This window comes from Phasianus colchicus, chromosome 2 (genome assembly GCF_987193195.1).
Source record: "Phasianus colchicus chromosome 2, bPhaCol1.hap1.1, whole genome shotgun sequence".
Taxonomy (NCBI): domain Eukaryota; kingdom Metazoa; phylum Chordata; class Aves; order Galliformes; family Phasianidae; genus Phasianus; species Phasianus colchicus.
This window is the reverse complement of record NC_143437.1, coordinates 75,454,219-75,511,154: the sequence shown is the minus strand read 5'-3', so window position 1 is coordinate 75,511,154 and position 56,936 is coordinate 75,454,219. Positions and strand designations below refer to the sequence as shown.

At 42.3% G+C, this 56,936-nt stretch overlaps 4 protein-coding genes across 4 annotated transcripts in view; 2 read left to right on the top strand and 2 right to left on the bottom strand.

Annotated features, from left to right (window-relative positions):
• Positions 1–4,748: 4,748 nt before the first annotated feature.
• BORCS6 (BLOC-1 related complex subunit 6) lies at positions 4,749–5,387 on the bottom strand. Its single transcript, XM_031610867.2, has one exon. The coding sequence runs from the start codon at positions 5,385–5,387 to the stop codon at positions 4,749–4,751; it is 639 nt and encodes a 212-aa protein (XP_031466727.2).
• Positions 5,388–5,693: 306 nt separating this feature from the next.
• PNRC1 (proline rich nuclear receptor coactivator 1) lies at positions 5,694–8,094 on the top strand. Its single transcript, XM_031610868.2, has 2 exons — positions 5,694–6,407; positions 6,949–8,094. The coding sequence occupies exons 1-2, from the start codon at positions 5,979–5,981 to the stop codon at positions 7,387–7,389; spliced, it is 870 nt and encodes a 289-aa protein (XP_031466728.2). The 5' UTR covers positions 5,694–5,978; the 3' UTR covers positions 7,390–8,094.
• A 19,209-nt stretch (positions 8,095–27,303) lies between these two features.
• On the top strand, positions 27,304–41,005 carry PM20D2 (peptidase M20 domain containing 2). Its single transcript, XM_031610925.2, has 7 exons — positions 27,304–27,863; positions 27,940–28,088; positions 31,597–31,739; positions 34,581–34,735; positions 36,327–36,462; positions 38,244–38,351; positions 39,175–41,005. Exons 1-7 carry the CDS (start codon positions 27,438–27,440, stop codon positions 39,375–39,377), a joined length of 1,320 nt encoding a protein of 439 aa, XP_031466785.1. The 5' UTR covers positions 27,304–27,437; the 3' UTR covers positions 39,378–41,005.
• Positions 41,006–44,863: 3,858 nt separating this feature from the next.
• GABRR1 (gamma-aminobutyric acid type A receptor subunit rho1) overlaps positions 44,864–56,936 on the bottom strand; it is a 15,462-nt gene continuing 3,389 nt past the window's right edge. Inside the window, exons 3-8 of the mRNA XM_031611140.2 lie at positions 56,672–56,895; positions 54,239–54,321; positions 52,938–53,078; positions 52,412–52,564; positions 46,366–46,562; positions 44,864–45,675 (exon numbers count right to left, since the gene is read on the bottom strand). Coding sequence (XP_031467000.2) covers positions 45,388–45,675; positions 46,366–46,562; positions 52,412–52,564; positions 52,938–53,078; positions 54,239–54,321; positions 56,672–56,895 — 1,086 coding nt within the window. The 3' untranslated portion in view covers positions 44,864–45,387. The remainder of the gene's footprint in view (positions 45,676–46,365; positions 46,563–52,411; positions 52,565–52,937; positions 53,079–54,238; positions 54,322–56,671; positions 56,896–56,936) is intronic.

The following is a 56,936-nucleotide window of genomic DNA, read 5'->3' as shown; positions in this document are numbered from 1 at the left end:
TTGATTCTTTACCATTCTTCCCGTTACTAGATAAGGGCATAATTCTACCACTGTCATGGCAAGAGGTAGGAAGATCCTAACTTCCAAGGTGGAAGCGCAGAGCCAGGCCCACTTCTGCTACTTGAGCTTTAAACAATGTAGAGCAATGATCTTGACAGTTTTCATCAGCCACCAAGCTGGAGCAGCAATGTGAAACCCAGTGAATTTCAGTTCCTTTAGCTGATGCAATAAGTCTTAGCTTTCTAAAGGAGAAATGGAAAGAAACTCCCTCTCATGTGTGGTTTTACATACATAGCAGAAAGGATAATCGATGATACCTTTCCTGGAAGAGGTGAGGGTGGGGACAGAAGTAGGGACAATCTTCACAGAAATCATTCTAATTTGAATCTTTTTCATAGACTCACAGAACGTACCAAGTTGGAAGGGACCCACAAAGATCAACAAGTTCAATCCCTGGCTCTGCACGGACTATGGCTTTTATAGGAATGTCTCTTTCTCAAAGCAATTTCCTAGCATTAAAAGTAAGCTGTGACAAAACACGATGAACGTGCCAATGTTGACCAAGATGGCATGCTGTGCAGTCTGACAGTAAGTCATGCCTTTCGTTCAATAATGCCTATTGCAAAAGCCTCTATATTGAAGACTGTTTTCAGTTTCAGATAAAACAGTTTGCTACAATAGCTAATCTAGGACCCTTCTGTAAAAATGCTGGTAATTTTGAAGCATTAAAACTAATTTTTCTGTCTTCTGATAGCACAGCCACGCTATCTAAAATCATTTTGAAATAGATGCATCTTTGATACTGAGACATATTTTCTTCAGTTCAACTAATATGCTGCTCCCAACTTCAGTTCCACATACAGAATCACAGAATCACAGAATCACAGAAACACCAAGGTTGGAAAAGACCTACAAGATCACCCAGTCCAACCATCCACCTATCACCAATAGTTCTCACTAAACCATGTCCCTCAACACAACATCCAAATGTTCCTTGAACACCTCCAGGGTCGGTGACTCCACCACCTCCCTGGGCAGCCCATTCCAGTGCCTGACCACTCTTTCAGAAAAATAGTATTTTCTAACATCCAGCCTAAATCTCCCCTGGCACAGCTTGAAGCCATTCCCTCTAGTCCTATCACCAGTTACACGAGAGAAGAGGCCGACCCCCAGCTCGCTACAACTTCCCTTCAGGTAGTTATAGAGAGCTATAACATCTCCCCTGTGCTTCCTTTTCTCCAGACTGAACAATCCCAGCTCCTTCAGCTGCTCCTCATAAGGCCTGTGCTCCAGACTCTTCACCAGCTTTGTAATTCAGTCTGGAATGGGAGTAAGTATAACTGTGAATCTAAAAACTCCAGGCAGAAGACTTTAGGTCTGGGAAAAGTGCTTTGTATTTCAGTATACAGTCAGCAGCAAGATACACTAAATATTTATATATATTTACTTACTGAACACATGGTACAATTAAGTAAGGTTGGAAATCAGCCTCAAAAGTGAAATGTCTGTGATATTCATTTCTGCTTCAGAGGAGTCGGGGGGTGGGGGTGTTCTGATGTAGTGAGGCTTTATCTGGTAAAACTCCTCTGAATAGCATAGATTTGGGATCAGTCAAGAGTCTGATTTCAACAATGAAAGAACAAAAAGATCTGAATAAAGGAGAAACAAGTACAATTTTCATAGGAAAAAAAAAATAATAAAGGATTTCTTCAACTCTGAGTTGTCCTGAATGAAAATAAGTTAACAAACTAACCTAATTTCTAGTGGAGTCAATGGCAGTTATCAGAACAGGGAAGTAAATTCTAGAACAGCCAATTCTGTACCTGGCTTTGCTCAGTGTTTGGCATGTCATTTTGTTGTTTTTCTTCTCTGACCTTGTCTGTCTTGTCAGAACAGCAGTTCATTTGGCAGCTGATAAGGAACGCAAGGTCAACTGTAAAGCTGACTTGATTAAGCAAGAAAATATATGCAAATGTGTGTTAAATCTTGGTAAATCCAAACACGGCTCTATCTGCTCAGTGACAGGTTAAGAAAAAAGGCTCGAATAACCTGAAAGCTAAGCTCAACATCCAAAAGCTGGAGAGCGGCAGGATTAACACAGAAGAGGCACAAGAAAGCCTGGCCTAGGATCAAAAAGGCGCTGTAGCAATCTCCAGCTGCAGCAGCGTCAGGTTCACTGATGGCTTCCAAGCTGCACGTAGCTCACGAGCAGTCCAAATATGATTTCAAGGGCAGGGCTGGCATCAGAGCAGCACTGATATGAATGCTGCCAAGTGACACAGTTCTGCAGAAAAGGAAGCCAGGATTGAGAGGAGGGCTGCAAACCACAGCAGCTCTGCATTAACATTCCAGTTCTGACTCGCGTGGCTCAGAACAAATGCCTTGGTACTCACTGTGGTGGCACAGAACAGGCTGGTTTCATTTAGCCATGCTTGCCACAGAGACAGTGAATGTGTGGTGCATGGAGAAGACAGGCACCTGGGAACGAGAACCACTTTGCCTAGCTCAGCTGAGTCTGATGCTCGTACAAGTTGAAGCCTTCACTGACATGAAAGAAGCAAAATAAGCAGGCTAATTACCACTGCCTTCATGCCTGTGATTCACTAGTCAGCTCTTTTTCATCCCATGAATGACATCACTGTTAGAAATTACTGCCTGGGGACCCAGACTGAAACTGGCCCTGCAATCATATAATAGGTCTCCGTGCAGGTACAAGAACGGAGTTTAAATTAGCTTCAAATTATTTTACCAAATAAGAAAAGGAATAATTAAGATGTGAAACACTTCAACAACAACTAATCAGTAACAATTTCAAACATAAAAGTAATTATTTTATTTCACAGACATAACAACTTTAGCAGAGAATTAGCATTTAACATAAATGACTTTAAATGAAAAGCTACTGAAAACCAATATTATATAAAAACGTGTTTACTTTAAAAGCTTAACATTTGAATGAATAGAATGTAGCTGTGCATGTAACTATACAAACAGGTACCTCTCATCAATACTTGTAAAACAAGATCAAAATTTGGTCTTAAATCCTGATATACAAAAAATAAACAAACAAACAAACAAACAAAAAATCCACACTTAACAAAATGACTGCACCTCCATGATAAACAATACAATTTTACCCAAGAATAACACCCCAAAACTATCCAGATTACTGTTGTTCCTCTGGTGTGATGTGACCTCTGATATCTGCTAGGCCCCATGTTCTTCCTCTCTCCACAAACCTCTATTCTTTAACTGATAAGCCTCTTTCTGGAGCCACAGCTACTCTCTAGCAGACACCACAGAGTGAGCAGGGCCTGGCCCACTTCCAGCATCCTCCCACTGTGCAGGCAGGAAGGCTGCATACAGAACACATTGCCTGTGCCAAAGGGGAGGCCACACTGAGAGGCACAAAGTTGGTTACGGACTGCAAACCAGGGCAGTGTAAAAAGCTCATTGTTTTGTTACAATTTAGTATCGTGCATATTTAGAAGCACTGTGTATCATCAGTGTTTTGGATGAGCTTGCAGTGGGGTGAGAGCTATACCCGCTACAAACCTTACCACTACAAACTTAGGTATAGGACTCGTGGTATTTCTGGATACCTTTCCCCCAAGATCTTTAGGGGACACTGCTCACACCAGCAACACCATTATACAGACTACAAATCACAGTGATCATTTCTATGGTGAATCTTGTTTCAAGGGCATTTGTAACCTAAACGGACTGCTGAAATCTACCTGCATCAGAACCACAGCCAGCAGAGAACTTCTCTTAGGCCTCAGTGAAAATACTGGCAGCACAACAAAGTAACTTCTGCACACAGCAGCACACAAACAAAAGTTCTGAGTTCACAAATTCTACTAAAGGGCTTAGGTCAATCACACACTTGTGTAACACAGTGATGTAGTTGTATTTCTCATCTCTTTTCAGTGGTGTGCAGAGACAGGACAAGGGGCAAAGGGCCCAAACTGGAATGTATGAAGTTCCATCTGAACTTGAGGAAAAACCTCCTTTACAGAGAGGGTGAACAGGCTGCCCAGAGAGGTGGTGGGGTGCCCTACTCTACAGATATTCAAGACCCATCTGGACACCTTCTCATGCGATCTGCTGTAGGAAACCTGCTTTAGTAGGGGGTTGCATGCAAGGACCTCCAGAAGTCTCCCCCAGCCCCTACAATTCTGTGATTCCAATTAGCGACATTTCACAATGATACCCCTTGAACTTCCTCGCTGTGAAAACAAGACAGTAACAGACGCAAAGCATCTGAAGGCCTTTATTTAGAACTTTGCATTTGGCTTTTCTTAGCTGAATCTCAGCTCTGCTCCATGGGTTTGGTGTTTGGCTACATACTTGAATTCTCTCATTTCCATCGCCTTACAGCTGTGTGCTGCGACAGAAAGTGAGCAGTAAGAACTGTTCCACCTACCAGGCACCGAGTCAGCTGCAAAGCAGCACGTATGCCCGTAAACATCAAAAATCTATTCACAACGACTTCAAAGTTGGTCAGGCAGAAACACCAACGTCGCTTTTAATGGAGCTCGGCCAGTTTTTCCTAGCCCTCAATAAATAGAAAGCGTAAGGCATGAGGAGTCCAAATTCTTTAATGGAGTTAAGCCGGGAAGCGCCGCGAGCGATGTGCCGCGCTTCAGCTCAGCGCTCTCCCTCCAACCGCAGCTTGTGCCGCCCGGCCCGCCGACAGCTCCACGGCGCTGAGGGGACGCGCGCTGGCCGCCATTTGGCGCCGAGAGCTACTTGCACAGCCCCTCGAGGCGCTCCAGCGTGCCCTTCATGTCGCGGATGCGCTTGGCCAGGGCGGGCACGGGCTGCATGGCGCGGTCCAGCTCCTCGCAACGCGCCACCAGCGCGTACATGGCGCGGATGCTGAGGTCGGCCGCCTCGCCCAGGCTCTCCACGCCGTCGCGGTAGGTCTGGATGCAGCCGACGCTGAGCGCCGTCAGCGCCTGCAGCCCGCAGTGCACGTTGCGCAGCAGCTCGTCCACCTGCGCCGCCACCTGCCCGGCCAGCGCCACCACGTCCTGCAGCGCCCCGGGATCGATGGCGGGGATGGAGCTGCCGCCGGCCGCCGCCACCGCCGTCGCCGGCTCGCCCCGCGGCACGCCGCTCAGCCGGATCCGCCGCTCCAGGTTGTTGGCCACGAACTGCGTGAGCCGCCCCTCGCGCAGCACCGTCCCCTCCAGCTCCAGGGCGCTCGCCAGAGTCGCCCGCCGCCCCTCCGGCAGCTGCCGCCCCTCTGGCAGCTGCCGCCCTGCCACCGCTCCGCCGCCGGCGGCCAGGCTCAACGCCTCCAAGCTGCGCTCGTCCCGGCTCTCTCCCTCCTCGGCCAGGGGACCGGCAGCGGCAGCAGGCCGCGGCGCCGGCTCCTCCATGGCAGGCCCGGCCGGGTACGCTCCTCCACCTCCGGGGGCTGGGAGGGGGGGCCCTTCGCCGCCTGTTTACGTCCCCTCCGATTGGCTGAGCGGCTCGAAGGGGCGGGACGAATGCTGCTTGCGCTGCGCGAGATTGGCCGGTGGTGGTCCCGTCCGTTCGCTTCGCATTTCGAGCCCGTGACTCGGAGACTGGGGAGTGCCCGTTGTTTGTGTCTGCCCGGATTGGGCGGCCTGCGGAAGGAGGCGGAGCCGCAAGTGTTTGTGTCGCTTCCGATTGGTTGGGGCGGGGCCAGAGCGGCCGCCGGTTCTCTGGGATTGGCGGTGCCCGGCGGAGAGGCACGCCGCTCTCTCCCTTCTCGCACGGCGATTGGCGGGAGGGCGGAAGGGGGCGTGCCCATCCCGTGTAACAACACAGGGCGCTGCTGGCTGCTCCTCTCACTCCCCCGCCATGTTCTCCTAGCAGCCGATCCGACCGCGCCACCATCTCAGCCTATAAAGCCCGGGCAAACAATTCCCAGCGACCCGAGCCGCTCATCCCTGCCTGGGCTCGACCCCTCTTCCCTTTACAGCTCTGGGTACCCACGTCCCACCATGGTCACCACCACGGCGCCGCCGCCCTTCCTGACTCGAATCTCGGCGGGCACCGAAGACCCCCGGCGGCTGCCCTCGACGCTCCTCCAGCACCTCAGGCGAGGGGACAACAACTGTGAGAACCAGCCCAGCTGCTGCCTGGCAGGTCCGGGGGGCAGCGCGCGACCCGCGCTGAAGAGAGTGAGGCGGAGGAAGGGCAAGATCCGGCCGGGCCCCGCAGGGCTCCTGCCGAGCCGTTACCAGCAGTTCCAGCAGCACCGCACCGGCCTGGGCAGAAGGACGCCGCTGGGAGCGCACGGCCCGGCTGAACTCGGCGCTCCCGTCGCCTCAACTGTCTCTGCCGCTCCCGGCTTCGCGGCGACCCCCGCCGAGGAGTCCCTCGCACCCACCCCCTCCAGACCCGCGCCCAGCAGACCCCTCAGGAAGGAGGTAAGAAGGGGCTCCGAGACTTAGTGACTTTTTTCTTTTTTCACGGCGCTCCGTTTTCCCCTCGGATGGGGGGGGGGGAGAGGCGGGGGGGGCAGCGGCTTACCCCCTCCCTTCGCCCTGTGTGTGCGTGTGAGGGGCGGGGGGAGGAGAGTTTCCGTTACGTTCGTTGTGTGGGGGGGAGGGAGGGGGGAAACGAGTGAAGTCGCGGTCGGCGATTGGCTGCCGGCCTCCACCAATGGGCGAACGCCGCTGCGCCCAGCAACAGCCGGATTTAGCCTGCTGGCTGCGCGCCAGCCGCCACTGCGCGCGCAGGCGGGACGTGCGGGGGGCGCAGCGCCCCATGGCGGCCGAGCAACGACGGTGAGGGGTCCTCGGGGGCTGTGGCGGTTCCGCGTCCCGGAGCGCGCTTAATAACGGACGAGTCGTAAAGACGTAGGGTAGCCTGGAGGGAGACGGCTCGTTGCCGCCGCGTCCGTTGCCACGGGCGCCTCTGGAGTCCGGAGAGGGATCGTGTGCTGACGCGAATTCTTTGTCTCTTCAGTTCTTGAAGAACAAGATGGGAAAGACTGAGAAGGCTGCCACTCCCCACGGCCAGCCCGTTCACGGTTTACATCTGTGTGAACAACCAAAGATTAACAGGCAGAAGAGTAAATGTAACGTGCCGCTGACAAAGATCGCCTCGGCAAAAAAGATAGAGAACTTTTGGCAAGATTCGGTACCGCCAGAAATCATTCAGAAGCAGGAGAAAAAGCCACTTAAAAACACAGAGAACTTCAGAAATGCCAAGTCCAAGAAACCCATCACCCTCACAGACGCGAACCAAAAAGAAAATTATGCTGGGGCGAAATTCAGTGACCCACCATCTCCTAGTGTCCTCCCAAAGCCCCCCAGCCACTGGGTGGGGGGCACAGCTGAGCTGTCTGACCAAAACAGGGAGTTGATGGCAGTCCATCTGAAAACTCTCCTCAAAGTTCAGGTGTAGTTTCCAAGCTCTCTGAAAAGCTGCAAAGCAAACTCCATCCAGGAAACTTACACATGCCTTGTTGCAAACAAAAAATTTAAAAAAAAAAAAAAAATTAAAAAAAAAAAACACAAACGAAAGACTGTCAAGTCTTATACTCGCATACAAAATTCCTTGTATTATATTTTTTATGGTTGTGTAAATAGTGTACATCATGTATTATGTGTATATTCTTGTTCATACTTTGAGAGGTACATTTTAGTTTTGTTATGAAAGGATGTATTTTGCACTGCCTGATTGGTAGATGTCTTGTATATACAACATGGACAGTTTTAAGTGTGCGCTTGACACATGAAGACTTGACTTGATTTGCACAAGGTAAAGAAAATTCTGAACGGAGAGTACAGCTTTCTGATGTTAAGGTTCCAGATCAAATGTGAATGGTTTATTCATGCACTGCTGACAATAGTTCTATGTTCTGTGTCCCAATCAAGTACAAACATGGAATTTTCATACAAATGTGAATTTCTGCTCTGGTAACAGTATCTGGAATTCCTGTTTATCTGTTTGTAACAAAATTAACTGGAATTCGAGTAGAATTCCAACCCATCATGTTGAGCACTGCTGATTTCTTTTAAGAGAACAAAAAAGAAAAGAGCAGAGCTTTCTGCCATAAATTTAATTGGTCACTAAAAAAATTAAATAAAACAATTTGGCCTCCCCTAAGTCATGTCTCTGTTTTTCTTTTGTGTGTGTGTGTCTTCAAGCATTTGAACTTAAATTGCTGCATTACTGCTTTTTTTGTGTGCGTAACTGATATTTTTTTGTCCTTGTCAGCCTTTAGTTATCCAAGTAACAAAGAGATCCAATAGCTTACAGAACATCAGTTGAGTTTCCATATCCTTGTTGAGATCCCGTATCCTTTTGTTTCTTTAAAACTGGGATTTTGAGACGGTTGGAGAATTACATTCAAATTCATGCTGCAGTGCTCCTTAACAATTTCCATAGTAAGCAGTCATTAAATTCGATGCTACTGAAAGGCAGCAGTGGCTGAAAGAGGGCAAATGAAGCTTCCTGTTCTGCACTGATACTGTCTCCTGCTGCTGGCTGTGCTGGAAATTGCATTCCTCTGATCTAAAATTCTTAAGGAATTGGGCTACAGATTAGTGTGACAAGGGTGTTGACAGGATGAAGATTTCTAACTACTTTCAGTATTTAAATTAGATGAATAAGTCATGAGATGAAAAAGCTTTCTTGAACTTTCACATCCACTGGAAAAAAAGAATCTCTGGGCATTAGTTTATGAGGAGTTACGTGAAAGGAAAACAACCATGGGGTCCTAGGTAAAGCATTCTTTTTCTTAGCATGCTCAACAGAGATTCGGTGACCAACATTAGCTATATTTGTATCAAGCGTGCTGCTAGTTCTGATGCATGTGCTCACCTTGTAGAGCTTGTATGAACTGGTGATATTGATTAACCACTAGTTCCAAACTCCACTGCTTGAAAAGTAACATCTTTGCATTATATATTTGAAAAAAAGTTCATTGTAATGCTATTAAGTTCCGTAAGTACTGTGCTCTGAACCAGAAGTTCATACAAAATCTTAGGAATGTCCCAGATACTTCTATTTCACTAACTTTTAAAACATACCTGCATTAATTAATAGCATTACGTTCTTGAGGGAAATGTATGGGCTCCATAATTTAGTGAGTCTTCTGGCAATAAAAATCTCCCTTTTTAAATTATCATTAAACAATACTAAGACCAAGAGAAATGCCAGTGGAATCTCACTGAAAATGTGTTAAGTCCAAAGTTTAACACTTTTGGTACATTGGTTTGTTTGGGTTTTTTTCTTCTTTTTGCCTAACGCCACTGAGTGTGAAGGAAAATGCCTTTAAGAACTCCCCATAGTTTTTGCTAGTGCTTAATTTTGTCAGCTGAACTCAAGATCTTACTGAATCTTGATAACTAGCTTGGCAAGATCCAGTTCCAGAAGATGTGGGTGGGCATTAATTAAAATACAGCAACCTTTTTTCCCCTGTGTATTACCTCTGTTACTCTCAGCCTCTTTTCCTCCCTGCCCTTGGGAGCTGACGTCAAAATATTTAGTCTAAATGATAATTCTGATCCTACATGAAACTTGCCCACCATAACTCACCTCTGTTTCTGCCTTGATTTGCTGTCATACATCTGGGGATTACAGAATTCATTTAAAAGCAAGTGACGTTAGTTCTCAGCTCCTCAGAAAGTTCTTTAGAGCAATTGAAAGAGACTTCTGAACTCTAGAAAATGTTTCATACTTTGTTGGGTCATTAAGATTACAAGGGTAAGATAACAATGTGTTGTTCTTTACTCTTTTACCTCATCATTTACTCATTACACACTGCGTAACTTCCTGAGCTGGCTACTGTATTGTTATTGATGGTCCTGTTATGATCTGCTTAATATTGAAATCTTGTTCTTCAGGGCTTTGGATTGAATCCTGGTCAGTGTGCTGAAATATAAAACTGTGCTTACGTACAATATAACGCTTTCCACGGTTCCCTGGAAAATCAGATCATAGTCATTGCATAGGACTGCGTATTGTGTATTCTTTATTTCTCACTTTGTGATGTTCTTAACAGGGATTTTCAATTTCAGCATTCCCTCAGATTTGATGGATTTCTCATCCTGATTCCCCGAAAGCCAGGCATTGTATTAGATGAATATACTGTTGTTTGATTTCAGACTTCATGAAGAAAAACATGACTGGTTTCTGTAAGACTTTGTAGTAACATAGCCTGAAGTCTTCTTGAGGTGAACAGCCTTTAAAGAAGAAAGCAGTCAGCCTCAGTGTGTGTGTTGTGATCAGCTGGTCATGTGGCTGCTGTGTGCAAACTAAACAAAATGTTTATTAAATCTTCTGAGTTCAGACAGAATAGGGAATCCAAGCTTACTGCATTTTAAATAGATAAAATCTTTTCTGTTTAAAATCTTTTGTGCAATGCCATGCAAAACCATAGGGGAATCAACTGCAAGCTGGATACTTGTCGTGTGGTGGTGGTCCTGAAAATTAGCTTTCATGGAATGTATTTGTTGCAGGATTTTCATGCATGGCTAACTTTCAAACCAGCAGAAACGGCTTCATTAATAATGGCTGACTTGGTGCTCTACTACAGCTAAAATGTCTGTGTCTCCTAATGCAACAGGAGCTATAAATCCTCCATGACTGGCTCCCTTACACTAGTACCCTTTCAAAGAGGCTGCTAAATCCTTAGGTAGCCTATATAGAAGGCCGCAACTGTTTCCATAAATTGTCTTCTAGTCCAGCTGTATTTTCTCTATGTACTGCCATTTGCAGCAGTTCTCGTAAGTACTGTCAGAGCTTTTGCTTTACAAAGCACTTGATGCATGCAACACGTCCTGGGTTTTTTTTTGTTTTTTTTTTTTCCTGCTTTACCCAGTTTTGAAGTCATACATAAAGGCTAGTTTATAGATTGATTTTCTTTGTAATTTTGGAGATGAATTTGGGTTTATTTCTGCACAGAGTATCTTGGCACTCTTCCAACAAGCAGTTCTCTTATTTTCATTTACAACTTCATTCCTCCTATTTTTTCATGCAACTTCTAGTTCTTTTAGAATTTTGATTTCACAAAGCATTCTTTAATGCTATTCTCATCATGTATGTTTGTCTAACAACTGTTTAAGGGGAATTATTTTCTGTTGTGATCTCTAAGGTTTTATGTTATGGCTGATCCTTATTCTAAAAGGTCAAGGAGTTAAGCAAATATGAGATGAATGCTGTAAACTGCTAACATTTCCTGTGGGGGAAAAAAAAAGGATACTACTTTGTTGAATAGGAATCATACTCTATTTTTAATAAGCTTGCTGATTTGATGGAAAATATTAATGAAAGGCACATCTATCAATCAAGAAGAAATACATTACCTAATTAAAGGACCTTAACTGAAGGTATCAGCTATGTAGAGGCTGTTAACTTTTTGTTTTGCATTTAGTGTGCGGAAGAATGTTATCAGAGCTAGGACAGGAAGGTGAGGAATTCAGCTAAATTTGAAACAACAGAAAAAAAACACCTCAGGTATTCATGTGCAGAACGAACTCAGCCTAGCAGAGGTAGCACTTCTGAAGTCAGCATTCTTCCATATCTACTTTCCCATGAGACGATAAAATCGCATTTATTTAACTCCCAGAAAACGTCTTTAGATTTTGCTAAGCTGTAACTGTACTAAAAAAGCTGCATGGATACTTTTGTTTAAAGTTAGCTACATGCAACGCATATTAGGCTTAAGTGTGACAGGCACAGTCTTTATTTTGAGTGGTTCACAAACACTTTTCTTCCATTTGAGAATTACACTGGTTATGTGTACTTAAAGAATATGTTGCTACTGCTGAGTGAACTTGTGTGGATTCTGTAGTTTGTACCAGGAAGATTTTGGATTCAAGGGCTTTTCTTGTATTTATAGGACTTAGAATAAGTACTTACAGGGTTGTAGTTCAGTACATGGTTGTATACATGTCAAACAGTAGTGTAAAGGTCATAGCCATGTTGTCATTTTCAGATCACGAAGCATAAAGTACTGAGGAGATGCTAGTTCTATGAAACCTGTCATTTGCCCCTGTGTAACAAAGTGCTGTGCCTTCATCAGGTGAGTCTACAAACCTTAATTTTCATGCATGATTTACAAATAATAATAACGGCCATCAAAATATAAATTACATCATCTTTTATTCTCTGAAACAGGACCTAGAGCTATATTCAGCAAAAGGACTTTATGTAGAGAGACAGACAAGCCGCCTTCTTCCTTTCTCTCCTCACCTGAATCTTGTGTTCTTTATTGCCTGCTTACATGAGAAAGAAAGAGGTGTGCTATGGTCTAAAATAGCAGATAGCTTGATCTATGTGATTCACATTCCTATAGCATGAAGCTTATGCAAGTTGCATTTCTAGCATCGGATTATTCAGAAATTGCATGTTAGCATATTACGAATATCAACTGATGATTTTAGGAATTGATGCAGTAATAAATCAATAGGCTGCATCCAAACTCTAGACATTCTTTCAATGTCAGCAATGTCAGTGCTGATACTTTTTTTTTCCCCTGTGCTGGAAGCGATAAGGAAAAAATATCTGATGAGAAGTAAAAAAACACCCTGAAAAACAAGGTCGACCAGGAGATAAGAAAGAAGCTACATAGACGTTGTCATTGAACTGCGTGGAAATGAAAGATACAGTGAGAAAAAATTCCCTCCAAAGGTATCTTATGTTACTGCAGCTCTATGGCATTTGACTGAAGTGGAATGCAATTTGCTTCCAGTGCTGTGGAAGGCAACATCAGCTGACAAGTCTTGTGACTGACTGTCTGATCAGTACCTCCTATTCATGACTACTAACTGCATCTAAGTGTGGTGTTCTTAATGGCTAGCACCATTTTAAGTATCACAGGATGCTCTGCAATAAAAACGTACTGCTCCCAGGTTTCCATGGTTTTTTAGATTAATTTTAGAAGTGGTCAGAGAAGCCATTGACTTCAGATGCTGTGTTCTTTGGCAGCCATCTCATGCCACATTCTTGGGAAGAGGAGGCACGCTACCTGGAAAAGCAGCACGTGTTTGTGGTATTTTGGCTCATGGTTTTAAGACACAAAGACTCCACTATTCAGTGTAGGATCACTTGACTAATCAGTGTAGAACAGTGCAAGATTTCACATACAATTTTTACTCTTTTTTTTTTTTTTTTTTTTTTTAATGATGATTTAAGGGAAAGAATGTGGCTTTTTTTGTTTTATATTGCAGTTTTGATTTTCCACTATTTTAACAGAAAGAGATGAGTCAGATATTTAGACTGCTGCACTAGCATGTGAGTTTACAGTTGAAGTATATATGTGGGTGACAGCAGCCTTCGTGTTTTACAGATGGAAAAACAGTTGTAAAGAAATGAACGTTTTGCTGAAGATCACTCAGTTCTCTAAGCCAGGAGTAGAAGCAGTGTCTGAAGCTCAACTTAGGGTTTTTCTCTGCTAGAATGCCTGGTTGCTGTGTGATATGCAAGTCTCTTTACCCCACTGTGTAGTATGTTACAATGCAGTGAATGTAGTACTCTGCTTTGAAATGTTTGACATGTAGTCATTGGTAGGGCTGGTGAGATAAAATGGGCTGTGTTTATGGTTTGTGTGGTGGAGAGTTATGTTACATGACAGTTTTACTAATGTGCACTTGGAAGATTATTTTTATTTTCTGCACTCCTATTTTTGATGCTTTGATACAATATCTAATCCATACACACCATTGTCATTTCCAGCTTATCCTCTGTTCTCTTCCCACAGCCACCAGTGGAAGACTGATGTCAAATCAAAAGTTTCTGCATGTTGGCTGCTGCCCTTCCATTGCCTTTACATGCACAACATCCACGTCATTTCTTGACTTTGCATCTGAGCAATCCTTAGACTGTCAGTTGGTCCCAGGAAACTGAAGGAGACCCATACTTTCCCAAGAGATTGGATCTTAACAGAGGAGTACAGGGTGAAGATTGAGGCACCCAGTCTCTAATGCCAGACCTTCATCCTTCCCATTACTTTCTCTGACTGTTTTCTTTGGTCTTCTGGTAGCTTCTTGTTCTTTGTATTGTCTTCTGTTTCCCACATTCCAACATTTTCAGTTTCCCTCACCTTGCCACAGATGTATACTATATTTGCCTGAAAAATCAGACAATTGAGAGAGCGCCACATTTACCTGTTGTGTTCAGACTGCATTTCCTCCAACAAAGTGTATATTTCTAAAGAAGGTGCGGTAATCCTCCTGAGATTTGTCCCATCAAAGAGGTATGAGTTGAGCAGGCAAGCATGTAGCACAATCTCAGTAACTGTAACATGCTCCAATTGATACTCTGGAGGGCTAGAAACATTCTAACAAGCCAGTCCAGGCAGATACCTAGGCCCTATCCACAGTCCTCATTCATGCCATGTAATAGCCTTTCTTCCCTCACTGAAGGAAATTGTTCTCTTGTAGTGCATTCTGCTGGTTTTCTACCACACATCCATCCATATGCATTTAATTCATTTCAGAAATATTTCCAACATCACTGCTGTACTAAAACTATGTTTTCTCTGCGTAAATGAGAATAAATATCCCAAAGGCTTTAATATAGAACCTGCAGACTTTTTTCTCCAACTTAGCCCAGGGTAGAATTTCAAATTAATAGTACTGGAGATCAAATTCAATAGCTTTTGTATGATTTCTTACTATATGTAAGTGAAATTCCAGAAAGTAAATGGCAACACTTCATTCTGTCACAGTTAAGAGTGATCAACTATCTTTACCTGTGCAGAACTAAATCACTAGTTTCATGACTTCTTATTTTCACTGTTTTTCAGAGGTGTAGCTGGTGACTACCATGTTCTTTGGGACGAAGGTCGAAGTTTTGGAGGGGCACAGCTGGGTACTGTGTTTTGGAGGTACACAGGAATGAACAAGCAGCGCAATAACTGAGATTTCCACCCTAAGGAAGTGCTGGAGTGCAGGGAGGGGTCAGTTCTGAATCACTTAATCACCATGCTCTGCAATCCTGTGAATCATTCCCAATTGTTTGGCAACTTAGTGTATTAGAGTGCCTGGAGAAGGCAGCCTTCCTGCACAAAGGGGTTTTCCCATCCTGCAGAGCCAGGAAGGCCCTCAGCAGAAGCACCACGTGGCAGGACATCCTGCTGTCATACTGCTGAAATGAAATCGAAACTTCTGTATGGAAGAGAGAGCCTGGTTTTATTTCTTCCCTCTCTAGTAATGCTGAAGTGCCAATCTATGCCAATACAGTTACTGATTACTTGCACTCCTCCAAGCTGCTGCATTTCAATATAATTTTTAATACAGACATGTCCTAGTTTTCAAATGCCATGGGGACATGGTATGCGTGGTGAAAAGTCATTATGATCCCATCTTACCATCTTGACCCAAATGCCAGTTTAGTCGTTGTCTTCTTTAGGAAGGGCTTTGCTTACTTCTGACATGACTGAGATGGGTGAGCCCTGAGGAAGACAAAGAGCAGTGCTTTCTCACCGGGCAAAGTAAGAACTGAAGGAGCAGAAAGCAGATGTCATAGTAGCATATACATAATGTTTTAGGTACGTTTATGCATAAAGCTTCACGTCCTGGCCATTGAGTGTTGTAGGACCCGGTGAGGAGCAGCGGAGCTCCCTCTGGTGGCTCGTGGGGACATTTCACAGGGGTACCCTGACGGGAGCAGCTGAGAGCAGGAGGCATAAGGACCCACCACCGCAACGCTCTGAGCCAACACTTGTGCTCTGCAGTTGAGCAGTGTAATCACAGAATAGCAGAATCACAGGATCGTTGATGTTGGAAAAGACCTTCAAGATCCTAGACCAACCATTGACGTATTCCCACCATGTCCATTAACCCTGTCCCTCAGTGCCACATCCACAAAGTTCTTGAACACCTACAGAGATGGTGACTGCATCACCTATCTGAGCAGCCTGTGCCACTGCCTCACCACTCAGCTGGGGGAAGAATTGTTCCTGATATCCAATCTGAACTTTCCTTGGCACAACGTAAGACCATTAAGTCTCATCTTACTGCTGTTACCTGGGAAAGGAAGCTGACCCCCACCTTTCTACAATCTAGTGGAGGCCTAAGTGCGGGTTAGGTAGTGAAGGGTCTGGAGGGGAAGATATGCGAGGAGCAGTTGAAGCTGGTTTGTTCAGCTCAGAGCAGAGGAGGCTGAGGGGAGACCTCACAGCAGCCTGCAGTCCCACATGTTAGGAGTGGCCAGATTGGATGGAGCCCTGGGCAGCCTGGTCTAGTATTAAATGAGGAGGTTGGTGGCCCTGCATGTGGCAGGGGGGTTGGAGATTCATGATCCTTGAGGTCCCTTCCAACCCTGGCCATTCTGTGATTCTGTGATTCTGTGAGTGGAGGGGCAGCACTGAGCTCTGCTCTCTGGTGTCAGTGACTGGACACGAGGAAATAACATGGAACGGTGTCAGGGGAGAGTCAGGCTGGGGACTAGGAAACCATTCTTCAGCAGAGGGTGGTCAGGTCCTGGAAGAGGCTGCCCAGGGCAGTGGGCACCACCCCAAGTTGCCGGGGTTCAAGGAACTCTCAGACATAGGATTTGAGTTTTGGGTGGTGTTGTGTGGAGCTAGGAGTTGGACTCAATGATCTTTGTGGGTCCACTTCCAACTTGGGATATTCTATGGTTCTAGGAGAAACTTTGTGATGCCACATTAAGCCAGAATATGCTGTGGGGTGTCCTCAGGTGGTTTTGGAGTTAAATGGGCACTGGACAGTGATTTTTTGGTCAAAATTTTGTTCTAAGGAAAACAACAACAAAAAAAACATTACCTCCAGGGTCTGTATAGTTCCAGGTGGGCAGTGAGGGCTGTGTTCTGCTGCCATTGGCTGTAGCAGTGCATCCCCCTGGGTATAACACTATGGTGCCAACTGGCACTTCTCCTCTAGTACACCCCCAGGTGATGTCATCCTGCAGCAGGAGTTTCAAGCATAAAAACACAGCCTATAGTACACTAATCTCATGTATAGATACCCTGTCTAATCATCATTCAGAAGGCCATTGAAGACTGTTAGCACACTGGGGGAAAAAAAAAAAAAAAAAAAAAAAAAAGGCAAGCAAGAAAGAAGTTAAAAGTGTGCAAAAAAGGAAGTTAATGTTTTTTGTTTTCTTCAGCTAATATTTTACCAAAAGGGCAGCTGGAAGATTAAGGCAAAATGAATTAGGCAGGAAGCCTCCATTTCTTAAAGAAAACATCCGGTGCACTTTTGGCAGATGGTGTTTTTGTAAAACACGAACTTACAACATATTAATTACTGTGTCCCTGGTGTTTCAAAAATATAGAAGAACAGATTTCCTTCAGTGAACTTATGAACTTAGGAAAGAAATGGCCATAATTAGTTATAAAATTGTGTGTTCTTTCTATCCTGTGTTGCATGCCTGTATTTTTATTGGAGGATATGCAGGCTAGTATATGCCATTGCTCAGGTGCCTAGAAGATAGACACCTATGTCTAACCTCATCCTCAGCAGTCAGTCAACAGAAAGGGGCCCTTTCAATTATGGCAACAATTTTCACAGTGTCTCAAAATTCCATGCTAGATTATCGAGGCTGGTACCTGTCATTACCCCACTAACCTAATCACAGGAAAGAAGAGATAGTTATCAGGTCATTTGCTTCCAAAAAAAATCTCTAAGCTCCTAGAGAGTACTATAAAAAAAATCTGCTGCTTTCTCTTATCTCCTTCAAACTTTTTATTTCTTGTGTTTGTAATAAATTTTGCTAATTCTGGTATTCATTAAAAAAAATAGTAATATAAATAAATTGCAGTACTCAGACCTGCTAGATTTTACATTTGGTGATAATTTATAGCAGTAGATTCCATAGACTAGATGCCCATTAAGTGACAGATTTATTTTAAGAAACGTTAGCAGCTGCATCAATGTACAAACAACCTGTATGTCATAAACAAGGCTATGACTCACTGAAACCCTGGACTTTCTGCCAACCTGAAAAGCAATGCTGCTAGAGACCCTTATGTTAGAGGCACCTGCTGCTGGGGGCCCAGATTAGTACCACCGTGCAGGGTGCCAAGCATTTGGCATGTTGTGGCAATGCCCAAGCTGCAGGACAGCTGGCAGCCACCAGATACCCATTGTCACTCCCCACACCCACCGTCACCGCCGCTTTCCAGTACTGGTACAGGCACTTGTTGCCAGGGCAACTTCAGCCCTTTTTTTATTTATTTATACCAAATAAGAGCTACTGAAGATCCCCTATTCTACAATTTTATATGTAGCTTGCTCTGAAAGTAATGCCTCCTATTTATTTCCATAGAAACTGATACAAAGAGCACAATAGCATTATTTGGTAGAACAATTTCCCTGCTACAGAACACTATTTTTCAACACAGTCCCCACCATTAGCATTTGCATTTTCACCAGCAATGAACAGGAGCATGCATACTGTGCCCATAAATATCTGCACCACACAGATGACTCACTGTTGCACAGCTGCTACAATGGTGTTGTTGTTAAGAAAATGTTGCCCGTGCAGCTCATCTTTCATTGGCCCAAAGAGATGCTTGCTATCTCCATGCAGACTCTAGAAGGGCTCCTCTCCATATCAGTGAAATACAGGGTACCTCATTGGCACCACACACAAGTCCTTACCAGTGAACAGCTTTGGTATGTGATACAATAAGCAGCATTAACAAGGAATGGGGAGGTCATGTGCATTGGATACAAAGCATACAAAAACATGCCACAGAGCACACAGATGCCTGTCAGTGCACAAACACTGTGCATGAGAACGCAGGAGATGGTGAATATTTTAATTACAGTAACCAGCCCTAGCCATTTTGCCACTAACTGGATGCTGATAGGACAGGAGAAATGGTTTTAAACTGAGACAGGGGAGGTTTAGGTTAGATATCAGGAGGAAGTTTTTCACACAGAGGGTGGTGACACACTGGAACAGGTTGCCCAAGGAGGCTGTGGATGCCCCATCCCTGGAGGCATTCAAAGCCAGGCTGGATGTGGCTCTGGGCAGCCTGGTCTGGTGGTTGGCAACCCTGCACATAGCAGGGGGGTTGAAACTAGATGGTCATTGTGGTCTTTTTCAACCCAGGCCATTCTATGATTCTGTGATTCTGTGATTCTATGATTCTATGATTCTATGATTCTATGATTCTATGATTCTATGATTCTATGATTCTATGATTCTATGATTCTATATCTGTATCCCATCTGCTGACACTGAGCCACCTCTGTCCCTGTCTCTCTCTCGTTGCCCCTGGCCTTGTCCATTTGTGTCCCTCAGACAAAGGATTTCACAACCCTTGCCCAGGACTTGTCCATCAAAGTTCTCCAGACAAAGGATTTCTCAATCCCTGCCCAAGACTTGCCTGGACTTGTTTATCTGTGTCCCCAGCAAGCTTTGAGACAATGATGTGAAATAATAATCTCTTACAACCCCCCATTTTGTGAAAGGATTAGGGACAGTAGGAGAGTCCCTCATCTCTATCTGGCACAAATGAACTGACCAGATTTGATATTGATAACAAACTGTAAAAAGTAATATGGTGATGGAGTACCTGGACAATTTGCAACTCAGTGGCTCAGTGATGTGTTCAAAAACTGAAGAAATACGTTCACTCTGGGGAATGACAAACAGGGTAGGGTTCATTCCACTCTATTGGATCAGAAACAACTAGAACACATGAGCAAAATTTGCCAGATGTCATTGAGCAATGCATGACTTCAGCTGAAAATTATTTTAACCATTAGTTGAGACCAGCGTGGATTGGACTAGCTTGTCCAGCCATAGAGCTTGATCACAATTGCTTACAATTTCCATACTTTTTTACATCTCTGAACATACTGGATGCCTTAGTTTTCCCAGATTTAAAAAATACAAAATCGCACATGTTTCATTTCACTGGGATGTTCACAGCTGCATGTCTTCAAATGGCACCAAGGCTCTCACAGAGTTCTGCACATGTGGTACACTGACCTCAGCAAATCCAACTGCGCTCTCGGGAGTTATTCCTATACACATGATCAGCAAACTTCCTAGCAACTCACAGCACAGGAAATTAGAAAGCATGATTCCTTTGAAGACCCTGCAGACAAACACGTATTTCCTTTTTTACTTACCTGCTTTTTTTTATGAAGATAAACAATGTAAAACTGAACAAAACTATGAATGTGTTACATCTGTAAACCTCTTCCTGCTGCAGTAAGCCCAGGAGTACACGCAGTGAGTGCAAACATATCATATAAGTGTTTTTTAACTTTGAGATACCACATAAATTAAATAAAGACTGAAAGACTGCAGTGTGTCATAATGGCTATTACCAGTGTTTTATTGCTTTGTTAATTCCCACTGTGCATAAAGTCGGATTATGGAAACATTTATTTTTAAATGAATAACTTAAGCAAATAATTCTTGTTAAATAAACACACATAAAACTTATCTTGTTTGCATTTGAATGATTGGTACAAAACCATTCAGTAACAGGAGCAAAAATAATGACTCTTTTAAATGTAATTTCCCAGGGTATCGTGGAAAACATCAACATAATACAACTGTATTTGTGCAACCTGTTGTACCTCAGTTAAAAACAAAACAAAACAAAACAAAACAACTCTAATAGCAAAAGAAACCAGAGCTTCAGGGATAACAGGGATTTGCAATTAGACACAGTAAGCCGCCTTCTTGCTGTCTCAATAACCCCTCAGTATCACTAAATCCACTACAAAGTCCTTAACAGTAATATTGTGAGGCCTAACAGAGGTAATCCATTTTAAAGGATTGTAAATATATCGTATTTTTGTTAACTGCAAAGCAGTGTACTAATATACAACCACATAAAGCTTTCACATGTGGTACTGTGTGAGATACAAAATTGTACATTTAAATTGGAATTAAAAAATAGAAAATTGAATATTGAATTGTTTGGGTTATTCGTCCTCTGTCTGCTTAACCCACAAAAAGAGATTGCCTATGAACAAACAGCTGTAGTACTTTGAAGAGTGAATAGATTAAAAATGGAGATCTGTCAGAGATGCAAAACGTTTTTTCTCCAAGGGGCTGGAAGTGATGGGGGCCTGCCTGCAGCTGTGTTTGAATCAATAGCAGTTACTCTTTACTTCTTACAGAATGAGGCTAACTCCAGTAAGTAATTGGAGGCAAAGATATGTTAGTAAACAGGTTGTTTAACATAAAGAAAGATCAGAATTTTTTGCATTACTTTGAAAAGATTAGCACAGTCTATATCACATTTTTTCACTTATATTTGCAATGTTATTAATATTAATAACAATACCAAGCATTTTAAAATTTGGTAGAGGAGAGAAGCAATTAAATTGTGGAGACAAAATTTAGTAGTTTCTTTCTAGCTGAGTGAAAATTTAAGAGGGAAAACACTTGGCCTCATGGATCCATGCAATCCTTGGCCATTCTACATCTGCATATTTTCTGCACAGCTGCTTATGATGCTATCACAACATAAGTGATCTTTGAATAAGTCAGTGAACTGACAATAGGAAAACTGCTTGATGCTCAAGCTCTTTGTTGGGGTAAGATGGCTTGTTTCTCAAACTCTAACGAGGTTTTTGCAGCAATGCAGTCTTAAGCCATTTGTATCTTATGGCCATTTTTTCCTTCCCCTCTTGACTGTTCATGTTTACAGCCCAGTTAATAGATCATGCTACTCAATCAATCTCTGAATTTATCTGACTTCAAATGAACAAAACCTGCATTTTGGAGGTAGAAAGGAGTTAAACAGCTAAGATGCAATCAAATAGTAACAAAGTCAACAATGGAGCTGTTTAAGCATCTTGGTGGAACATCTATGTGATCTTTGTAATTTTCATCACAGATCTTCTCAAGTTTTGGTAGCATTGTGACCGTAGCTATGCTGCTGCTACAGAAATGGTACAAAAAATGATACAAAAGTAACATCTGACCTATGTGAAATATGCAGTCATATATCTTAAAATGGATCAGCAAATTTAACAGTGTAAGAAATAAAAGGGGGTATTTGAAGCAGGATTTTCTACTGGAGCAGTGGGAAACTTTCAATACATTTTTCTTCAAGGTGAAATCCTTGATATTTCATAGGATCATAGAATTGCAAGGTTGGAAATGACCTGCAAGATCATCTAGTCCAACCGTCCTCCCATTACCATTGCTACCACAAGCCTCTAAACCTCTTGCCACTTTTCTTGCAGTTACAGAACTAAGGAAGGTTGAATATGGAACAGAGAACAAGCAGTCAGAATGTTCTGTGCATTATGATAATTGACCGTCAGGAAATCTAGGGATTTAATTCTGTTTATATTCTCCTGTACAGACTTCAAGGAGCCCCATAGCAGCTGATAAGCTTTATGTAACCAAAGAAAGAAATGAGAGTTTACCCAGCCCTGTCTTTCAAACAGATACCTTCCCTAGCTGGCAATACTTAACTTCGGTGGTTTTTGAACTGTTCCTTAGGTTAGCTAATGTTTTCTTGTAAAAAAATCACAGTCTGGATGGGAAAGAAAAGCAACAAAAACACAGAATACAGCTAAATCCACTCTGCAGCCACACAACTTTCTGAGTGCAGATGAAAATCTTCACTAGATACAAGAGCATTGTTTCGTTATACCAGTCCGAAGCCAGCAAAGCTTACACCAGTCTCTGTGGTTAATGGTACATGAAAGCGATTGTTATGAAAATAACTGTGTCCATTTACAATATTACTGCCTCTGTTCCAATGGGTACCACCCACACAGCAGAGTCAGCAGATTGAAAATGCAGATAATTCTAAGCTGCTTCAGGATAAAGTCCAGTGTTTAAAGCATACAATGCCAAGGGGGCTACGAATAGCTGGAGTTAAGCTCCTGGAGTTTGAAACTGCTCCCAGACATTCACGTCTTTCATTGTGCCACCAGAGCTGGGGCAGGCATCCCTGACAGTTTCAAAGAGCTTGGGGGCAGTGACAGCCCAAATAGCCACAGCTGTTTTCTGAGTGAATGTATCCAAGCTCCAAGCACAGTTTTTGCATTATCCTTTTGAGTAGAGGTTCGTGGCATTTGGACAATTGGTGAGGTTGTAACTGTTAAGTCAAATAGCTAACACATGGGGGACTGGGAAAGGAATATGAAAAAAGTCTAGAGGAATAAAAATGCAATGTGAAGAATTTCACATTTAGTTCCAAGTACATGATGTAACCAAATCCGAACATTAAGGGAAATATTAGGTTTGTATTTTCTGACACAGTCTGCTCTAGCTAATGAAATACTGGCCTCACTATGGTGAGGTCCCTCTTAAGTGGTGGACATGAGGTCTCTAAAGGGAAAGGGCTTTGTTTTTCTGAATCCAACCCATCCTGAATTTGTTTCCCCTTCATAAGCAATGTAGAAAATGTAGCAGCATTTTAGATTCATTAACGATGTGTAACTTAAGACCTTTCTTTTCAGAATGTCTTAATATCTTAAAAAATTATCTTTAAAGATCTCTTTCAGATCTTTAAAAGTCTGCTCTACTGTGATAATGATATCTCAATCTGACCGAAGACCCTCCTCCACCACACTTACTTTGTAAACACACAGTCCACTTTCATAACATTGTGTGTTTTGACAAGTATTTACTAATACAAAGCTATTTGTAAACAAGAATGGAATGTTATTTTAGGTAAGTCAGCATATAGATCCTACTCCCAGCACCAACATGCTTTTGTTTTTACTACATACTGTCCTACTGTTTTTATAGCCTTAGATTTTGGCTTGAAATCCAGGCCACCCTGAATTTAATGACAGCACTTCCATCGAGTTCAGTCAGAACTGGATTTCAACCTAAATGCCTAATGTTGCTAATGTGGGATGAGGTAAACTTGATCGTCAAGTTTTTTTTTATGGCCACAACAGATGTTCCTTCTTTTAGACCAATGGAAAGGTCCAGAACCTCATCCACCCTCTAAAACAAAAATACAAGCATTTATTTACAGCTTGCTTCCTGGAATACGAGTTGACTGATCAGCTGCAAAGTTTCTTCTTGTTTACTTGAAAATAAATATATACACAGTTCTTGCTTTATCCAAACAGTGATGAAGTCTGGATTGTATTTCACCTGTATAGTAATAATATTTTTAGCAAGCTAATACTGCATTATAATTAGCTTAGCACAACAGAAATATCAGCTTAATATTTTATATCTTGTTTTTAGAAAATGCATACATGTACATCCAGTAAATCGCAACATGTTTGGGGTATAAGTTTTGCATTCTGTAGATTTATTATTTTAGATCAACTACAATGCAACATTCTTATGATCATAAGCCAAGGTACAACCTATGAACAGTGAAATCAGTAAATAGAAATGTTTTCTTCCTACTGTTGTCATTCAGTGAACTTTCAAATTTGCACGAAACACTGAAGGTCTGGTGCCTCCTCTGAAAATAGGAAACAAACTGTGATAGTGTAACAACTGTAATCTGAAGTTTTCTTTCATGAAGTGTGCAAAAACATTATTGCTTGATTTGATTGGTACCATCACATCTCTGGTGTAAATATCCAAAAGTTCTTCCACACAAACAATTAATACACGCTGAGGAAAAGACATCGCAGAAACAACTTTAGGAAGGCAAAAGCTTTGTATAAAAGGAATAGAGGCCTCGCTTAGCATGCATACATTGCTTACAAAGAAAAACACACCTTATCCTTTGTTTTTCCACCCCACTCCCACCTCCGGCTCTTTTGGACCTTTGCTCAAACCAGTTTAACGCAAAGAAACAGCAGGAAATTACATAACTTTTTGAATTTTTTTTTTCCTGTTATTTTGGTGATTTGCATTCATTCAAGTAAAGGTCCAACAGATGCCAAACACAGCATGGCATGTGGCACGAGTTTTTGACTAGGAGAGGGAAAATCCTGGTGGAATCAGGAAGACCCACAGGCATCAGAGGACCATTACATGCCTTGTGAAACAGTACTCAGCTGAAAAGACGTATTCTGAGTTGCTTCTCACTGGCTTAATTTGATGCAAAGGTTGCCAGGCCCAGACAAGAGAAGCAGCAGGAGCAGGCTTCTGGGCACGGTGAGGCACAGAGCCCAGCAAAGCCCTCTAAAGGAACGGCACCCTCAGGCATGCTCTGCTTGGCGGCTTCATCTACTTCTTTCTTGTAGAGAAAAAAGACACTTCTCAGAGTGGTTGTTCCTAAAGCATGCTGGCAACAGGCTGCCTGCTTCAAATGGTTCCCAGCCCTTGAAATCACTGGGAAAGCAGAACTTATGTGACTCTTCTGCTGTGTATGGGCACCCTCTGCTACTGACTATACGCACAGATGATACAGTTGGAAGTCCAGTGCATATTTCTGGGTGGAGAGATTTGTTCTGCCTGGAAGTATTAGGAGGAAAGAACAGACCACAGTATTTGCTGGACTGTGTTACAAGAGTAAAAATAGCTCGTGACAAATATCTGTGTCAGGGGCACAGGAGCATGAGCTCTGCTTGGAGTGACCAAGGGTCATGCAGGGCTTGGGTGGCACCAGGGAAAGAGAAGGGAAATCTGGTGTTCAGTGGGACAGAGCATTCCTGCAGGTGACAGAAACATCGTGGAGATAGAGTACAGTTGACAAACAGTTGATAAGCAGCCTGGAGAAGAATTTTGTTCAGTTTGAATGAAGTAATTCAATAAATACAGGGGGGGGGAAAAAATTTTTGTTTCTGCTGACTTCACCTTTGTCTGGCACAGATTGGTTAGGTAGGCAAGGTCCCTGCTGCCCAGCTTGTATCAAATATTAATCCATAATGAGAACTTCAAACCCATTCCAAATACTGATAAGCCCTCATTAGTAATAAATGCATAAAGGATTTTAAACAATTGGCATGTTGCAAAACAGCTCCAGAAAAAGAAAACAAACAAACCCTGTGCACCTGATCATCAAGATTTCATTACAAAAGTCAGTAAATAAATTCTTTACAGAGAGAGTGGTGAGGTGCTGGAACAGGCTGCCCAGAGAGGTTGTGGATGCCCCATCCCTGGAGGTGTTCAAGGCCAGATTGGATGGGGCCCTGGGCAGCCTGGTCTAGTATTAAATGGGGAGGTTGGTGGTCCTACATGAGGTGGGGGGGTTGGAGATCTGTGATCCTTGAGGTCCTTTCCAACCCTGGCCATTCTGTGATTCTGTGATTCTGTGATTCTGTGTCAGCAAGGCCACAGGCTGTCACAGGTTGTTGTGGCAACAGCACGGTGCAGGCAGGCTGCACAGAATACTGCTAGCAAAGCCAGTGCTTCTCAAAATCATCATATTTTTTGTGTTCAGGCTATGCAGATGCTTCACCCACACACCCGAGCTGCAGCGAGTTTACAAGGAGAGTGCGAGTGAATATCTATTTACTGACAAAATAATTGAAAGCAAACGAGGGTTGAAACTGGTTGGTCTTTGAGGTCCTTTCCAACCCAAGGCCATTCCATACTGGTGTTGCTATAGGTTTAGGTGTGCAGCTGCACGCTGCCTTTGGCCCAAAGAAGCAGGAAATTCACATGGCAAGGAAGAGATTGAGACACTGGGATCTCAGCAGTGTTCATAAATACCCAAAGAGGGTGCAAAGGGGGCTCTTTTCAGTGTTTCCCATTGCCAGGGTCAGAGACAGTGGGCACAGACTGAGCAGAGGAGATTCTCCCTGAATGCTGGGAAGCAGTTCTGTGCTGTGTGGTCACTGAGCACTGGCACAGATTGCCCAAGGGCCATGGAGTCTCCACTCCACTAGTTCCTTCGCCTATTTCCACATCAGAAAAACATTTGTTGTTTCCTTCCCTGCTTGGCTGAAGACTGCAAACACGTAAGTGATCAAAATAGAGACTGCTGGGCTGATGATGGCTAATAGCAGGTGTCAAAGTGCAGGCATTCCCCCATGGACAAAACCCATCATGGTTGGGCTGGTGCCCAACTCATAGGAGGGAACATGAGTCTTTCACATGGAAAGGGAGATAAATTGCATCTAAACTCTCTAATAATGATAATATAGAGAGATAGATGAGGTAACTGAGTGTTAGAATCCTCCATACGCTCTTCTCTTATACAATCGCATTATGTACTATTGACTAGCACAAGCCAGATGCAAAAGCCGGATGTTGTTTGAGTTCATCCTTTGGATTTCTCCAGAGGGAGAAATGGCGGAGATCTTCACGAAGAGGGGAAATGGCCTGAAATTGTACCAGAGGAGGTTCAGATGGCACGTTGGGAAGAATTTCTTCTCAGAAGGAGCGGTGAGGCAGTGGCACTGGCTGCCCGTGGAGGCGGTAGAATCACCGCCGCCGTCGGGGCTCAAGAACCGCGTTCATGCGGCACTGAGACGCAATGAGCTGAGGCGGGGCGCCGCCCGCAGGCCACGTCGGGGCTCGGAACTACATTTCCCAGCGCGCCCTGCGGCGCGGCGGAGGCAATAAAAGGCAGCGGCGCGGCACCGCTCGGTTTACACGCCGGCTGTCAGGTGCGGGCGGAGTAGCCGCCAGGGTCGGTTAGCGCGCAGGTCGGCAGGTGATTCTCGGGCCGCCCCGCCATGGGACCGCAGGACCCGGTGCTGGAGGAGCTGAAGCGGCGGGCGTGCGAGAGCGTGGAGCTGAACGCGGCGCGGCTGGGCGAGCTGAGCCGCAGCATCTGGCGGCGGCCCGAGCTGGCCTACCAGGAGCACCACGCGCACGACGCCATGACCGGCTTCTTCTCCGGCGGGGAGCTGCCGGGCGCCGCCTGGGCCGTGCGGCCCCGCTACAAGCTGGACACGGCCTTCCGCGCCGAGTGGGGCACGGCCGACCCCCCGCGGGGCCCCCGCCCGCTCCGCGTCGCCTTCCTGTGCGAGTACGACGCGCTGCCCGGCATCGGCCACGCGTGCGGCCACAACCTCATCGCCGAGGTAGGGGCGGCCGCCGCGCTGGGTCTCAAGGCCGCCCTGGAGAGCCTGCCGCAGCCCGCGCCCGTCGCCGTGCAGGTGGGAGCCCTCCCCCGGGCGGGGGTCCGGCCCTGCGGCCGCCGGGGCCCTGAGCGTTTGTGCGTTTGTGTCGCAGGTGACGGTGCTGGGGACCCCCGCCGAGGAGCAGGGAGGAGGCAAGATCGACCTGATCAACGCCGGGGCGTTTGACGGCTTGGACGTGGTCTTCATGGCTCACCCCTCGCAGGAGAACGCGGCTTATCTGCCCGATGTGGCTGAGCACGAGTGAGTGAGCGGGCGAGCTCACGTGGAAAGGCTCGCCTCGCTGCTGTCCTTCGTTCCCCTCCCCGAGTTGCTGCTTGGCGTAGGCTGAGGTTAGGCCGGGACCTTGCAGGTGCCCTCCAGAGGAGGAATTTGCGGTCAGTGGACTGTAGTCAGCAGGTCGCTGTTGGGCACGCTGCTCTTCCAAGGGCAACACTTAAAGAAGCTGGATCTTGTGTGTCTTCAGAATCCATTTTTTCTTCCAATATCTTTAGGTGTTTCTTTCTCCATGTGCATCTAATAATCTACTCTCTCTTAAAAAAAAAAGAAGTTTCATTTTTTCTATTTCAGAACATACAGTGGGGGGACATCTCATTAATTGTAATTTCTTGCATTTCTGGGCACCAGACCATGGAATTCTTCTTATTTTAATCAGTTTTGAAAGTGCTTGTTTTTACCTCTTACCTTTGGAAACAGCTGACAGCCAGCTGAGTCTGAGTGCTGTTTGGGTCCTTAATAATTTCCAGCCTGAATTTAATTTTGGCCATTCTGTATCTATTAACTCTAATATCAGCTTTGTCTTTAGATTCAAATTATTTCCTGGCGTTCTCTCATGTGTACCATCACTATATGTACAGACAGCAGTCGTGCCCTCATTGCACCTTTTTCCAGTCAGCTGGCATCACAGTTCTTTGGCAGTACTGCATTGTCATCTCTTGATTAGCTCACATGTTCATTTTCTGCACTTGTTCTGTACTTGCACTTGCAGAGTCGTCTTGATTTGTTCCTTGCTGGATGTGTAACTAGAGCTGTATGCTTCGGGTGTAATTGCATTGCTGAGCTAATGCTGGGGCCACAGTGTCTCATTTCCCTGAAATTTCAACATATAGGCAATCTTAGAGTGATTTAGCTTTCAGTAAACTGATACTTTCCTTTGTAGGCAGCTAGCATCAATGGGGCTTTCCTCTTCAGTTATTTTCAAGCAAGAAACTTCTACAGAGAAATGCTTAGTCTGATTTTAAGTATTTTTAAGTTGAATTCTTTTCCCTGCTATATTAGTCCTCAGGATCATGCCATTCTTCTTCTAGTGTTATAAACCCCTTCTGTTAAACTAAAACACTGTTTTAGTGTCTTAGCAGTATTCTGTCAGCAGCTTTTTAATAGCAAGTACCTTTTATGCCAGAGTTACCAGTGGTACTTGATCCCACGGACTTGCCCTGCAGGGTCTTTGCTAGTAACCTCTTTCTAGTGATTTTTTTTCCCACATGTACTGAAATTAGCACTCTTAAATTCTGTAACAATTGTCCAGCCATCTGACTTGAGTACTGAGTGCTGTTTTCATCTTGGCTGTGTTACCTGTGTGTGCTTGATTTTATTGGCCTTTTTTTTTCCTTGCAGTGTTGCTCCTGGAGAATAATTTATCCAGGTACTGCTTAGCTTTATGGTTAAAATTGACAAGATTGGCAAGAAACACTAGTCTTCATTCTGTAGCTAGCCCTCTGATAGATTTCTTCATCATGTGAAGAATCTGAACTGTTTAATCTGAAGTGTTTGATTTTTTGACACTTAGCTCAGCTAGACTTTCAGTTGCTGTTTCTTAAGACTGTGTTTGTAGTCTTTATTGGCAGTTCTTTCTCCATTTCATCTTTTGTAATGGCCCCTTGAGATTGATACAGTAAGATTTGGGAATCCCCTTTCTGAGTTGATATCCTATTGTAGGGTACACATCTCAGCTAGCCTTTAAAGCCTGAAGGTGGAGGAGACATGGAATTGAAGTACTGAGTGGAAACAGCTTGCTACCTCCAACAGCTTGAAATACTCAGCTTATGCCATGGTTGAAATAATGAGATTTCAAGTGTACAAAGACTGCTTTCATGCTTTGTATTTGGTCTTTCGGTTGTTTCTAAGGAATTTTAGAATTAACAATCACTAAATTATTAGTGCATCTGTTTGCAAACTCAGGCTGACTTGTGCCTCAGGTAAATTCAGCACCCTGGGATAACTGCTGTGAATGCATGCCATAATGTGGTGATTCTTATTCACTTTTCACCAGATTAGCCTGGGGTTTTTGTTGTTGGTTGAACAAAAATTTGAGGATTGCATTATCCACCAAAATCTCTTTTTATTCTGGATGTGGTATTTGTGTTACAATAGAGGCCCCATGAGAAGGAGTGCTGAACTTTTTAAATAAGCAGCTTCATGTTTCTTGTGGACAGAAATAATTGCAACGTGGCTTTCATTTTTACTTTGTCTTCTTTCTAACTAGGAGAATGTTCAGAGATTTGTCCTGTCATCTTTATGAGCTGATTTGAAGGCTGCAATCTAATGCTTGGGTTACTCTACAGAATGGGATGTGTGATCCTTGGAAGAGGAAGGAAAGGGCATTACAAAAGCTTGCTTAGTTTAGATTGCACACACTGAAGGAGTCATTTTGTGCTGCAACAGGGGACTCCATTGTGTCCCTTATTGCTGTCTGGTATCTAAGTGCCAGTATTAGCTTAGAGCTGTGGCGTGGTTCCGGGCCTGAGGGGTCATTGAGGACAAGTGGCTGAGTTGGCGTTTGTGCAGGACGGGGATGACCGTGGTAGGCTTTCCCTAGCTGGGTGAGTGACAAGTGTGTGTTTTGGGAAACTCTGTGAGCCTGAGGATAGAGCATCATATGTAAAGGTCTGGGATTTGAGTTCCAGCCAGTTTAATTAAAACCTCTGGTATTGATAAAAGCTGATATTTGCATATTTGAGAAATGGTAATAAATGGAAATGTCAGTATTTAATATCTGCCTTATGTGTAGAGAGTTTTCATGTAACTGAAGATGCTAATAAATGGCACTCATCAGAAGAATTCATGCTTGCCTTCATCCTATCAGATGTGCTGAACTGTGGTATTATGACTGCTGGAGGTCACCTTTTGCAGTGGGTTTCTTCCTTCGTTGCAAGCTTTTCCCCCAGCATTTTTTGAGGTGTACAGGGAAAAGGCATCCTTACTGTAGCATAACGTCCATTTTAATACTACACTGTGCTTTTACTACACTTTAAACTTGATTTTTTTTGTTTAGACATGGATTATGTGTGATCTTACTAATGTACTGTCAATTATGTATAGTTTACAGCGCAAATTTAAAAGTTTGGCAAGAATTAGGGCAGTCAACTTCTAATGTTGAATCGGTTATCCTCTGAGAAGAATATTAGTAAGTATCTCAGGACAATCGGGATGGTATAGAAAAGTGCTGGGGAAATTTAAGTTTTACTGAAAGCCTTTAATCTGCAGGAAAGACTGTGCATTATGGGAACTGTTTTGCCTGATTGGCTCTTGATATCTGATATCATCAACTTTCTAGAAATCTTTCAACACCTTCCTTCTCTCAAAGGTAGTTTAACTTTGCAGTGGTTTCATGTTAGGTAAATTATTATTTGGTGTTCTGCTGCACAAGGCTTACATGTGATTGTGTGAACAAAAGGAATTTTTTGTTTTAGAGGCTTTTTTTTTTTTTAAGTGAATGAATAGCAAATAAGCAATGCCTTTTATTTCCTAGCGTGACTGTGAAATACTTTGGAAAAGCTTCTCATGCTGCTGCTTATCCTTGGGAAGGAGTTAATGCATTAGATGCTGCTGTTCTTGCATACAACAATCTGTCTGTTTTAAGACAGCAAATGAAACCCACCTGGAGAGTTCATGGTGAGATCTTCATTAAATCTGATGTCCAGCACGTAAGACTATAGGCTGTTCAAATACTAACTTGCAAAATCCTACAATTTGAGATATTGCACTGTTGAGTTAAATTAGTGTCACTTCAAATACTGTGGAATATCACTGTTTCACTTAAATAATATACAATATTTACAGTCATTTCTGTGTCACAGTGAACTGTTGAAAATAAGCTTAATTTTAAGTGTTTGCACCTGAAGTTGCAGTTCAGAAAGAAGGAGCTAAGTGTGCTTCAGTAGAATTTTGCAGAAGCTTAAGATCAAATGCTTCTGTGTAAAGAAGTATTACTTTCTGCATAATTTTTGTAGCCCTTTATGTTGACATGTAGTGTTTCAGTGACTTAAATTCATTTTCAGAAGTGCTAAGAAAAGTGATGGCAGGAGTCTGTAGTTCTGAATAGTGGTCCAGTCAGCTGTGCTGGATTCTATTATTTAATATCTAGTAGACCTTGAAGTAGACATACACCTTTCTTTTGCAATATGCTAACTGTTAAGCTTCATTTACCTTCAAATTCTTTTTGCATGGTGAGAAAAGTTGCAGAAGTTGAGCTGAAAGCTGCCTGTTGGCTTTAAACCCAGATTTCCCCTCTTACACCCAGTACAGCTTTCTCAAAGTTTAAATTAAGAAGCACATTCATTGCTAAAGAACTTATGAATGTAGAGTTGTTTATTTGGAAAACTTGTGAGCTATGACTCTTACAGAGTTCCTGAGCTCATGACCATTATGTATCGTGGCAGCTTGTTCTCTCTAACACCTGTGCATATTTCTCTCCAGGATATCTAAATGGAGTCTGGAGGCCCTAATCTGTAGATGAAGATAATGTTTGTGGTTCTGTTGCTGAGCTTACCCAAATGAGTTTCAGTGGGTGTAGAGAGGTATCTCTAACCTATTGCTCTGTAGGAGTCAAGACATTTGAGTTTGGGTATATGAAATTCATGTTGCAGGTTTAAGAAGGGACTTGGAGGTGGCTAACTCTTCTGTTTTTCTCTTGGTTTCTGCAAGCCTCATTAGCAAAAAAAAAAAAAAAAAAAGACCTAAACAAACCTTGTTGAGGTAATACTCCCCCACAACCACAGTAAAACTTAAATTTGTGTTGATAAATTTACTGTCATAAACTTGGTTGTCAAGCTGAAAAAAATTTAAAATGCCTGTTGGGAAGGTGTAAGCAACCAGAATGAGATTTTATTCTAGGAATGCTTTGCTTACATCTGTGTATTAGATGTTTTGTGTTGCAGGCTTGCATTAACTAACTGCCCTAAGTGATCCTGTAAATCTTAGACTTAACCCACTAACAAGCACTGAAATACTTTTCCATTGTTTTAAGTCTAGAATCTCTGAGCAGTGTTTTATGTAATTGAACATGCTATATTAAGTTGATCTAGTATTTGTTGGGTTTATCTTCCTTTTCACTTAAGAGCAAATGTTGCTACTTGAAAAACAGTAGATTCTTTTTTCTTTCTGTTCAACAAGTTATATTAAACAGTGTGTTGAAGTGAAGTTCTATGTAGAAGCAGGGTTCTGTCTGCAGAGCAGACTGCTTTTAAGATCTGCTCTCCATTTATTATTATATATACCTATTTAAATGCGTACTCTTAGGCTCTATCCAGTTATGCTTACAAAGTGCTGCATTGAAGAAAAGGGAGAGCTGTTTGCTCATTAAGCTACTTGTTTTGAGCAGACATGTTTTGATATGTCATGCAAATCTGCATGATTGCTTGCTGACTTTCTAGTTCTGTATTTATGAGGTCTATGTCTCATCTGAGCTATTCCCTTTATGGTAGGCTAGTGCTGATTGTTGCTTGATTCAGCACTTTGCTTTGACTGTATTCCGGATTAAAAATGTTGACTTTGGAGTTCCTAGTATTTATAGGCTTTCTGCATCAAAGATAAAGATTTGTTGCCCTTTTCCATTCTGACAGCACAGCCTTTTCAGGCTTCAGTTACACATATCAGTCCTTTTGTGCACTATTTCCATTTAAAGTAGATAAGGTGGTTCTCAGATTCAATGGAAAGCAAATCATATTTCGCATATATAAAATGAGAGCAGGAGGCTTGGAACAAAGGCAGCCTGTTGGAAGCAGCTAGCTGTCATGTAGTATTGATGACTACAGTATTTTATTGTTGAAGTTGCTAAATATTGTGTTTTTTTATGATAATGCCTCTGATGCCATAAGCAGAAAGGACGTAGCTGTCATGTGTTCCTTGAAGGAATTCTTGAAATTCAAATTTAACTCCAGTAAAACTGTGTATATATAGTATATGCTGTAAGATTTCTGAAGAATTAGGATGAGAAATCTAATAAACTATCTGTCCCATGTAGCACACACATCATATCAGTGTTGCACAGTGACGTTGTGATGTAGTCATTACATTTTTTCTCCAAGCTGGTAGAAGAAGTTGGAAACATCCTAGGTGAGGAAACCTTCAAAAGCTGGAAGTGAAGGTAGCCGTTATTACAGGCTGTTTTCTTTGTCATTGACAACCAGATTACTTTGCAACTATAATGCATTGAATTCCAGGGGATTAATTACAAATGCTAGCTTGGTTTGTCTTTAGGCTTATAACAGATGTCTAACCAAAGAATAAGGTGAAATCATGCTGGAAAGCATGTACATTCCACTTAATCTGATCTGATGTGATAAAGAAATTTTGCTTATGCACAATGTTTTTTGGCATTTTGTATTTCATACTCAACTGATGCTTTGTTTTTGTCTGTATTTAGTTCTTGAGTGAAGAGTTTCACGACAAGGGTGAAGATAAAGCAGTAGGATTTAACACTGATAGTTTAACTTGACTTTCCTCTTTCTACAGGTGTTATAAAAAATGGTGGTGTGAAACCTAATATCATTCCTTCTTACACTGAACTGGAGTTTTACTTGCGTGCCCCTTCAATGAAAGATCTTTCTGTTCTGACAGAGAAGGTTGAGGACTGCTTCAAAGCCGCAGCACTGGCCACAGGATGCAAAGTATGAATATATTCTCATAGCCCTGTGTTTTGATCTTGAGTTGAGGAGCATGGAATTAAACACAGCACACCAAATAGGATCTTGAAGAGGGAAAGAATCTTTTTCCTTATCCTGCTAGTTACTAATACAGCTCAGTTTACATCTGGTCCCATTACCTCAAGGACACCTTACTGAATCCTGTTCAGTTGCTTTCCTCACTATTTGGCTTCCAGACAGCACTGCTGCATGGGATACTTCCCTCTTAGATGTAGGACATTGGATTTGTTGAAGTTCATGAGGTTCCTGCCAGCCTGTTTCTATTCTTGTCATGTTGACATACTTCTGAATAGTATATAGCTCAGCCTTCAGCTTAACAGCTGCTCCCTATACATACCTTCACATTATTGCCTGCTCCACACCAATTAGGTATAGTTGGCAAACTTGTATGTGCTCCTGTTGTCTGTAACAGTAATAAAGATACCAAAACAAGAATGACACCCATATTGACTCCAGAGGGATGCTAAAAGTAACATGCAGCAACATGGATTTTTGTGTCACTGTTCATAATCCTTTGAGGCTGAATGTCATTCATGTCCACTGAACTAGATGTCGTCATGAAAAGCTGAGCTGGGTCATGTACCATCTAGTCTTCAGTAAATCTGTGCTGGATATTCACTCTCACCTTATGACTCTTCTACCTGGACGTTGGTTTTAGGGAGAATTAACTCCATAATCTTCCTAGGAGCTTGAGGATAGGATAGTAAATTCCAAGGTCCTCCTGACCCTTCGAGATAAATATGACAGCATTTTTTCAGTCACTTGGAACATCCCTCTACTTCAGTGACATTTAAAAAGTGATAGCTCATGATTTGCAGTGGTGTTCCTTTCTCACTGAGCACCCTGGATGCTCCCATTCTTCTCTCTTGTGGCTGGTTCAAACAGTAAGACTGCCTTGCAATGTATTTATAAGATCGGAGGTTCTGGTTGCTCTTGGTACGTGGTGCTAATGCAGCTCATCAGAACAAAGAGGCATTGTGTATATAGTTGTGAACCAGTGAATTGTGAGGAGCCTTTTAGGTGCTGTTTGCCTATTTTGGCTTCTCCACTGCAACTAGAGAAGGGTTTCAGGAACTCTGCTTTATTCTGAATAAAAGCTGAAATCTCTTTTAGAACTTGATGTTGGTAGATATTTTTTTACACTTGTTTTCAAACATTTATTGTGTGAATTCTTTCTGTAAACATTACTGAGGCTGTAATTATTGGAACTGCTCTAAATAAAAATAGTGAAACAGAATTTTGTGGAAGACTTAGATTGATTTTGATGTAGGTTGATAGTACCTGCAGTGAAAATCATTAGAAGCTATTACAGGAAGATTTTCCTGCTTTTTTTAGAGATGTCTGTGAAATCCTTATGGTATTTGACTGGCTCTTGGAAGCTTGACAGAAAATAAAGCTAATGTTTGGCTGAATGTTATATTTCTGAAAAAAACTTTGTGCTTTTGTCTGCTTTGATGTGGTTCTGAAGTATGGATATGTACTTTTTCAGTCTTTATATACATTAAACTGCCTTAGGTTGGAGAAGGGTGTCTAACATCTTGTTTCTCTTGACTAGGTGGAAATAAAAGGGGGTAAAAATGATTACTACAATGTGCTTCCAAATAAAAGCCTGCAGAAGATTTACAAGGAGAATGGAAAGAAGCTTGGAATAGAATTTATATCAGAAGACTGCATTCTGAATGGTTTGTCAGGTAACTTGATCTATTTCTCTTGTTATGACGAGTCTTAAGTGTGTAAAAGGATGAGGCAGAGGTAGGTGAAACAAAACAGTTTGATCAGAAGAAAAGGTCAGATTAGAAAACTGAAACAATGTAAAAGGGTCATACCTCTTGCCTGTGCTTTTTTGCTGTAGAAGCAGAGAAATTTTCCTGACACACATTGAAAGCAGTTAAGTGCTTTATGGTAATATTTCTGAAAATATTTCAAGTAAGGAACACTCAAATTTGGGATGAATTGAGGCTGGAAATTTGATTCTTTTGCTGATTGAAAGCAAGAAAAAAGCCAGCACAGTCTTTTCAGCTGATTGTGTATTAGGGCAAGTTTAGGACTCTTGTTTAGTCAGGAGGAGGCAGACCTTTTAGACTCCTGGTTTGTCTTTCCAGATTTACAAAGAGTACAGAGTCCTGAAAATGAAAAGAACTTAGTGCTGTGCCAAGAGTTGAATTCTCTTCAAATTCAAGCTGTGTTTATGGAAAACAATACTTTTTTTTTGAAAAGTCTTTCTCATTTGGTTTATGTGCAAGCACAGAAGATACCAAACTAGTCTTTTATCACAGAATGTAGTTTCTGTGGACTCACTTTTATGTTTCAACATAAAAATCTATGTTCTTCAATCAGTTCACTACCAAGTCTCAAAGCATTGCTGATATATTCTCACCAACAATGTAATGATGTGGAGTCTACCTGATGTGTTAGAAAGAGTTTAAATAGTTGGATAAGTCCCTTCAAAAGCTACCTCTGAAGAAACTCCTGCAATTTTGACCTGAAAAAAGCTGACGAGAATCCCTTAGTTGGTCATCCCTCTTTACCCACCCCCACTCTGAAACAAGGTCGTTTTATGCTTTCCCTGCTACCTGAATTTCACAGTAACTGGTGCGTTCCTTTTTGTGGCTTCTAAACATCTCTTTAACAAATAATGGAAGAACTGAGTGGATTGCCTATTTGCCTTTACTAATAATAATTTAAAAAAAACATCTCAGGACATAGTTATGAACTCTTAGATGATTCATTATTAAGAATCTACCACTTTGGGATGGTATTTTTAAATAGATGATGCAGTCCTCAAGATGGTTGCTGTTGCTCATAAGCCAGTGGTGCTAGCTAGTCAGGTATGGCTATCAAGAATTCTTTATATCTACAAAGCAGTAGCATTCTGTGTGGAGTTCAGTTTGGGTCTTGTTTTTTTTTTTTCAGGAGTGTTTGTGTAGTTAATGTTTCTGTAACTTGGAATGATGAAAAAGTGCCAGAAAACATATTTGTCCTCAGTCTGTTTTTGTTTAAAAATAGCTTGTACTTCAGAGTTTGTACTTCTTGTGAAACACTTGCATAGTGGTGAGAAGAGAACTGTTGGAGCTGCTGATAGGTGCTGGAGCAAGATTTGCAATATCTGGGCTGTGCCAAATTCAGAAGCTTGGAGCTTTCCTCTTTTCTGAATTAACAGCTTACTCAGGAGATGCTTGATGAGAGTCTCAGTAAATGGGATAGGAACAGGTTGATGTATCTTTCTTGCAGTCCAGTAACAAATTAGTGACAGAAGCATGCTGCAGAGCATCTGAAGATGGTTAGTTAAGAAGAACTTGGTTCTCTGATGGGAGATTTTTGTGTAGATAATGACTCATTGGAAATGCTTACATATTAGTATTTGGGACAAAGGATATCCAAATGTGGGATGGAGGTGGTATCTGTCATAGATTTTCCTACGTCATTTACAACTCTTCAACACACTGACTGAGAATTCTCATGCTATTTCTAGGTTCTACAGATTTTGGAAATGTTACCTTTGTAGTCCCTGGGCTTCATCCTTATTTTTATATTGGCTCTGATGCTTTGAATCATACTGAGCAATACACAGAAGCTGCAGGTGAGTGAAGGTGGAAATGGTCAGAAGCTTACATCTAGAACCTGAAGTACTGTATGGTGTGGTTGCCAACTCTTCACTACGGTACAATTAAGGAGCTAAATATTTTGAATTGCACAAGATTAAAGCTTTTTTGTGCTTCTGTAGTGTTCAGAGCTACTGTATAGTAAATGTGTAGATGTACTGAAGTACAAGTACTGGATCTAAAAGAGACTGCATGTGATTGACTGTGTAGAAATGGAGTTGCTTTCTTCAAGCATGATGAGGTATGAGCTGAATATGGATCTTGAAACAATTTAATTGCAGAGCTACAGAGAAAAAGCTGAAAATGTCTAGCATTTCTATTTTCGTATTTAAAATTAAATATATATGGAAAGATGACCCATTCCTTATAGTAAAAACTGGACTTCTCTTCAGAATACTGTCTACTAAGAAGTTAGAAGAGTTAGCTAGCACTGGTGGCATGTTCTAAGAGTTTCTAAGTATGAGTCAAGAGATGAAAGTAGTAATTTTTATTCCCAAAGCACAGTGTTCTGCAAATAGAGGTGACATTGTAATGCTCTGCCTTTTCTAAAAATGGAAGTGTGAACATTTGTTTTCCTACTTTCCATCTTCTTCTTTATGTAAGAAGTAGAAAGTTAAACACTTCCATATCAAAAATTGTTTTGTGGCATCAGTTGTGCTTCACATGGTTAGATTTTTGGGAAAGTTTCTGTACTTTGAAACTCTAGGGTCTTCCTTTATAAAATGTTTTACATGATGATCTAGTAGATGAAATCTAATATTAGTTATCTAACAGGAAATTTTTCTTACCTTTTTTCCATAGGGTCACAAAATGCCCAGTTCTATGCTTTGCGCACAGCAAAAGCTTTGGCTATGACAGCATTGGATGTCATTTTTAATCCAGATCTACTAGAACAAGTTAGAGAAGACTTCAGACAAATGAAGCTAAAAGAAGAGGGACAACTAAATCAAGCAGAAACTGACAGAAAGCCAGGTGCTGGTGTAGGAGCGTGTGCCTCACGCTAAACCTTATTACACCTCTCTTAATAGGGTTGATTCAATGGGGACACTTTGAATGTCAGTCAGGCCTGGGGTAGACAGCTGAAGAAACAATGACTTGAGGAGAATCAAATAATAACATTGCTTTTAAAAATGCACACTTTCCTGTAGCTGTAATGTTTGCTGTAATCAGTATGGTAGTGAATTTCAGAGAGACCTCAGATATGTTGTCTGCCAGTTACAGAGTTAAATAGTAGCATTTAGATCTCTTAAGTGATTCTCTTTTGCTATTGAAATATCCCTTATGGAACATACAGCACTTACATGGGAACGTCTGAAATAAGCATTATTCACTCTGATCACAGGCTGATTCTGACCTACAAGGCCAGTTACCTTGTCTTGGAGCAAGGCAAACTTAAAACCTGAGATGATTTCACTGGAGGGAAGGATAATATATTTGGAAGCAGGCCTGTTTTTGATGGTAGTAGCTTCTAGCAGTGGAAGAGAACTGTTTCTATAGTGACAAGGTCTGTTAAGTTTGACTGTCCTGAAATGTATTGACCATCCTTCTGATAAATTTTAGAGGTGTTGTTTAGTCCTCCAAAAAAAAAAAATATCAACAGTAAGCAGCTGAGTGTTTCTGTCTAGCATAGTTTGTATTGTTAAAGTTCTACTCCAGACAAAACAAATGTTTATGAAACAATTGCATTAGACTGATCTAATGAATGTGTACAGCAAAAGCAGTGGAATTGTCTTTTATGAGAATGCAAGTGTGATACTGTGGAACATCAACTGAAGGTAACTTTAAACTTGCTTTGTGCAGACTCTGATAGTAAGTTCTGAGAAGCTTGCTCTGAAGATTTCTTGTGAAGGAACTGACTTTTCAAAGCTGTTTTGTCCTATATCCCAAGCATCAGATCTGTTAAATCTTGTTGTCCTTTCTGTGTAGCATGTTTAGTTTCTTTAATCCTTATTTGACTTCTTGCAAACTTTTATGTGATAGATTTTATTTGAGGGATAATCTGTGTGAAAACCCACTGTTTTTTTAATTGATTCCTTAAACTATCATGTGAATACGTAGGAGAGGAACTAATTTTTTTTGTCAGATGCAATTTACTGAGCTGTTGGACAGACTGAGCAAAAAGCAGCTTATTAGCTAATGTTTTCCTAAGCATAGTAGTAAGCTTCTGAGAAATCAGGAAGTCTGTATACCCAGAACAATTTTGGAAACATTGCTTTTAACAACATGAGTCTTTAAATGGTAAATTGTAGAAGGCTAACCAAAATTTTATTGTATTAATTTCCAAATTATATTTTCTAATTTAAAAGAAAACCAAAATAATTTTAAAAAGCACACATTAATTGGTTAAATTTTTCACTCCCTCTGCATTTGTTTTTCGTTGCTGTTTTTGAGAGGGAGTGGCAGAATCCCAATGAAAGGAATATGTGCTACATTGTTGTGCAAGCTGATGTGAATTATTGCCTTCTCAGTACTTTGTCCAACTAGCTGGCTGTTCATTGCATCATGTCCAAGATCATTTTTACATCTCAGTAATAAAAGCACATCTTAATTTTGTTGTAATCATCACTGAAGTGAAGAATAAAGTACTGATTAAAGATGAATTTATATCAATCACAATTGTGACTGAATTTTTTGTCTACTGATTTATATTGGAATGCTGTGTGAGTTCATTTGTATACTGTGCTTTTTTTCCCTAGTTTGATATAATTATGCAAGAGCAAGGGGGTTTTGAGCTCTCCGTTTCCATTTTGGTCTGCCAACAAACAGTTCTTTTGAGGGGCATAGTGCTTTTCAAATGCAATATTTAATGGTAGTTTTTATCATCCTCAGGCTGCTTCAACTATTAAAACTTGTTAGAATTTGTAGAATTGGCAGGGTTCTCCAGAAGGAACTCAGGCAGTCCCTGACCAGCCATCAGCTTGAAGTGGGGGCAATCATCACTGCTGGGTCAAGTAAGTTTGGCTTCATCTGCATCCTGGAAGTTTCCTCAGGCAAATTAATCCTCATTTATCTCCAAACATTTGTTCTAAAGGTTCAAAACCAAAGTAGTTTGAGATTTAAGGTAAGAAATTTACTATTATGCTGATATGTATGTTTTGTTTTCAGCAAAAATATTTCAAAGCTCATAAAACTAGTTTGAAGGAGGCACTGTTCTTACAAGAATCAAGTATTGCAAATCCTTCTAATTGAAGGCAAGTAGTTGTGTGACTGTCTAGATTTTATGCTAAGCTATTGCTAACAAACAGTTCTGAAAGTTACTCTTTGTGTGGGCTCTATATATGACTGATTGGTTTTGGTATGTGGTTGTTTTGTGACTTAGAGTGGTGCTACATACATTTAACAGCAAGTAGTGTTTATGTAAACCAAGGCTTTGGGTTTGAGAGAAGATGGGGGAGGTAAAGCTCGCTTGAAAATTACCTTTGCTGAGGGATATCTGCTTCAAGAAATAATAGATCAATATAGATGAAGTATTGTAAGCAGTTTCTGAAGCCTGTTATAAGGTGCTCCCGGAGCTCTCTCCTTATCCTGCAGGGATTGCAGGGAGTTGGGTTCTGTTCTGTATTGAGAATTGTTTGGCCGGGCATGAGAAGATAGAAAACTAAAATCTAGTTATTCGATTGTTCTGAGAATATCCTTTTACTAGAAAAGAGAACTTGTTTTTCTTCATGCCTTTTTGTTTTTCTAGCTGTTTCTGTCTGAAATTTTCCTTTTTGCTCCTCCACCTTTTCAGTACTTAGCAACATCCTTAAAGACTATTAAAGGCTTCAGTCTTCAAAGCTTTTAACCTGGACACACTCCCATGCAGAATTTGTCTAACCAGAACCCATCCAGACCAGCAGTAGACTTCAGCCTCTAAAAACAGCACCATCCCAGAGGTGCTTTGGGTTGACCTCTGAGAAATGGTCTTAATCGCATCACCAAGTAATGCCCTAGGCAGGATGAGTGAGAGCTGTTAAACCCAAACTGTCTCAGGGTGGGAGGGGAATCTGAATGCTGTCTTCTCTGATTCTGAGATTGCAGGCTTGCTCCTCATCAGAGCTGTGTCTGTGAAATCCTGGGGCTCTCTCGTGCTGTAGGGTTTAAAGTCATTTGGTATTTGACTTGATCAGATCCGGAGCAAAAAGGTCTTTTGTGCATGTATAGACTCATGGAGATCTCAGTATGGAGTTTTGGTTTTGATGATGAGCATTTCTAGAACCAAAACAAACCACTCTGATTTATTGTGGAAATGAGAAGGAGCAGAGCATTAATGTTTGGATACAAACCAATACACTGGAAGGTGAAAAGCAGTTACTGTATATGAAGTATGTTTAATGATTGCAGTCCTTAATAGCAAACACTGTCCGTATGTGACATATCCTGTCCTTATACAATGCATCTATATACACATTTACAGACTGAAAAGGCACTAGAGTTTCCAAAATAAAACACAAGTCATTTCACAATGTGAATCCAGATGCAGAGGTTGCAGAATCTGTTTAGGACACCATGGGAAGGGAAGCTTTCAGAATCTCATGTGAAGTTAGAAACCAGTCTTCCCCTGAAAGCCAAGGAATCTGGAAGTCCAACTCCCATTTGTATCTCCAAAATTTCCTTAATTTTCTGGTTAATGGTCCTATAAGGTGTCTAGTACTGAAACAAATTACACTGTGTAGGCTTACAAAGCTGGATAGCTTACTGCAGTGTCTGCTGCTCCTGTCTGTGCTGTTCTTAGAATTGCGGGAGAAAATGGGTTCTTAACAATAGCGAGGACCTAAATGTGTCCCTGTGTGAGCAGTTCCCAGGAAGTCTTGGAGCCCTCTGTGAGGAAAGATGTCTTCAGAATAAAGGAGAGCAGGCAGTCCTGGTGCTTCTATTACAGAGATCTTTCTACTTTCATCCAATTAAGATGTTACATTTTAATACATATTTTTAATCTTTTGGGGAAAAAAAAACAAACAAGACAACCTCAGTGGATAGAAATATGGTATGGTAAGAAGAAGCTAAGATGTCCTATGTATGTGAAGAAAAGTCTCCGTAACAAAGTTATCTCATAGTGGCCGAGTTTGTCTTTCAGTAATTGTAGCTCTTGTGGCTTCAGTGGCACGTAGAGGCAGTGTAGGTACGTTTTGCATTTCACGATTCCAGCAGTTATAAGAAGTGCTGAGTACGTGTACGTGATATTTATTTACACATGAAATTGAAGCAGCAGCCAGCAATGTTCAAACAACTGTAATGTCTGTGCTGCAAGTATAATGCTTGTAGTCCAGGGCAGGTTTCATGTAGGAAGCTTCACGTTCCTTCTGGAAACACCACGGTTTTAGCCTTATTTTCAGAACAGTTATGCCTGTGAAAGACAACAGCATCCACTGCGTGAGGAATAGTGTTGTTCAGTACATCACCTGAAATGCATGCTTGTAGAATTCCCTGGTAGTGTGCAAAGCGTGCATGTGCTTAAAGTCCTGTTAGTGCCACGCTTCAGTTATCTGTGCATGTGGGTGACGTGGCAGCAGACCAACTCAGTGACCGATTTTCTGAGACAGCTTCAGTGCTACTATTACCTCAAAGGCCTCTGAATATATTTGACTCATTCTGATCTAATTTCCTGAAATATTTTACTACTTCTACGCTACAGATTTTGCATTGAACAGATGCAGAATTTACGCTGACTGGCTGCTCTTCTGAAGCTGTGATGTCAAGTAGGGACTGAGGTGAGTGCTGAATGCCCCCATGCCAGCCTTGTCTTCTTGTCCTGCCCTGGATGGTTCTGTGCCTGCTCTGAGGGCCTGGAGGGCTGCGAGGTGCCAGGGAGAAGCAGAGTTGTTCAATTGGACCTGGGTCTCTCTCAGAGTGGGAGCTCCTCTCCACTTCATTCCAAAGCTTTCAGCATGGTAATTTTACAAAGTAACGTGGTTACATTAGCAGTCACTGCATCTGCTTTGTCACCTGCTGAGCACTTTTCTGCTGGTCTTTTGTTAAAAATGGATGGACCTGGCTTCTTCTGGAACTGCCTGCCCTCACCAAAGACTTTGGCAGGGGCAGGACTTTACCAGCTGCAGCAGGTCTTGGCATTCAGGCTGCAGAGAGCCCTCCTGTACCAACCAGTAGCACCGAGGCTGTCTCAGCAAGAAGTGGCTTCTCCTACAGTGGTTGTATTCTTTTTTGTAGACACCCACTTGTCTTCACCGCATCACTCTGTAGAGAAATCTTTTCCCTCTCCTAGGAAACTCAAGCAAAACTCCCAATGACCCAAATAAGCAGCTCCAAGGAGAGGTCCTGTGTTTCCCAGAGGATTTGGCATCATGGAAAGTCCAACTTTTGTTCAGACTGATGGATTCCTCGGTAAATGTACACTGCAAGTTATATTTTAAAAGGTTAATCAATACAGCTTGGAAATACTTCATTGTTTTTAAGTACAGTCGAGACAGCGCAAATGTGAAAGGTATTGCTGCTTGGCTCTGTCAGTGCAGCACTGCCAGCACAGTGTGCATGGAGCAATGAAAGCCGCCTTTGGCCATTAATAGTCTTGCTGAAGTGTTTCCCACTCTTGGACATTCTGTTTTTGCAAAAGCTGCTTCTGACCTCATCCTGCAAGCACGCAAGTGTTTGCATATCTTTTGTACTTATCGGTGCTAAATGCTGTCTGTCTGCTGAGTTCAGAGATGTATGCATGGGCTCAAACACTGAGAGAACTGGGATTTGGGGTCACGAAATGGAAGTTGCGCCATATATAAGCAGCTGGCAATTAGTGTCACTCATTGAAGTAGATTACAGTGGCCTGTGAGGCACAAGAAGGAGCGTAGCACAGCTTTAAATATGCATGAAGTTTTAGATTGTATATCCTATATTTATTTGAAACGTGAAATTTGCAGTTATTTATGCCACGGATGAGTTGCACCTAGTAAAAAATAAATAAATTGAAATCCTGAAAAAAATCAATCTTCAAATTAATTCTCTATGTTCATTTTGTTAGCCTATGAGACAGTACTCTGATATCCTGCCGCAATACACTGTGACTACAGAAGTTACGTATGTTTATGAAAAAATGGACCAGTATATCAAGTTAAATAGAATGTATGCGCCAGGGAATATTATCCTGGAGTACTTGTCAATGGCGTGGGTGTCGATCCGCATGCTGACATATCTCTGGTTTTTCCTCCTGCCTGAGCCCCTCTCAGACCCCAGCGCCAGCTGCACCATCATTCTGTCCTGCTTGTCTCCGTTCTCGGACACGTAGTGCCCCAACTCGTTCACGTCACCGTCGTTGTAGCTGCCGTCCATCATCATGGGCCGGGGCTGAGGAAGGCTGCACGCACAGGGGAGCTGTGGGCACAGGCAAGGGAAGAACATTTTGGAGTTATGTTCAGATATGCAAGGACAGCCCTTTACTCCCTATGAAAGCAGAGGGGAGACGAGCCTGGGGAAGTGAGATGGTGGGGGTATAGAAAGGACAATGAGGCAGTGGAGTGGGCAGCTGCTTATGGCTTCTGTTATTTCACATCTGCTGGACACAACATAATCACAGAGACAGCGAGGCTATCTGTGGGAAAGTTCCTTTGGTTTAAGCACGAGTACCAGGGCATAATAAAGGTGGGACCTGTACATAGAAGCTGAGAAATTCAAAGAAGGTGGCAGAGGGAAACTCCAAGGAGAAGTGTATCAGGTTTGCCCCGTTTGAAGAGAAGAGCCTATGCTGAAATTTTGGGCAGTTACAATTTAAGGTAATGAAAGCAAAAGGGGAAATTAGACCACTGTGTATAAGTCTAGGGCTATGTGTGAAGGGACATAATGCCCTCAAATCCTGAAGAACAAACGGTTAACTGAGATGCTGGGTATCTGTAGCAAATCTTTATAACCAGGAATGCTTCACTGCAGGTGTCTTCTTGCACCCACTGTATTTTCTCAGGGCATCCGAGAGCAACACACTGCAGGTTTAAACTTCTGCACATTTCCAGACATTTGCCCCACTTTTTCTCAGTGGCATAAAACTGTATCAGAGATTGCAAAACTCACCTTATCCCGGAGTTTCCTCTCCTTTCTCTCTTGCACTGTGGTCAGGTAATTCACTGCTGCATATTCCAGCACTGAGAGGAAGACAAAGACAAAACTGACCCACAGGTAAATGTCCACTGCTTTGATGTAGGAAACACGGGGCATGGAGGCATTCACCCCAGTGATGATCGTAGACATGGTCAGCACGGTGGTGATCCCTGGGAACACAGCAGCAGAGCGATCCTGTAAGGTTTGTTCAACCTAAACTCTTCCTCACAAATAAAGTTACCATTTCCTGACATCCAAGCTGACCTTTTCACATTGGCGTGGTGGGTTTCACTGTCTAAGGAAGGTCTTTCTTACTTGGGTTTCTGGTACTTTCATGAGAACAGCTCTAATTCTGATTCTCCACCACACCACTGCCTCCATCCTATGGCAGGCAGCAGAGCTTTGAGCCTGCACTACTTGTACCCTATTACCAGGTGGAGGACAGTCCTGTGGAAAGCACAAATATCACAGCTTGTAGTTCAGCTCCTCCACCTGCTGCTTCCACCAGGTTCCCCAAAGCTTGTGTGTTCCATCTGCCCCAGAAAGTCCTGCTTCATCAGAAGTCAACAGTCAGCTCCCATGCTTGGTGTGCGTCTTCTTCTCAGGGATTAATGTGGCCCACAGGGCAATGCTGCCATGCATTACCCTGCAGGTAAGTGCTATGAACATACTAGGAAGGGCGTGAGCCCTTTAGTGTTATCCAGGCTCCTCCTTTCACAGGGGCTAATTATGGCATGTTAATGATTCACTTGAAAGTTGAGATGACATATTTCAGATGTACTTCTTTCTGTCTGACAAAGAAGAGCCAGGGAACACAGATGCTTTAGGAAGCAACTAGGAAACATCTGCTAATTGTCCTATATCTCAATGTCTTTCTTGTAGTGCGGGGCCCAAAACTGAACACAATACTCAAGATGGTGCCCCAGCAATGCCAAGTACAGAAGGACAATCACCCTGCTCCTGCTGGCTGCACTATTTCTGATACATTGCCAAGGTGCTGTTGGCTTTCTTGGCCACCTGGGCACACTGGTGGTTCCTGTTCAGCCAAATGTAAACTAATACGCCCAGATTCTTTTCTTCCACACAACTTTCCAGCCATTCTGCTCTATGTCGATGCATGGGGTTGCTGTGATGAAAGTGCAGGACCCAGCACTTGGTCTTGTTAAAGCTCATACAATTGGCCTCAGCCCAGCCTATCCAGAGCCCTCTGAAAAGCCTTCCTTCTCTCAGGCAGATTGATGCTTCCTCCCAACTTGGTGTCACCTGAAAACTTACTGAGGGTGCACTTAGTGCCCTCATACAGGGATAAAGATATTAAACAGGACAGGCCCTGCTACCAACCCCCTGAGATCACCACTCATGTCTGATCACCAGCTGGATTTAACTCCATTTACCACCACTCTCTGGGCCAGGCCTTCCAGCCAGTTCCTTACCCAGCAAAGAGTTTACCTGTCCAAGCCACAGGCTGCCAACTTCTGTAGGAGAATGCTGTGGGAGACAAAGTCAAAGGCTTTGCTAAAGTCCAGGTAGGTTACATCCACAGCCTTTCCCTCATCCACCAGGTGGATCACCTGGTTGTAGGAGATGGTATTGGTCGAGTAGGACCTGCCCTTCAGGAACCTGTGCTGGTTGAGTCTGATCCCCTGGTTGTCCTGAACATGTCGTGTGATCTCACTCTCAAGATGATTTACTCCACTCTACTGAGTACTGTGAGGATATTGTTTGCTACAGTAAATTTCACAACGTTAAAATGATAGATGAGAGGAGTCCCAGGAATTCTAATATTCTACCTAATTGCAAATCAGAATAAAATCAGAAGCGACACAAATGTAACAAAAAACAAGACAGTAATGCTCATAGTGCTCTCAGTCAATTTTCTGCATGAGCAGAATTAATATACAGTATTGATAAGTACAGCTGTGAAATGAGCTGGGATGACATGTCAGCCCTGAAGCCCTGGAGAGCAGGCTATAAACTGAGACCCATGAAACATGGAATAGAAACTAAGTTAAAGGGAAATAAATCTAAAGGTCTGCAAACAAAATTTCAAGAACAGAGAAATGAGTTATGGAAAACAGCATTAACCCTAGGCATTCCCAGAGCAGTGATGCACCGTCTACTTACTAGCATTATTTTGAGTCTGAGGAATTCCAAAAATGAGGTAGCAGTGAAGGAAAGGAGTATATTTTAACTCTTCTGGTGCCAGGCCCAGAAAGGAGCAAACTCCTTCACCCCACTTAGGGAGGAATTGCAAGGGCAGAAGTAAGAACAGTTGGTGCACAGATTGTGTAGGGCCTCCCTGCTGGAGCAAAAGCTTATCCATAAGTAATGATAGTCTATTTCCACATGTATCTGTATATGTATGGGTATGGGTGCATGCATATATATTAATTCCAACTGTTCCTCAAGAAAAATCGGTGAAGTCTTTTTAATAAATACAGCAGAACAAATGTTAACAGCAAAACAACCAGATGCAAAGAAGCTGAGCATGAGATCTGGATGGCAAAGAGTTAAAATTAGTGGTTTGAATGGAGTGCATGTTATTTGCCAATGTATTGCTCCCAGACAAGAAGCACATGTTGACTATTTGCTTGCAATTTTAAACTGCCATGAAAAATATTTCTGATTTCAATGTTTTAAACAGCCAACTTTGGCACCAAGTCCTTCAGCTCAAACATCAATCTCTGGTAAGAACAGGGAGGTTACAGTGCATGTGTTTCTCACAGCCCCTGTACTCTCTAATTCAGAATTATTAGCATACTTCAGCAATTTCTGTAGTGACACAGGGTGGAATTTTTTAAATCATTAGATTTGGAAAAATAGCAAACTATCTCTTTCCCTCACAACCATGTGTGCTGTACATGCTGAATTTTGAACAGTTTCACCCTCAAAAGATGTGAAACTGCACCAGCATAATATTACACAGTAACTGGAGGAACAGCCCCAACAAGGGTGAGGATAGCAGCAGCAGTGGTGCAAACAGTTTAACAGCTTTTAAAGAGAGAGCAGTGATACTCTGTATAGACAAAAGTCCTTTTACCTTTCATTTGGGTAGTCGATCAAATAAGTCAAGAAAATCAACACTGTTGCAGCCAGGACTGAGAAGTTACTGATAGTGGCGCACAACATACAAGTAGTGCACAATAGATTTTATTACTTTTTAATGGGGTAGGTAACCATTTTGGAATCTCCCCACCAGAACAAGTCTTTATTTTCTCTTCCAGCACTCCTCAAGATGACAAAACTGTGGTGTTCATGGTGTTCATGTTGTTCCAGACATTAGTAATGTCACTTTTCCTCATCTGTGGTCAGACAGCCTGGGAGTGCCTATGAAGCCATGCCTGTGTCGAGTACAATGGGAATATGGGAGTGAAGTCTAAATCAAACTTCAACTCTTTTTTTTTTTCTTTTTTTTTTTTTTTTTTTTTTTGCAGCTTGCCTCTGAACTCACCATAGTGGGAAGTTATCATTTCCGTTAAAAATGTGCATTACTAAGTTTAGTACAACAACATCTGCTTCCACTGTAAAGGATAAGAAAATTCTATCTCAGCAAACTTCTGAACTTAGACTGTAAGTGACCACAATGGATTGTTGTCTCTTAAACGAGCTGAACCACTGCTGCATGTTAATATCTCTACAATCAAACCAACTTGTTCACCATTCCCGAGCATGTCCTATGGCAGGTGATTAGCATAAAGAGGTGACCACACCACCACTCTCAGGAGAGAATGATTGACTTCAGCCATGGGGTGGATCGTGTTGGTGCAGCCCCCTGCCACCCTGTGATCTCAGGATAAGGCAGCACCATGCTCCTGTCTTCGTTACAAGAGCAGGGAGATGGAATGATCAGCCACCCGCAATACCTGCTGCCTGGTAGTCCAGTCTATAAGGTACAGATCTGGATGGTGTGGGAAGGATTGGAATTGTTGGGCTGGTGGAATGTTCCAGAATTACCTCAGCTGCCTTGTGTCCAGAATGGAATGTCACTGAATGAAGACAGTCACCTTGTAAACCTATAAACAGAAGTCCTAAGCAAAGAGCCCCTTGAGCTCTCCAGGATCATGGTGGGCTGTGATCCCTAATGTCCCTCTGAGCTGGGATACCTCTTAGGACAGACCCCTCCAGGATCGAAGCTCATTCACTGGCAAACACCAGTGAGGAAGAAGGGTGAGTAGTTCTCCAAGGGGGAAGTCTTTGGGTGTGCAACTGAGTTTAGAACCCCCCACTACCCTGCAGTGAGCCTCACATCACCCATGCTATTCTTGAATCTTTAACCAAGTCACACTTTCAATTGTGGCAATTTCTGTTGAATGATGGTTTTAAACTGGCTATGATAAAGTATGGATAAAGTGATGTCAAGGATCATACAATCTAACTTGTGATTTATATAAAAATATTCATAAATCCTAAATTGCTAATAAATCAAACCTACACAAAAATCTATTCATTACAGTGTGTCTGCAATCCAGAAAGCCAATGGTATACTGGGCTGCATCAAAAGAATTGCAGCAAGCACATCAAGGGGTTCTCTCTACTACACTCTTGTGAGACTCCATCTGGAGTAATGTGTTCAGCTTTGGAGCCCTCAGCATTGGAAGCACATGGAGCTGTTTGAGTGAGTCCAGAGAAAGGCCACAAGGATGATCAGAAGACAGAAGCTCCTCTCTTGTGAAGAGAAGCTGAGAGAGTTGGGATTGTTCAGCCTGGAGAAGAGGGAGCTCCAAGGAGACCTTAAAGTGGCCTTCCAATATCTAGAGGTGGTCTACAGGAAAGATTGGGATGGCTTTTTTCATGGCCTGATAGTGATAGAGCAAAAGGGAACAGTTTTAAACTGAAAGAGGGTACATTAAGATTAAATATTAGAATGAAACTCTTAGGGTGTAAGAATTCCTCTCTGGGGAAATGAAGCACAAGAACAAATTGTCCAGAGAAGCTATGGATGCATCATCCGGGAAGGGTTCAAGGTCAGGTTGAATGGGACCCTGGGCAGACTGATCTGGTAGGTGGTAGCCCTCCTCAGAAAGGTGAAGGAGTGGAGCTATATTATATTTAAGACCCCTTCCAATCCAAGCCATTCTATGATTATATGATTCCATAATTTTATGTTTATATGTTTATATGATGAATAACCATAAAGCACTGAATTCACAGCAGCATACAGAAAAGTTCTCCTAAACTCAGTGCCTTTGTCTCAAAAAGCCACAGCACAAAACTTTTAGTTCCCTCTGAATTATGATTCATGGCAACGGATGGTGATTCTAAGCAGACATGTGGCCCGTTGCCATATCTGTTATTAATATTTCCTCTCCAATGATGAGCATAATTTTAACAATAAATAAAACTCTGAGATGTGTTCCCTGGAACAAATGGAAGCAAACTTGGGCTTCAAGTCTGCAAATATACAAATGGCATTTTGCAAAGGGCAAATAATCTTCTTCAGAATATTTATGTCAACAACATAATGTGCTCCCATGGTGATTTCTCTGGCATATGGTTTCATCTGTCTGAAACATGTTTCAGAAGGGGATGCTGTATCCCTCACACTACTCTGTAATCTAATTTAACAAGTTGAACGAGTAAGCTTGGCTTACTGTTTTACCTCCACACTCTCTCTTCTAGAAAAGCTCAATAAAATGAAATGTTGTCACAGCTGTTATGTAATGTTTTTCACCTTCTTACTCACTGAACTTTGAAGGATACTGGCACTTCATTTCTCTATGTCCAGTGTATCTGTTAGCAGCAATAGAAGCGGAGCTTGACATTTGCTCCCTGATTTGCACCATATACAACTAGCATTCATCAGAACGGGAAGGGCAATTCACTTGGCACTGCAGGGTTAACTGGAGAGAGGTATGATGGTCAGACCTCAGCACAGGGGAATGTGCTGATTTCTGTGCCACCAGGCAACATAGGGACAACACAGAGGCAGTGCATAGCAGAGGTGATTTTGTCTTGGTGGTCAAAGCCATCATTGCATACAACTGGCCCTCAAGTGTGCTGACTACAAGATTGTTTTTACCTAAGGGGACTCTGGCAGGAACTGCTCGACGGTCAATCCAGAAGGACACCCAGGACAGCATAACCATGAGAGTGGCGGGGAAGTAGGTTTGGAGCAAGAAGAAGAAGATGTGTCGACGCAAGGTGAAGTTGATGTAGAGACGATTGTACCATCCTGTGGAATGGGGAGAAGGAAAAAGGGATGTCACACCACCACCAAACTACTTTCAGATAAGGTGTTATATCAGTGGAACAGCACCATATTTGCTTTTAGGAAAAGAATTAATAATCACAGATCGTTGCAGTTTACAGAAGAGACTCCTTACTGAACCAACTGTCATACAACACCTCTCAGGATCACATCTTCCAGAGAAAATACAAGCTGTACATTCAGGGATTGTAATTCACATTAAAGTTTGGTGTGCTCTCGAAGAGGTATTATCTTTCCAGACTATCTAATCTAATGATGGAAGTCTAAAGGTGGAGTGGCCAAGGATACAAGTCTGCAGCCCTTTCCCCTGGCCTCTGCTAGGGATTCTAGTACCCACCTGTGCTGCTATAAAAGGCAAGTTTTGTGGTAGTGTGGAACTCCTGTATCAGGAACTGGGACAGCGATATCCTCTCATCCGTTTTTAGGGAATCGTTTCCATTTTTCCAGTAGAGCATGAGGTCATCTTCTGTGTAGGCATCTAGGGAAGCAGAGAAAGCCTCAGTGCAGTGCAGTGAGCCAGCTAAGTTGTGCTCACACTCTCTTTCAAGGCTACCTATGAGTTTCCAGCTAAAAGGGACAGTGCCACCATTTGACTGGAATCTGCAGCATTGGTGGGTATGGCTGCAGCAAAGAATGGACAGGTTTATCATCACAGTGCTCAGTACTGATGCATTTTGTAAACATTTTTGTTTCTCTTACCATGATTTCACACATATAATTGGCATATCAGGTTACCCACCACATCAGAAATTGTCCCATTCTAAAATCAGAAGCGAAGGAAAGGAGAGAAAAGAGGATAACAGGAGGAACAGCTATTATCAGTGGTCTGAGGCATGCAGGAGGACAGAATCTTGAGTAAACCTTCTGTCTGTAATGCAGATATGAGCATTACAGGTCTTGGTTTTTTAATGCATATGGAAATATAGTAATATTGATCCTTTCAGATGGGCTTTAATAATAGCCCTTCCCAGACTGAGAGGAAAAAAAAATTCTGTAATAACTTTATTCAAATATAACTAAGATTACAATTGTGTATTTCAGATTTAAGAAGGAGAAGAAACAACTCTTAAAAAGCTAGAAGTTTGAAATATAGTTGTACAAAATGCAGGACAATTGCATGTAAACCATACCTGGGACAAAGCAGCTATGTATAAGCTGGGTTTGTCACTCACGGATGTAGGAAACACCAAGGGAAGGTGATTGGTTTGGCAGCTCCATCGTGGTTCCTAAACCACAGATGAGCAGATGTGCATGGAAGGGCTCAGAGCTATTTGATTCTGTGTTAAGAGCTGTGGTGCAGGAAGGTACTTGGGGAAGTGGGTGCTGCCCCACACCTGCAGACTGCAGGCGAGTAACCCAGTGCCCTCTGGGGATGGGATTGCAGCAGAGCAGCCCAGCTGGATTCTGGGGACACTGGCAAAACGGCACTCACAGCTGGCAATTATAAACACTGCCTTGTTGCAAAAACCATCTAATTCTAGAGAAAAATTACAGGCACAGAATTTTTCTCCGTGTTGAAGTTCTCTGACTATAGTTGGAGCCCTCATGAATGTAGCAGTTGCTGGTGGATATAATTAAACACCATTCAGGTCCCCACAGGATGCAGCACTCAGCTTCCCTATGGCTCTGCTTACTTACAGCTTTCAATCTCCAGGGAGCACGTCTGTGTGTCCAGGGGAAAGCGACTGAAATCCATGTTGCACATTGCTGTTACTGTAACTCTAGGAACAATAAAAACCACCTCATTAAAAACTCAGCTTTGTGTGTGACTGAAAAATAGTAAAGCTGCAAGATGTTTTTGAGTGACTACTTGGTCACTGGCAATAAACACCTTTCGTTTAGCTAAAGACATTCCAGTGAAGTTAGAGCTATTTTTTCTTCACAGCAAACCAGTGTTAAAAAAGGTGGCTAGAGTTTGGTCATAATAAATTGCTACCAAACAACACAAATAATGGAGAAGAAAATGGGGAAGGACAGAGAGAGGACACTTTTTCCCTTTTGGTGTCAAATCTCTGCAGAGATCTGTGCTTCCAACAGCTGCTTTGCACAATAGAATAATTTGGGTTTGTCAAAGCCCAGTGCCACGCAGGATGCAGGCAGTTTTCTCCATGCACCATGACTTCCATTTGCTCAGTGAAAGCCCAGTGATGGCCCATGGGTGTCAGCCAGCAGAGGGCTCAGGCAGTGCCTCCAGCCAGGGCTGAAGCTGGTGCACATCCAAGACCACTGAAATGCTCCACCTCATATATCAAAAACCCCGGCCTTACTGTAGTCTGATTATGTCATTTTTAATAGCACAAATCTGTGTTTGCACTGGAAGGATCTGTAAGTCTTTACTCCACTGGCTTGAACTCTAGGGAAGTAAATGAACATAAAAACATAAATTGCAATGTGGAAAGAGTTAATGAATTTTAACAGGATTAAAGCTCAACAGGCAACTGTCAGATAATGATAAAATCAAGATGCAGTCTCTTATGTTAGTACTCCTTACGCATGTCTGAGTTCATGTTGCTTCCCTATCTGGATTTTATCTTAGAGTGAAGCTGCTTTTGGCTCAGATTTACTGCTTAGGTGCCAGTGAGGTCTACAGTGCTTTCCAAGAAAAGAGAAGATGTCTGGTAAGAGCTTTAAAAAGGCAGACACCAAGGAAAAAAAAAAAAATATATGCAGGCAAAGGCATTCAGAAAAGGCTCTCAGTTAGCAAAGACATCTTTGTTTTTAAGTATTCATATTTCTCTTCCAACCATAAAGTACTTCAGCCCGCAGTCACCAATAAATAAAATAATGAAGCACTGTCACCCCGCTATTCAAGATATTCACTACCATTTCATGCAGGCCAGTTGAAAGTAGCCTGTTAAACATAAACCTGTATATGGCAGCACTGTGTAGTTTGATATTCTTTTCCCATCATTGTTAAATTGCCAAAACACTTGCTGTGTAGATGACGTGCAGCATGTAGCTGTAGTTGAGTTTTATGTCATTTTATTGTCATTTTGTTATTGTGCTAAGGATCTGAGCAAACTTTCCAAAGACATGAAGAACACCTGAACCTTGTTTAATAAACTGGAAGAAACAAAAAAACTTGAGTAATGATAAGATTAGCACTATCCAGGCTGTGAATCCCAACAAATAGTATAAAAATATCAGAGAAACAAGAAAATTCCTGTCAAACAGATACCACAAAAGACTTTGTGCCTTACATTTTTTGGACTGTTTCCTTCTGTAAAAGGAAAAATACTTTGTCAGGCTGAGGAGTAGAGCTCAGCCCTACCTCCGCCACTCCTGGAGGTTATTAATGTGCTCTCAAAGACCTCCACAATCATCCCAAGCAACATGTTCTGCAGCCTTATCATTAGTCAAAGTTAAATCTATGCTTCTTGGTGCTACTGACCTCCTACAGTCAAATTTTTCTTCTTTTTGTCCTTTAGAATACACTATCTATCTCCTGTTTGGCTTATTTATCGCATGTTTTGCTATTTCATTGCTATGGAGCTGATGTTGACATTCTTGCATCAGAATATTGTACAGCAATTTCCTCTCTCATAGGTTTTTATGGGTCATTTGGCAACACTTGTTTTGTAACTGAATGGAACTGCAGGCATGAAGAAGCAGCACTGATTTTAGTTTCTTTTGGAGAGTGACAGATGCTCCTGAATTAGCATCTCCACACATGAAAGCAGCAGTTAGGAAGAAGAAAAATCCTGCTTTAATAATCTTCAGTCTTATGGTCAGCATGGTGAGGCACCTGATTTATGTTTGAAACATGAGATCACTGCTATGGAAAAAAGGGAAGGGGAAGGGAAGGGACACAAACTTCCTAGGAATTAAGCTTCAGTCCTACTTCTCACTCCACTTTCCCAATAGCCCCCCAGCTGTTCTCCCTGGACATATGAGCATTTTTCTTATGATAAAGGAAGAGCCTCTTCCTCATGATGTCAATGGCTAGTCAGTGCATTCACATTTTTAATTTTTTTTTAATGTGAAGTCATGTGGAAATGAAATACAGGAATCAATTAAACCGGTTTCTCTCTCATACCACTAATGGCTCACACTGACCAAATGCACTTTTACCTGAGGCTATAAAGTACCTTCCCATCTGGCTGGACCCGCAGCATGACATTGTCAGTGGTGGTGTCATGGATGAAGGAACGCTTGGAGTGGACAAAGAACATGTCAGGGACCCAGATCTTCTTCACCAGCCTGCCGTCAAATGTCATGCTTTGGTTGTTGGTGCTGGGGAAGGACAATCTCTCATCTTTCCAGTAATGCCTCAGATAAAGTGTCATGGTAAAGTCCTGCAACAAAAAATATTGTGTCACAACTTATGTCTTATCAG

Coding starts and splice junctions, on each gene's coding strand:
- PM20D2 (XM_031610925.2), top strand. CDS start 27,438: ATGGGACCGCAGGACCCGGTGCTGGAGGAGCTGAAGCGGCGGGCGTGC. Junction 27,864..27,939: donor CCGCGCCCGTCGCCGTGCAG/GTGGGAGCCCTC, acceptor TTTGTGTCGCAG/GTGACGGTGCTGGGGACCCC. Junction 34,736..36,326: donor CACTGGCCACAGGATGCAAA/GTATGAATATAT, acceptor TCTCTTGACTAG/GTGGAAATAAAAGGGGGTAA.
- PNRC1 (XM_031610868.2), top strand. CDS start 5,979: ATGGTCACCACCACGGCGCCGCCGCCCTTCCTGACTCGAATCTCGGCG. Junction 6,408..6,948: donor GCAGACCCCTCAGGAAGGAG/GTAAGAAGGGGC, acceptor TTGTCTCTTCAG/TTCTTGAAGAACAAGATGGG.
- BORCS6 (XM_031610867.2), bottom strand. CDS start 5,387: ATGGAGGAGCCGGCGCCGCGGCCTGCTGCCGCTGCCGGTCCCCTGGCC.